The sequence below is a fragment of the Aricia agestis genome, chromosome 8, assembly GCF_905147365.1.
Source record: "Aricia agestis chromosome 8, ilAriAges1.1, whole genome shotgun sequence".
NCBI classification, from domain to species: Eukaryota; Metazoa; Arthropoda; class Insecta; order Lepidoptera; family Lycaenidae; genus Aricia; species Aricia agestis.
In genome coordinates, this window is record NC_056413.1 from 589,853 (window position 1) to 661,941 (window position 72,089).

The 72,089-nt window shown below is 35.9% G+C and overlaps 3 protein-coding genes across 10 annotated transcripts; all 3 read right to left on the reverse strand.

The window, feature by feature from the left end:
- Positions 1-2,639: 2,639 nt before the first annotated feature.
- LOC121729385 lies at positions 2,640-12,542 on the reverse strand. 4 transcript variants are annotated; one of them, XM_042117880.1, is made up of 7 exons: positions 12,325-12,542; positions 7,593-7,689; positions 6,774-6,869; positions 6,275-6,388; positions 5,645-5,811; positions 4,526-4,703; positions 2,640-3,778 (listed from the first exon to the last, which is right to left on the reverse strand). In XM_042117880.1, the coding sequence occupies exons 1-7, from the start codon at positions 12,373-12,375 to the stop codon at positions 3,573-3,575; spliced, it is 909 nt and encodes a 302-aa protein (XP_041973814.1). In that variant the 5' UTR covers positions 12,376-12,542; the 3' UTR covers positions 2,640-3,572. The 4 variants fall into 4 exon arrangements, with proteins under 4 accessions (XP_041973814.1, XP_041973815.1, XP_041973812.1 ...); XM_042117881.1 differs by having other exon boundaries at positions 5,645-5,802; positions 6,275-6,394; XM_042117878.1 differs by having other exon boundaries at positions 5,645-5,805; positions 6,275-6,394.
- Positions 12,543-21,465: 8,923 nt separating this feature from the next.
- On the reverse strand, positions 21,466-40,742 carry LOC121729386 (peroxiredoxin 1). Of its 5 annotated transcripts, none has more exons than XM_042117883.1 (6): positions 35,714-35,815; positions 29,464-29,468; positions 26,946-27,086; positions 24,173-24,312; positions 23,252-23,420; positions 21,466-22,086 (listed from the first exon to the last, which is right to left on the reverse strand). In XM_042117883.1, the coding sequence occupies exons 2-6, from the start codon at positions 29,466-29,468 to the stop codon at positions 21,933-21,935; spliced, it is 609 nt and encodes a 202-aa protein (XP_041973817.1). In that variant the 5' UTR covers positions 35,714-35,815; the 3' UTR covers positions 21,466-21,932. The 5 variants fall into 5 exon arrangements, with proteins under 5 accessions (XP_041973817.1, XP_041973819.1, XP_041973820.1 ...); XM_042117885.1 differs by lacking the exon at positions 29,464-29,468 and adding an exon at positions 30,599-30,603 and having other exon boundaries at positions 35,714-35,804; XM_042117886.1 differs by lacking the exons at positions 29,464-29,468; positions 35,714-35,815 and adding an exon at positions 40,736-40,742.
- On the reverse strand, positions 38,942-39,385 carry LOC121729387. The gene has a single exon (XM_042117887.1). The coding sequence runs from the start codon at positions 39,313-39,315 to the stop codon at positions 38,950-38,952; it is 366 nt and encodes a 121-aa protein (XP_041973821.1). The 5' UTR covers positions 39,316-39,385; the 3' UTR covers positions 38,942-38,949.
- Positions 40,743-72,089: the final 31,347 nt, after the last annotated feature.

Genomic DNA, 72,089 nt, shown 5'->3' on the forward strand with positions numbered 1-72,089 from the left:
AATTCACCGTTTGGACCGCTAATCATCATGTGCATAAAATTAATGCATAGAGTTGATATATAGTATAGTTGAGTTATAGTACTCACCAGTCTGTGCCCAAGAATACGTATTGCTTACATATCCTCGTGGTTCAATAATAATTTTCTGTTTTTGATTCAACGCCATTTTCATTAGTTGTCGATTATCCGAAGAATGCAAAACAGATGAATTAATTTAAAATATGTCAACTTTTTGTTTTTATTCTTTTTTCTTAATTGTTCGTTTTAGAGGTTTTACGTCTAAGTGTCCAAACACACTAGGCTGAATTACGCCGGCGTAAATTCCGCCGCAAATGTCAAACGCATACAAATACGCGACGGAATAGTGTGTCGTCTTCCGCCCGTATTTTGTATGAGTTTGAAACGAGGCGTAAACGCGGCGGAATTTACGCCGGCGTAATTCAGCCTAGTGTGTTTAGACACTTAGTCTATGATTTTTTAAATCCTCTTTAGAAATCCAATAGCTGAACTGATTTAGCTTATTATTTTTTGTTATGCTCGAGCTCGTATCGTTAATTTTAGAGGAAAGTTATTATTATAAAACAATGATTAAAATTACGTTAAAAATTAGAAAATATAAGAATGATACCATCGTTGCATAACATTATTTTAAATAATGTAACTTTACGGCTTCTGACAATTTTAATTTCATAAAGTCGGTTCAATAAGTCGGAGTAAAATCCGTCGGAACCGCACTAGCCTACTATTATAACAATCATTATGAATATGCATATTTTAGTTTTCACAGAATAATAATATTTTTATTCTATGGAACATTGTAATAATATTATATCATAGTAATTTCTATAGCGATCTTAAGGCGATTCCGTGTTCATGTGCAAACATAAAAAAGGTGACTAAAGTTCTATACCCCTGTTGTAAAAGGCTCGTCAAAGGTACTCGCGATAAAACAGGAGTAACTTGCAATTTTGGATTTCTGTATATGACAGCTGATGAAATATATATATTTTTATTTTCTCGATATTTTTGTGTAGTTTTCATAAAAAAATAATGATTCCCTTTTATCGGATGATATAATTTATAAACTGTTTATTTAACATGTACAAAACTACGAAAAACCCAATATTTATGAAAAAAAAATTTAAACCGAGTTTTTCACAAAAATATCAATTATTATCATAATTACGATAAAATAACATGAATTTGCTGATAATATCGTAATTAAGTAAATCCAACTTCAAAAATTGCAAATTTCTGAGTTACGACGCTACGTATTTGGATGAGGTATTATGAAACTTCTATCGCTTCGTTTTCTGTCACGATTTGTATAGAGAACGATAAATTACGTCAAGATTTTCTAAAACATGGTAGCGGTAGGGTGAATAAACGCTAGACTCTAGAGACAAGATAGGCTGAGAGCACATAGTAACTTATAAATTAAATAAAATATAAATTAAAATATGATTACGTTGATTACATCAGTGTACAGTGTACACATGGTGTAGGTACACCTACTATTAATTATACTTAAAAACTAAGGAAACCCTCCCATACTATATTATATTACCGTTAAATTGGTTCCTTTCGAACTGTCATGTAACACGAGCCCTCTATATTAGCTCCATGCACCAGCCCGATACCGCTGAAGGCCACCTAATTCCTAAATATTGCAAATGTATTGAAAATGTGTACCTAGGTACACATTTTTGACAAGTATTGTAGAACACATAAACTTACGACAGTATATTATAAGTTTATGGTAGAACATGTTTTTTGACGGAGTTACTTGTCCTTAGTTTTTATTGTTCGTAGGTGTACAATGTAGTTTCTTAATAAAGAATATAAAACGCCATCTGTTGGAAATTTGTTGAATGACAATGCAATCGATTGAACCATGAGGTACGGGCATGGTACGGGCGGTACGGTGGACCGTCTTTCGTACAAGAGTGGAAGGAATAGGTGGCAGCACATACCATGTTAAGTAGGACTTATTTATTATTATGCCATTCGCCCTACAAATAATAAAAACTAAGGAAACGTAACTCCCATACTTCAATCGTTTTGAATTTTGTTCCTTCTCGCTTACTAAAATAAGGCAATATAGTACGAAACACTACAGCCGTTGACAATAATTGTCACTTCAAAATTTTTGCATGTCGTATTCGGGCCTCTTTTTGCATAAAGTATGCATGTATTCGGGTCACATTTTGTAGAATCGGAACAAATTTTTTGACTACTCTTCAGTTTTTATTATTCGTAGCATTCGCCATACCAGAAGTTGACTTATATTAGTTTCATTCATTCATACGTTTTTGTGTGGTAAATTGATTACTTACATTATATTAGATATGTAAAGCAAAGAAACAAGGCTTTCCAGATATTATTTATTGATCCCAAAAGACACCAACACCATAATAATATTATGAACTGTCAAATATAATATCGAAGTCAACAAAAAACAAAAATAAAACTAAAAAAACGAATCTCCGTTTAACAATCAACAAGTTTCTAATAATCAATATTAGAACTCAAAAAATAAGATAATAATATCAAAGAACATGATAATAATAAAATAAAACTGCTTTTATAGGAAAATACATAGAAAAAAAACATAAGATATTATAGAAAAAGAAAATAAATATTTCAATAATCACTATTGCAATTTATTTTCTACAATGCAAGGCTGATCTAAAAGATTTGTGTTTCGTCAAATACTTATAGTTGTTGTCATTTTATTTTTGGAATGGAAAAGTTCATTTTAGCCGGCAATGCATCAACATTTGCCTCAGAAATGCTACTCCATTGTGTTGTAAAATATATATTGTATACTGTATATATTATACAAAAACTATATTATAATTAACTATACTTATTCGATTTCGAGTAACATTTAAAATCGATACAAAAATCTATTCACTAAACGCGTATATCAAAAGCTAGAGAATCATATAAAACTAGTCAAGAACATTATCATCATTATTATAAATAATCAAAACTTAAATTAATAATACAATACTCGGCACGAATGTGTCATCATTTGTTATAAAAATAATTCAGCGCCATCTATCGGTCGCTATGATCAACATAGAAATCGGTTTAGTCCTTTTCACGCAAGATTTCGCTTTACAACCACAGTAACTCCCAAAATGGGAAATCAGAATATTGGATGGTTCATGATTAATTTAAGGAGTAATATTGATGCTATTATTTGCCCCTTATTAATAAGGATACTTACCAAGACATAACTATTCTAGGTCCGCTGTCCAAAGACTGTTATAATTGAAAAAGCTGCATACAAAGTCTGCTAGCAGCTTTTCCAATGCGCAAAAGACAATCGACGTTAAATAGTTCGCTTGTAAATATTCTTATTCGTAAAGGGGTGGATTAAACATGATTTCACTTACTTCAATCAGACGTTACGGATTTGATTTTGAGACTAAAGAATTGGCTCATGATCATCTTTTCTATAATCAAGACAATAATTGCGATGAAGTCCTTAATCAATTTTAAGCATGAACTCATGATTTTAATCGTCATAATCAGTTAGTTGCGGTTTGGACTATCATTCGGGGACTAAAGCATGAGCTTCCTCTCCAACGCCTCCCAGATGGGGTCGAGTGGGGCGTAGTTTTGGGGCACAGAGTTGGGCTCCTGGGGCACTTGGGGCGGTGTGGGACGAAGCACCATGTAGTCGTCGATGAGGTCAAATGGCGCTGGCTGGCGGCGCTTGCCGGACGCCATGCGGACGCTGTGCATTATCGCTGTGGACTGCTTGCGTTCTGTGGACGTAGGGAAGATAGGTATTATACTCCACTCGGGCTAACTTGTCGCCAGCAGTCATTGACCCCTTGTCAAAAACCTGCCACTTTCCATATATTGTCAATCGTGGTTTTATATGGAAAATTACAAGTTTTTGACAGGGAGTCAATGACCGCTAGCGACAAGTTAGCCCGAGTGGAGTATAGTATACATGCGGGAAGTAACACTAAAATCATAAGTATCTTACAAAACATCAAAGGCAAAACCCAAAGCATTATGGGTTTTTGTCCTTGAGTCTTGATGTATCCTCATTCTGTTACGTTGTGTATGTTCGTGCACAGTTATTTCATATTATGTAACGTCGTAACTCAATTTCCAACATTCAAACACGTAGCACTTAGCACTGTAATAAAACGACCCCTCACCACTCATGAGCCGGGACATATAAACACCGAACACGATACGACGTCGTGTCGTACCACGTTTCACGATGCGACGTCGTGTCGTGGGAATCGTAACGTGACGCATCGTGAGTTTCTACGACGCGGCGTCGTGCCGTAGGTATATCGTAGCACGTCACGATGTCGCGTCGTAGTTTTTTACGATGCTCGTCGTGGATTCCCACGACACGACGTCGCATCGTAAAACGACGCCGCGTCGTGACTCGTGGTATGACACGACGTCGTATCGTGTTTTTGTGTCCCGGGCCTATGGGCTTTAGCATAACAAAGGTTATGACTTATGACATAAAGGTCAACCACACTCACCGTCAGCAGTAGCCAGCGGGCAGTACTTCAGTGTATGCGCGTTATCGCCGTGCGCGCCGCACCGCCGGCACACGAACGCGCGTAACACGGGGCACGTGACGCGGCCGCGCGCACGCAGGGAGTGACTGCGATAGAACGGAGCGCGTTCCCCGTTGTTCTTGCAGAAGCGGCACTCCATCTGAAATGGTAAAAAAATATTCGTTACTAGAAATCAGCACGTTCTAACACCCATAGCAGAGACCAGATGCCCATAGTTACAATTTGAAATTAAGCTATTGCATAGCTTTTTAGTGGGTTTTTAGCGCGGCGAACGAATCAAGAAATTCCATAACGAAAATTGACCTAACAACCCCCACTCCGACAGCGGTGCGGCGTTGAAAGCCGTGCATCGTCTAACGTCGTTTCAGTTTAGCAGGCTTAGGTACATGTTTGTGTGCGTGCGACTAGACGTATGCGTGTAGACTAGATGCTATGCAATAGCTTTACCGCGGCAGTCCCTGAGTGTGAGTGCCACACATATTTTGATATTCCTCTGTAACATCTAACAAACGTGTCCCCAAATTTTTGCTTTGTTCAAGTTATGGCTTTTTCGTAAACCGCATGAAAAATCAACTGGTAGCTGATTAAATACATTAAAAGAATTGAAAACTTCCAATTGGTCATTGAAACAAAATACAATGGTAACAAGTACATATAATATTCATTATGCATGTTATTTACTACACTCAAAGTATAATTTGATGATAAGGACTACAAGCCTAACAAAGATAAACAAAACACCAATTATTAAAAGTAGAAATATTTTACAGGGTACTTAATATTTTATTGATTTTAATTTGGATTTTTGGAAAATTGGAATAGACAGACAAAGGCAGCCAAGCTTGGATAGTTATACATTGCACAAATTTTTATTTCCAACCGACTTCCAAAAGGAGGAGGTAAGGTTGTATGTTTGGGTGTGGATATTTTTTTAAGTAGCACCACAGAATATATTATATTAGTAACAAGTAGCACCTCCATCGTGGGTATCGCAGACACAATAGATTTTCAATTGCCGCAAAAGCGGCAGCATTGTCGATTGATGGGTTAATAGGGAGGGTAAAACAAAGCATAACCAACCTGGTGCTGTTTATTCTGGTTGACATACACTTCCCGGTGTTGCTCAATCTGCTTCAGCAGCCCGTACAGGACTCCGCTGGGCAAAGTCTTCAGCACTTTCATCTGGTCTTCGGTGATTGTCTCCCAGGACTCGGACACGGGGTCTTTGGGAAGATCCACTGCTGGAACTTACATGAAATTCGATATTATTACCTGTTAATAATGATACTAATATCAACGCACTTAATACAGAGTTATAATAAAATTCAAAATTAAATTTAAGTTGAGAGACTACAATATAATCATACATTCTGAGCAACACATAAATTCAACTGTTTAAACTAACAAAAAATGATAGCAAGAGCTTGTGTAGCTCCAAATGACTTATAATTATAACAAGAGTACTTATTCGATACTTTTAACGCTTGAAGCGTTAAAAGTATCGAAAAAGTACTCCCAAGCGGGCAGCGGCCACATGTGGCCGCGAGAACAATAGATTTCCAAGAATCCGCAATCGAAGGATGGTGAAGATGTGCCATGCATGGCTGGCTACTTCTTAACTTATTTCCAAAAAATAGGAGGTTCTGTTTGGCTGTAGATATTTTAATGTCATCAAATCAATTCGCATAGACAAAAAGTCTACATACTGACCTTCAATCGGCTGGGGTAACGGTGTCCAGTCAACTCTGGGCAGCGCCTGTGTAGGAGTCACTTCAGGCGCTGGCCAGGACTTCTGACGGAGATACGACGGCCCAACACCCAACACTGGAACTGTAAAATTTGTTTAATAAATTGACACACAAACATTTTCAAAAGTACTCATTTTTATACACTTTACCAGACAACGGAAATATATTATTATGTATTCAATACTTCTACATTATATACTATGCTATGGCCTAAGCATATATTTCAATTTTTTATTACTTATAAGTTATATCATATATTTAATGCACATCCATGACCCAGGAACATTGAAAACTTTTTGTTTCGTCGGCGGGATTCGAATCCTCGACCCCCGGCTTGAGCCGCCGCACGCCATGGTGTAAATGTACGGTTCCCGAGCGATTTACGAATTTTTGCGAGGCGTCATCTAGATTTTTAAAATACAGAGTGGTGCTGGTGCATAAGAAATAATTTGAATACTCACTAGTGGTCTGCGGTTTCTCGTCAGGGTCGTACGGGGAGTCAAAGCCGTTCATTTTGAACTCCTGCATCCTCGCCTCCAGCTTGCTCTTCACGTCCACTACACATAAAGACGATCATTATAGTTAACATTATTATTGCTTAAAAAGGAATAGTCAGGGAGCCTTAGAATAAATTTATTTTTGATTACTACAACATAATTTTTTGTGAGTAGCTTCATTTTGATAAGACAAACAACATTTTTATCTGCGAAAAATCTTGAAAGTGCTAGCTAACACTTAACAGAGATAGAAAGTATTTCATACTTTGATTTGATGGTCCTAACATTTTGTTTTGATTGTTCTATTTTTACGACAATGTGACTCTTAAATTATACAGAGTGTAACAAAAACTAGTGATAATACTTTAGGGTGTGTACATGTTCCTTGTAGAGAGTTCACTGTGAAAGTAGCAGCTCTGAAAGACGAACATTTTTTTTTCACTTTTGTATGGGCAAGGGCCCGAGCGCCACGAGTTTTCCCATACAAAAGTGAAAAAAAAAAATTGGTCTTTCAGCGCTGCTACTTTCACAGTGAACTCTCTACAAGGAACACGTACACACCCTAAAGTATTATCACTTGTTTTTGTTACACCCTGTATAACTATTAACCTACCAATACCTATACAAAAAATCTGCTGGTTAGGGTTCCGTTTTTTGGCTGGGTTTGACATAACGCGTCCAAAATACGTAGGTCCCCCATCTACCTAGGAATCAACTTCAATAAAGTGCCCAACACTCATAAACAATATTATAAATGATGTTTAACAAGTATTGCAGACTCACGTTCTGTGAAGCTGGAAGACCTCGGCCTGAGGAAGTCGTGGTCGCGCAGCCGCGAGTGGAACTCCTCCCACGTGTCCTGGAGACACCATGGCGACGACTGCAACAATAGTAATAGCTCTCACACCGTGACGGTGGCCGGTTCCATTAAAACCCGGCCAGCAGCAGGAGTAAGGGCGTTTGCTGCGTTGAGCGTGTGCCCGTCGCGGGCGCCCGCGCCGCGCGCTCGCCATAGTAATCGTGCGACGGCTGACCCGCTCAATGCAGCGCTGCTCTATGGGATGACATGAAACAAGCACGCCTCGCGACTCGCGGGTGGCCACTGGCCGCGACGGGCGCACGCCCAATTTTATTATTTTATGCAGTGCCCAAGTGCGCAGTACACAAGAGTCAAAACAGCTGACCGGTGGTAGTCATCTTAGTTTCTACGTTCTTCCGACTTTCAAAGTGTATTCATGATACCTATCGCGCCGGGACTTGTATGTATGAGTGGTCAGCGTGAAGTCAAACCATTTTTAAATTCACGTCCACAGGGAAATAAGTAGACGTGCTGCTGCAGTCGTCTTGAAAATCGTAATATTATTTTTTACTTTTACATCGCTAATTTTGAAGAATGCTATTATTTAACCCTAAAAAATTGTTGGTTGCGATCCCTCCGCGTCGTCCGTGGCACAAAGATCAAAACGTGACTTGTGTATAGAAAAAAGGTTGAGTACCACTGAGCCAGACAGACGGCCGACGGGCAACATAAACGGAAAAAGTGCATGAAAAGTGTATATTATTACTGTGTTATTAATAATAATATGTAACTATACCTTTAGTCAGTGGCGTAACTATAAATCCGGGGTCTGTGGAAAATTGATAGGGCCGTATCAGTAAACAATGTACTGTAATTTACTATAATTTTTTTTTGAACTCACGGCCTCTTGAGCCGGAGCCCTTTTGGGTCGGGGGCCCGTGCCATTTTGCCAGCCATGCCACCCTGTAGTTACGCCACTGCCTTTAGTTAACCATATTATTATTATTATGATAATTGATACGCAGTAGGTAGGTACGCTATATCATGAATTCATGACCATTCAGGGGTTCAGATTAGTCGGATCGGAAGTAGTGCGAAACTGTGCTTAATTCTTTACAGATCGAAATTGTGGTGACTGGTGAGAGTACCGACAAAACTTTTGTCCACTCTCGAGGCGGAGTTCTAGCCGGCCGGTGTAGTTTACCGAAGATTTCAGGGAAGGCCCAATGAAGCGCGCGTCACGTCGCCGCCAAGAATGACTGCGTGATTTGTGAATGTGAGAGTGTTGTGAGAATATGCTGTAGGATAAGACTGTTCGGTGTGCATTTGTTGTCTGATTGCCATAACCTTCGTGGCCATAACACAAGTTCAACGCATGGGATTAGATTAGACGACGTGTCACAAGTCACAACTCACACTGTCATACTGTATTATTGTATGAGTAAGTATACTAAAGACTTTGATTTGATGAAAAGAAACATTCTCGGCCGCCATGGCATTTTATGACCAATGTAGATGCAGATTGTTCAGCTAGGCTATTCTCTAAGGAACACGTTAAGGCTGTGCTCTCCGCTGTTATCACGGATGTGGCAGCCGTCACATCGTTCGCTGTTACCACGGCTGTAGAATTCGTATTCTGTAAGCTCTATTAGCTCGTCGACGATGTCTCGGCTGCGGCTGTCGGCGAGGCTGCGGCTCAGATAGTGGACTCGACTATAGATACATTTTTGTCTTAGGAATTTTAGTTATTTTGTCCCGATAAACTCTATATTATTAGAACTTTTATAGTAATAATCATTTGTAGTACATATTTGAACCAATTCAAATAGACAAAATTATTAATGCATCGAAAAAATATCCAAAAAGTTAAAGTACCAAGATATGAACCTCGTATCCATTGAGTTACTCGTCGCATAAAAAAAACTCGCTTGGCCTTCTACACTTACGTATGTAAACAAATTTATAAATATATGAGGATATTTTTTTTTTCTTTGTTTAAGTTTAGCACTTACACATTATTTTCTGCCACCATATTTTGGTTGCCTGGAAGAAACCGCTGAAAGCGGTAAGGCCGCCTATTTGCTATGTTCCTTGCCTAATGTTGTTTTTTGTTATTTTATATTGTTTATAATGCAAATAAAGAATTTATAAATAAATAAATATAAAGAATGTAAACAAAAGTGCAAACCAAGGGACATGAAATACCTAGATGAAACTTCATTTAAATACTTATAGCTTTAGTTTTGCTGTTTACAAAAAGAATTTCTACTAGCTACGCGATAAGAGTAGTGTACCTCGGCTCGAGTGACCCGCGCCAACCACTTGAAATATTTCGTGGAACATAATATTTCATAAACATTGAATAGTCTTTGTCTGAGATTCGTGAAAGTTGGATTCTTACCTTGAAGTGCTACGTAAAAATTAACTAATATTGAATACTTGGTATGTAACTATGTACCCGCGTATGTTTAATGTTTTGTACTCAGTGTTCATACAAGCTCTAAGTTAAGTGTAAAAAAACTCGATAAAAACGCTGTTTAGTATGTAGAAGAAAGTTAGATACTAGAAAGATTTATACAAAACGTGAATTTCAAGATTTTTGTGTGTGGAGTTACAATTTTGTCATTGTCGGGACTCGGAAGTCGGGACTCGGGCTCTAGCGACTTTTTGAGGTAAGCCGTAAGATTTATTTTTATAGTGACTTAGCATTTGAATTTCGGTTTAAACGTTAAAAAAAATTAAAACAGTGCATTAATTAGGGTGTACATTTCAGTAAGTAAATAAGTACAAAATCATACAAAATCTTTGGCGACAGCCACGAAATAGTAGCTTTTCGTTTGACATTAAAAGTTGTAGGCGTTCGCCGAGGCTGTAATCGAAGCTGTAGGCTGTTGAGCTTATGCCGGCTCTTGATATAGGCGAACGCGTTGGCCAACGCGTCTGCAGACGCGTTGGCCCAATGTGTAGAACGGGCGTTCGCGCGTTGGCCGTAGGTATTTAGACGTTGGCCGACCCATCTGCGAGCTTGCCGCGCGGGTCGGAAATGTCGGCAAAAGATCAAAGGACATTTGTCGCAAGCTTCGCGCTCCATCCACACATAGGCCGCGCGATCAGTTTGCCCGGAGTTATAATTATGATAATTATTATAATATGTAATAATTTTTGTATGTAATAATTTAATAAATAATAAGTAGGTAATAAAATAATTACTTATATTATTTTAATATTATAAAATATTATGTAAAAGTGAGTTTATTTCTTTGTTTGTTACGTTTTCTCGCCTTTTATTTATTTATTTCCAGAATACTCTTTAAAAACTTTTTCTTGTCCACATTTACAAAGTAATTATAAGCTGTGAATAAATAAACAGCTGCAGCTGTTAGCGACTAAACATCCATTTTGAATCCGTATTCCGTCCGCACATTGGCGCGATCCAAAGCATACTGAACGACCTTCCTATGTGTGGATTACTCACAAACGCCGTTGCAAGCGCACTGCCAACGCGTCTGCAGACGCGTTGGCCAACGCGTTCGCCTATATCAAGAGCCGGCATTAGAGAATACGAATTTCTTACATGAAATGTCAAAAAGTGATTCTATATCACCCCGCTTACAGCCGCGCGGCGCTAGTATCGAACAGCCTAGAAAACATAAACAAGTGAATACCAATCTCGATCACACGGCTGTAACAGCCGATGTAATTACGGCTGTTTTAATATTTGCTCTTAGAGAATAGCACTGCTGTATTCTGAGGACTGAGGAGTGAGGTCGGTGTGACCGTGTTATAGAAACCGTAGCCGGCAGTCCGTAATAAGTATTATTATTACGATAATAAAGTGCATAGTCATCACAAAAACAGAAAAATCGGCGAAGTGCGAATCGGACTCGCCCACGAAGGGTTCTGTACCTACCGTTAAAGAGCAAAAATAAACCAAAAATTGTTTTTTTTCTGTATGGGAGCCTTCTTAATTTTCTATTATTATTAATTATTATTAAATATTAAAGTACGCATTAAAAGAGTTTCTGAAAAGTTCAAGTAGGTAAGTAAGTACTTACATGTTGTAATTTTACTTATTTTGTTTTTAGTTTTGTTGTTATAGCGGCAATAGAAATACCTTTGATTATATTTCTCTTTGATTGACGTGTATAATATTATAATCAAAGAGAAATACACAATCTGTGAAATTTTAAGTCTAGCAATAGCGGTTCTTGAGATACAGCCTGGAGACAGACAGACGGACAAACATCGAAGTCTTAGTAATAGGTAATAGGGTTTTCACCCTGTGGGTACGGAACCCTAAAAAAGCACAGTCGTAGCAAAACTATACTTAGTACTTAATAATTTAATAAGTAAATAATAATTAAGTAACTAATCATCCGGTGTCAAGTTTCATGAGCAAACTGTGCCGACATTACAAAATAAGCGATACGAATAATCCAATGCGCAGAATTCAGAAATGAAACCTGGCAAGTGGCACATGTTTCCAAAGTTTTTTTCGAATGATGTGCATTACTACCGCTTCCTACTACCTACTAAAGTATCTCTAGTAGGTACACTAGTATCGTAGTATTTTTAAGATCTGATTTAGAGAAAGATACTTAATCTATATTGATGATTATTAAAAAGTTTTAGCAAACATTAGTTATTATACTTAGGTACAATACAGCATAGCAGCATAGCAGGTACAATAAGAATTTTTGTACAAATCTTACTTACCGACTCCGATGAAGATCCACTTCCATAATCGCTGTATTTATTCAAACCCATAATTATTCAAGTAAAACTGAATAATAAAACAATTGATTTTAAGATTTTATTAGTAGACGTGCACACAAGTTGATTAAAAAGACCGATGGCGATTGACATAAAAGTTAAAAGTTATAAAATATAAAATTGTAAACAAGGTACGGTACGGTATCGCAATACGTCCATTGCATGCGCCGACGCACGAAATACAAATACAAATCGCTGATTGGTCTATTTGAAACAAAAACAAATGGCGATATTTAATAAGGCCGGGCACAGAGTTGTTTTACTAAATACCCGTTTATAATAATAATTAAAATTATTACTTACTTATACAAAAGGAAGGAAATAAAAATAATAAATAATAATAATAATGTCTATGGAGGCTTCACATTACGTCAGTCTGGCCCCGTGGTAAATACCTGAAGGACTAGTGTTATGGCTTACGGGTACCAGACAACGGAAATATATTTAACACTTTTATACTATACATACATATAAGTACATTTAATATTTTTATTATATGATACACATAACATTTAATACATATCCATGACCCAGGAACTTTGATAACTTTTTGTTTCGTCGGCGGGATTCGAACCCGCGACCCCCGGCGCGGCGCGGCTTGAGCTACCAACAGGCATAAGAACTACTCTCGAAATAATTTTAACTTTATGCACATAAAAGTTAAAATGATACGGTATTTTTGGAAATAATATATAGCAATTTGCAAGTATAATTGAAAACCGTGTAGGTTAGACGATCAATTTTTCATCAATCTGATCCATCAATATTGTAAAGATTGACGGAAAATTGATCGTCTAACGGCTAACCCACGGATTGATAGATTGAAGGATTGGATTGACGGATTTTTAAATATTTTGATAATTTTCATCAAGGTTGAGACTTGAGATCGGTAAGATTGATGTCAGATTGACGCCAGATTGACGGTGTAACCGTGTTCATCAATTTTTCGTCAGTTAATCAGGCGGTCGGTCGGTAAATCCACGGAATTACACTAGGTGAATCTGTTTTTAAATTGTTTAATCTGGGGGCACGGCAGTGCCCCAGCCAAGCTTTTTAGCAATGGCACGGCCGTACCATACTTTTCTCGAAGCGGTTCGCGGCTTTTCACACCCCTTTATCTTCGATGTTAACAAAGCTAGGGATTTAGAATTTCGGTCACTAGGAGCAAGTATTAAAACTAGCTTAACCTCCAAATTAGATGAAATTTCGATAAATAGTTTAATAGTTACAGATGGTCAAAGTTACTACATTTTGTCACTCACTGACTGACAGATTATGAAAATTCTACGGTACTTCTAGCAGACTAAGAACCTTGAAATTTGGTACCCGGATAGATCTTTATTCACAATGAAAGGAAAAATTATAAAAACGGCCAAGTGTAGTCATAAAGGGGTGTGAAAAGCCGCTTCGAGAAAAGTATGGTACGGCCGTACCTTTGCTAAAAAGCTTGGCTGGGGCACTGCCGTCCCAGATATGGCAAAACAACGTTTGCTGGGACAGCGAGTAATATAATCTATACTAATATTAAAAATCGGAAGAGTTTGTTAGTATGTTTGTTTGAATAAATAAAAAAAATCAAGATTTTTAAATAAAAAAATTGTTGTTGTGCCTCACTTGACATAGATAGGTATAGCGTGTTGCGAATATTTTTGTAGGTATTTATAAGATCTACATTTACTTAGAGCATTGTATAGTTCTATCTTTTATAGTTTAGGCAGCGTACGCAAAATAAGTAAATTTTCTAGTTGTTACCGAAAAACTGAAATATCTTACGGAACCCTATATTTTCCAAAATAAAAAGTAGCCTATGTTACTCGTAAATAATGTAGCTTTCGAATGGTGAAAGAATTTTTAAAATCGGTCCAGTAGTTTTTGAGCCTATTCATTACAATTAAACAAACAAACAAATGTCAAACAAAGTTTATCTATATATCGCTCATTTGGTACAACAACGGCGTAATTACACTTTTACAAATTTTACAGGAGACCCAATCAAAGATTCGTATCCAATGTATGGCGTTATGGGAAGACTTATTATATACCGACTCTACTTGAAAGTAAGGTTTATTCCTATTCTTTCTATTAGAGTTCCAGACTTTTCGGTGCATAGTACATTACCTAAATTATTGGCATTTATATAACGATATGTATGTAAATACGTCATTGTTTCCTCAGAATTATATTTAAAAAATAATGCTTAAGCTAAGGGATTTTGCATTTGCGACAAAATAAAACTAAGTAGATTAATAAATTAACTTCACAATTGTTTTAAATCAGTTCAAAACCAGAAAGTTATTTCTATTTTACCAGGTACTTAATTAAACATTTAAAAAAGGAAACATTTTCGTAACAAAAACTAAATTCTTAATAGGTAATTATTAAAATCACCATTTTAAGGATTGGCACAAAAAACACAGATTATTTGCCTACTTACTTAATTCATAAACTAATAATCTACTTATTAGTTTAAGATTTAAGTAGGTAGACAAATAATCTGTAATTTCTGTTCCAATAAGTCCCAAAAATTGTGACTTTAATTAAAAAAAAAAAATGTTTTTGTAACTTTATTTCAGCTTCAGTTTAGTCATCGTCATACTTTAGTTAATGCTTGTATACTGCATTATTATCTTTTCTTAATTCAATAGCTTTTATATCTAAAATCTTAATCGTTTTCCCTTCAACATCTTTGCCAGTATTAAGTTCAAATTCGTCCGTTAACTTTTCATCAGAAATCATTGAAATTTAATTCCTCAAAAATAATTTGGTTAACTTTTTTCTTTGCAGATCTATTATTATTTATACATACTGATCGAGTACATAAATTACACCAGATTTTTCAGTTTTTCATTGCCTTTTCAATTACAGAGCGAGCTGTATCTCCTTCATTTTGAGAATGACCTCTTATAAAAAATTAATGTGTAATTATTTTTTTTTTGATTTTATTGATATATGAAATATTTTTTTATGAAAAAAAAAATAATCAAAACACGACACATTGCAACTGAAAAATTAGTAAGAATAAATATAACACATTCCTTTGTTGACCACGACATATTATATCTGTTTAAAATGTTAATTACTGCCAGGGTGGGTAGATACCTATTTCAAAATACAGGAACTTCTACCTCCCATAGCTTTATGCCAAAAGTAACAATAAGTTTGGTCTTCTTTTATATCAGTTAGGTACCTAAAAATTGTCTTATATCAATCAATTAATATTAAAATTGGGGCTACAATGACATAATTTACACAATTATGTCGTAGTTTCTCCAAAAATCATCGGATAGTCATAACTACCCTTACGACATTGTAGTTCCCAAATACAATCCTAATCAGCGGGGCGCCCCGCGCAACTGGCTGTCCGGACGTTGTAGCACCAGATATGGCGCCATTTCGGTCAATTCCACAATGACATTCGCGCCCCCTCACGAAAAATCGCAAGAAAAACATTACGGTCGATGTTTCTCCGGGTGTAAATATACTTTTGGAACATAGTGACATAATTAACTCATTTTTGAAAAAAATTGGTAATTACGACGTTGTTGTACCAAATGAGCGATATATAAAACTCAAAGGTGACTGACTGATTGACATAGTGATCTATCAACGCACAGCCCAAACCACTGGACGGATCGGGCTGAAATTTGGCATGCAGGTAGATGTTATGACGAAGGCATCCGCTAAGAAAGAATTTTGATAAATTCCAACCCCAAGGGTTCAAAGTGGATGAAAGTTTGTATGTTATAATACTTCTTAACGCGAGCGAAGCCGCGGACAAAAGCTCGTCTCTTTATAATATAATAATAGTTAGTATATAATAGTAATAATAGTAAATTGTTTATTATATAGTATAGAAGTATAGATGATATTATTTTTGGATGAAATTAAACATTTATTGGAGCTCATTTCTTTTTAGGGTTTCCGTACCCAAAGGGTAAAAACGGGACCCTATTACTGACACTTCGATGTCTGTCCGTCTGCCTGTCCGTTTGACTGTCTGTCTGTCTGTCTGTCTCCGGGGCCCAGGCTGTAACTCAATAACCGCTATAGCTAGACTTCTGAAATTTTTCACAATAACATACACTTTTCATGCACTTTTTCCACTTTTATTAATTTATTTTAATACAATTATGTTTCACACGACCGGTTCCGATAAAATCATCATCAGGTGTAGTGCAGGTAATTTTAAATTTTTAAAAAATTGGTAAACAAAAATACATTTAGTACAATTTTCTACCAATTTTCTGAAATTTTCACAGATTGTGTATTTCTGTTGCCGCTATAACAACAATTAATACTAAAAACAAAATAAAATTAATATTTAAGGGGGGCTCCCATACAACAAACATTATTTTTGTAGCCTTTTTTGCTCGCAATCAATAATGGCAACAGCTAGGCACTTGAAATTTTTACAAAGGCCTTAGTTGTAGGCCTTTGTAAAAATTTTATAATAATAATAATATAAAAAAAAATAGGTAAAAGTTTGAAGGGGGCTCACATACAAAAACACATTTTTTGGCCTATTTTGCCTCTATAACGGTACGGAACCCTTCATACGTGAGTCCGACTCGCACTTAGCCGATTTTTTAGGGTTCCATACACATCGTTTTCCTTCAATACGTTTTTTAGCCTTGATTATAGTGACACAAGCCTTTTTTTTATTCATTTTATTCATTCATTCATTCAAAACACAAACACGTCTGCTTTTTGAAACTGTTATGACGCGGCCGGACAATCGTCTATCATACGAAGCTTCGTGCTATGAGACGATACCATTGGACGATACACGCAGATCGTCCAATGGTATCGTTTTAAGCACGAAGCACTACCGCAGGTGCGGCCCGGGCATTATAATCTCAGACTGAGATGCCAGATTGATGGTAAATTGACAATCCGGATTGATCGTGTAACATCGTGATATGATCTATAGCGGAAGGGGACGGGGACGACGGGGTAAGATAGGGTCACGCAAGATACAATAAATTACTAGACTCTTGCGAACAGAAAGGAATAGGCCAATAGGAAGCCATACTCGATCAACCACAGTGTTGTAAAAGTTACCGATTTATCGGTAGATCTCCCGATTTTGGCAAACAAATACCGATAAAACGATTTTAGGGTATAATCTCCCGATTTACTCAATTTTAGAACATCAAACTTAATTTATAATCATTTTGTAGTTTGTAACACCAAATTTAACATGGCAATACAACTGTGCATAAATGGTTATTCCCCAAGGGGCAAGGCATTAGATTGGCCTTTCAATAAACAAGCAAATTTAGGCTGTAATTCATACTCACTAAAGTTGTATTATTGTAGGAGAATATATTTTTGAAATACGTCGATATGAATGCGACAAGTTTCAAATTTTCAATTTTAATTTTTCATTTTCTAATCATTCGTCCGATACGATACGCAACTTCCCATATTGTATTAACGCAAATCAAATGTCTAGTTCAGACCCAGACAGTGATTTTCCAACCACTACTAGTGGTACGTTCGGAACAAAACGAAAAAGATATGTACAAAAATATAAAAAAGAGTGGGAAACACGCCCGGAGTTTGCTGGGTGGTTACAGGCAAGCAGTAATATTAAAGATGCAAACTACGCCTATTGTCTAAGCTGCAAGAAGGATATTTATCTCCTTCTTGCAGATTAGACATTAGGCTAATGATTAATAACTTTTACATGTTTTAATTTGATTTATTTAGGCAGCAATCTCCCTATTTCTCCCGATTTTTAGTTGGTAGCAATCTCCCTATTTCTCCCGATTTTTTGTTGGTAGCAACACCGATTTCATAAATGTCATTTCTGCAACATTGATCAACCATCAGCGCGACAGAGACAGTGAGTGGAAGTTCATGTCCCAAATACTATAATCCAAATTGCCAAATTGTAGTCAGATAAATAAGACATTGTGCCATAAATAAATAAGCATAATAAACGTAATGATTATACTGTATTTTTTTTTGTGTTTTCCTTAGATAGCCCACCATGCCCCCCCTTCCCCTACTGTCAGTCTTAATTGTTACCAGATTGATGAAAAATTGATCGTGTAACCTACGTAATGGCACACGATTACAATATACACTATTGTCACCTATTGTTATGATTTATGGACCAATGTCATTAGGGTTCCGTACTCAAAGGGTAAAAACGGGACCGTAGTTACTAAGACTTCGTTGTCTGTCCGTCTGTCTGTCTCCAGGCTGTATCACAAGAACCGCTATAGCTAGACTTCTGAAATTTTCACAGAGTGTGTTACTTACATAATATCTGTTGCCGACTGTTGCCGCTATAACAAATACTTACTGTGATTTTTTCGGCCTTTTTCGCTCTTAGACAATGATGTTTTTTTTTAATAATAGAATATCATAGCTCTTAGATATTAATAATGGCAAGAGGTAGGCACTTGAATTTGACACATTCTTTTGTTAAACGTGTACTTACTTTAATATTTATAATAATAATATTAAAATAAAATAAAAATTTAAAGGGGGCTCCCATACAAAAAACACAATTTTTGCATATTTTTTGCTCTATTACGTTACGGTACGGAACCCTTCGTGCGCGAGTTCAACTCGCACTTGGCCGATTTTATTTCAAGACTTTCTAGTTTCTAGTAGTTTCTAGGCCTAATTTTACTTGGAAACTTGAGTTGTGTCATGTGTGAAGAGTCAAATTTAAAGGTCGGCGGGCGGCGCGGCGGCATATCAAAGCTAGAGTTTGTTGACTATAATATTTTATATTATCCGTATTGTAGGTACTTACAACCCGAACCCAAGCGGCTATTGAGTACATGTACCTACTTATCGGTTTACAAGCAACATCAAGGTCCATTGTTGACACTGCCCACTGCCCAGCGCATTGCCACTCAAGTGACTCAACTTTTTGTTCTTGACTCCGAAATCCGAACATAGCGATCTACTGAATCTAGCATAGCAAGTGATCTCTATATTCTGCTGCACAGGAGTATTAGTGTTCTGTGCTGCTGCAGCTGCGGCGCCGGCGCGGCTTCTCTGTAGAGCAGTGGCACTCAACCATTTTTTACGGGCCATTATCACGTAGGTGCCGTGGGCCACAACAAAACAAAAATTTTGAAAATCGGTTCACAAATGGCGGAGTAGTGGTCGAACATACAAAAAAAAAATATCCACAGCCGAATATATAACCTCCTCGTTTTTTGGAAGTCGGTTAAAAAGTGGAAAATTTTTCACGAATAGGCTATTTGACCTACTTACTTACATTTTTTATTCATGTTAATCGCTTCTTAATCATTCATTTTCACCAAAAAAACTAATCCATACTAATATTATAAATGCGAAAGTATCTCTGTCTGTCTGTCTGTCTGTCTGTCTCGCTTTCACGCCAAACGCCAAAAGTATCTCTGTCTGTCTGTCAGTCTCGCTTTCACGCCAAACGCCAAAACTACCGAACCGATTGTAATGAAATTTTGTATACAGATAGACTAAAGCCTGAGAAAGGACATAGGCTACTTTTTTACTGGAAAAAGGGTTGTAAGGGGGTGAAAATGCGTAAATTTGTTCAAATTTAGTTAGTTCCAACAATTCATAATAGATGGCGCCGTGCGTCTTCTACATCGCGCTGACGCTTGCTCAAGTCTTCCTATAAGACGTGGTATCATCTTACATTTAAGTTTCGAAATTTTTCGATTGTTATATCTATTCTACGGTATTAAATAACTCAGTACTTTATCTGTGCAGTGACGTAACCTTAAATCTATTAATGATAAATAGTTTATGGGTAAAGTTGTGTAATTGGAGGGCTAAATAAGTTTTAAAATTTGGCATAAAATATAAAGTTTAATATAAAAAAATGAAATACTTATTGTGTGCACACTGCACAGCTGTATTGATTTAAGGGGTACCAGGGTTTTTTTATAAAAGCTTTTGACAGCAATTTTGTTGACATCGCGCGCTATAATCTGAAGTCCACGCGGACGAAGTCGCGGGCAACAGCTAGTATTTTAATAAGTAGAAACCACAGTAGAAACCCATAAAAATGTTAATTGAAAAATATGCTTTTTAAATGGCGCGGGCGTCGAAAACACTGTCCGCCATAGTGCACGACAAGTGTGTAGACTGTAGTGGGGCTGAGTGTGAGAAATACTCATATTCAGTGCAATATTGCCGGCAGCGCGAGCAGCAGCGACAGTGGCTGAATGTAAGAGCCTGTCCATGCCTACCTAGCATACGCCAACGAGATATCTCACTCTTGAGATAATTAAATGTTGACATTATGTGACAGTTACTCGTCTCATAATGTCAAAATCTCGACATTATCTCGACCAAACTCTATAAAAACACGGACGTAAAAAAAGTATAAAAATGTGTTATTTCGATGATAGATCTACGCGAGAAAAAATGTTTGTCATGCTAGGGTCAATAGAGATGAAGAGACAAACCATCAAACATCTAGAAAACATGTAGAGTGAGATATCTCGTTGGCGTATGCTAGGTAGGCAGATGAGACATTTTACGCGCGAGTGTGCGATTCGAGATACTGTACAGAAATAGATCAAGAGCTACTGTATTATATATCGCGTCCAGATGCCTACGCGCGTTTTTTTATCTCGCGTAAAACGCTTGCGCCTTGCAATGAGCGGGACTCTCGACTCACCAGTAAAACGCGCGAGTCGAGATACTTGGGTGCCATTTATAGTATTACGCGCGGGTTCGTGACGAATGAACGAATTTGATTGGAGCGAGTCCATGTTTGTAGCGTAAAAAGCGGTATCTGGATGCAATAGAAATTGAAACGCGCATATACACTACGCGCGTATAATGCCTCATCTGGACATACTAGTACAAAAACTATGAGTTTACCTGTCCTCGGTTTCAGAGTTTACTCAGAGGAGTTATTAAGTATATTTGCTAACGTCAAGATAATATGTGCCAATCGACAAAGCTGTTGAATAGATAAAATCCTCTTTAAAAACTCAGAAACTGGGCAGTCTCAAGTTCTCGTGGCACGAGTTAACTCAAACTTAAATTGTATACATTTCTAGCATTTCGGTATCTTACTGATAAAGGTAAAAGGGTACACTAACAAAAACAACATACTAGTAGTAATTACAGCCTCGTTTATTCAACAGATAAAATACTGACGACGATATGCGCCACCGACGATATAGACGATATCTGAGATTCGCATACCACACTCAACAGATATACAACACACCCAACTTACTTCTATAACCTAGAGAAGACCGTACAAATATCAAGGTCGTAAAATTCTTGGAATCCTACACTCTGTTTCACTGAGCATTCACAATGACGAACAATTTCTCTTTTGTAAGTTAACAAATGATATTGCAATAATTATAAACGCATGATGATGAAACCAAAATATATCAGTGCTTATTTACATCAATATTGATACTGGACTTGCTTGAAACAGATGCTGAATATGTTTAGCTTTAGAACTGAAAGTATATCAGCAACCAGCGCTGGCATCCAATACTCCCATCTACTCTACCAACACAAGCACTTTCATTGTGAACACTCAGCGACTGATGTAGTGGTCTAGTTTATTGGCCGTTGGCATCGTTGAAGTACTCCTTGGCGGCTTTGGTGTCGGGCTTGATGGTCTTGCTACCCGGCTTCCAGTTGGCAGGGCAAACTTCACCATGCTTGTCCGTGAACTGGAAAGCCTGCACCAGTCTGAGAGTCTCCTCAACTGAACTGGAATATAAAAATAAATGAGTATAAGCGAAAGTAAGAAGGCTTGTCCAAAAATCATTTAAATCAGTTGTGTTGTTTTAATGCACAATTTATTAATGGCCATAGACTAAATCCAAAATCGCTATAAACTCGATTTCGACAAAAATGTTAGTTATGTTGTTTTAGAAATCATCGATTCAAATAATGTGCATTGATTTCATTTGCTAGAAAATGTGTTTTGATTTTGATTTGATTTATACATAATATTATGAAACAAAGTCGCTTTTTCTCCCCGACGTCCCTTTGTTCCCTTTAATCTTTAAACGGATTTTGATGATTTTTTCAGTGGTAGATAGCCCATTTATCGAGGAAGGCTAGGCTATATTTTATCACGCCATGACTAATAGGAGCGAAGAAATAGAGGAAAATGTGGAAAAAACGGGGAAAATTATTTAAAAGGGCTAATTTGAACGCGCTAATCTCAGGAACTACTGGTCCGATTTGAAAAATTATTTCAGTGTTAGATAGCCCATTTATTGAGGAAGGCTACAGGCTATATTTTATCACGCTAAGGGTCTGTTTCAGCAGTTCCTGATAAGGCTATCCACCAATTAACTTGACAGATAAAGTAGAATCTGTCAAAAAAATTGTGAATAGCCTATTAGGCACTTTATTAGAAAGTGGTGAAACAGGCCCTAAGACTAATATGAGAATGTGGTAAAAACGGGGGAAATTATTTGAAAGGGTTTGTCTTGCGAACTACTGGAGCATTTTTTATGTTATTTGGCACAGATAAGAAGTAGACCACGTGAAGGATCATAGGCTATCGATTTTCAGTGGCTATATATTTAATACCCGTGCGACGCCGGGGCGGGTCGCTAGTAATAATAATATGACATTCCTATTTTTAATAATGTTGAGTTACTTAAGAGCGCTTACAGAATAACGACACTTTTCGACGGCAGTTGCCGCGTGTCTTCGACAAGTGCCGTTCATCTGTAAGAATTTTATTTTCTTTTTTTTATTTTATTTTAACTCAATATAATAAATACAACATACGTAAATATGATAAATATAAAGAAGCTATCCACGGTGGTGGAAGAACTTTACGTGCCAGCACCTACATCTCACCTGCTTATAGTCCTAAAATGCAGATTTAAACTAGAAAAAAATAATCTTAACTCACCGTCCCACAGGCAGGTCGTTGACGGTGATCTGTCGCAGGTTCTGCTTGTCGTCGATGATGAACAGGCCGCGGAAGGGGATGCCGGTGTCTTCGTTTAGGATGCCGTACTCGCGGGCGATCTTGTGCGACTTGTCGCTGATGATGGGGATGTTCATGGGGCCCAGACCACCTGGAGATAAAAACCTAGTTATTAAGATTTTGGTAATAAACATGCATTTTAATGGCTATGTATCATCGAGGAAATTGATTCCTAGGCAGTCGACAGACCCACGTTATTTGGTCGGCTTATGTAAATTCAATGTTAGCTGTCACCAGTCGGATGGGTTTGACGTAACGCGACCAAATTACTTAGGTCCTCCATCTGCCTAGGAATCAACTTCTTTGATAGTACAATTTTTGTGTATAGGGAAATCCTATAAAACATGCATCTTAATGGCTATGTTAGCCAATTTATCCAGCCTACCGATTCATTCCTTTCATTAATAAAATCATAAAAACCAGAAGTAACACCTTTTTTGCACAGTGAATACAAAATACTAACTTATGTTAGAGCTAGATGTATATAGTCTTTGAAATCTACCGAATGTAATTAACAACGTGATAAAAGATAATACTTTAGTCTTTAGAGGTGTACGAGTCCCCTGTCATCTGAATTCTGTGCAGAGTTCACTGCGAAAGTAGCTTTCCTTAAATGTTTGTATGGGCAAATGCATAACGCTGGGGAATAGTAAAAGGAGAGGAAGCTAATACAAGCCGCGCGCCTTTGTATGAAGATAACTTACTTCCCATCCTTTTACTATGGCTGGGGCGCTTGCTCATACAAAAAACTATCAACGCTGTTACTTTTACAGTGAACTCTGCTGTGGATTGCTGGATGACCATAATGTTACCTATGTAAAATCTCTTTCCAATATTCCTCACCCTGTTTCCTGGGCGTGTTGATCCAGGCGAGATGAGTGAAGTGCGAGTCGGTGGAGGCGGCGATCACCTCGCACCCGATCTTGCGAAAGTCGTCGGCGCGCTCCGAGAACGCGATGATCTCGGTCGGGCACACGAACGTGCTGGAATTGAGAAGGTTTTAAATAAATAAAAAATAAAATATCTTTTTATTCAAAATGGGTATCATGATACACTTTATGAAAGTCGAACGAAGAAACTACGTTGCCTACCACCGGTTCGGGAATTACCCCGCCGAGAAGAACCGGCGTAAGAAACTCGCACGGGTCCATCTTTTACTAAAAAAATGGAAAATTATAATGTTATGGCTTACAGCTATGTAACAAAAATAAAAGAAAAGTAACCTGCATGGAGCCACCCTATTCCCAAGGTGTGCTGTCCTCGAAGAAATCATTGACTTTATAATACGCTTTAGCACACAAACGTTATTTAACTGCTTTTTTAAGTTTGTCTAAAAGAAGATTGTAAACATTTTCTGGGATTTTATTGTATAGGCGTATACATTGGCCTTTAAAGGATTTGCTTACTTTGGCTAGTCTGAACATTGGTATTGCTGCTGGTATTTCTAGTATTTACATTATGATTATCGCTTTTCTTTTTGAAAATATTTATGTTCTTTCTAAATTTAGTGGTGTGTGGCTTTTTGAATTTAGTGGTGTGTTTCCCGCCGTAAATCTTGTACTTAATTATGTAATTTGCTTGCTAGGGATACATCATTACTAATAATATAAATACGAAAGTGAAACTGTCTGTCTGTCACTTCTTCACGTGAGCGTGAACGCTGACCGGTTGAATCGATTCTACTGAAGTTTGGTATGGAGATACTTTGAGTCCCGGGAAAGGACATAGGATACTTTTATCCCGGAAAAGTGTACGGTTCCCGGGCCGCGCGATAAACGACTTTCCGCAAAAAGTAGTTGCGGGCATCATATTATACTTCTTAATAAAACAGTGCATAATGCACTTATAAGGCCACAAATAAAAAATGATAACTACCTCATGTTACATTTCCACATGAATATTTAACGTTGAATGTAATGAAGACGTTAGGTAGGCCATAGGTGTGACCTTGATATCACGGTTCGCGCATTTGCTCGTGAGAACAAAGCCATACGCGGTAAAACTTGATATTTTTTCCTACAATTTGCATTATCACTATCAGCCTATCCTGAAGATAGGCCACCCATCCCATCCATCCTTGGCAGGCTGTCGGCCTTCAAATCGTCATCCATCAAGATGCAGAGCGTCCTACGTCTGCCGTATCGTGGTCTCCACTTTTACACTAATAATTGTATCTTCCATCGTCTATTGCTGTTTGCACGGATTGCACCAATAATTAATCAAAATTGTTGCACCATTTTGGACCCTATTTATATCCTGCTAAGGTTCAATCATAAAACCGATCCTACTGCTACATTTTCGATTACCCATAAAATACTTTAAATATTAGACTCTCGTAAAATACTTAATTGCCTCCGGCTGAACCGGTCCGTAGGGTTCAAGGATGTAGAACGTTCGAGAGTATCGAGTATCGATTCGTCATTTCGTTATCTAATCTATGCCTGTCGGTGCGTAAGGTATATAGTAAGTGTCTAAACATACTATGCCGAAGTTCCGCGGCGGAAATTCCGCATGATTACGCCAGCAACGTCAAACGCATACAATATAACGCGACGGAATTTCGGCATGGTGTGTCATCGGTAATTTAAGATACATTGCAGATAGACAGACAGTAATTATAATATTAGTACGGGTAGTATGGAACTATGGATATTTTATCTATACTATAATATTATAAATGCGTCTGTCTGTCTCGCTTTCACGCCAAAACTACTTAACCAATTGTAATGAAATTTTGTACACGGGTAGTCTAAAGCCTGAGAAAGTACATAGGCTACTTTTTAACTGGAAAAAGGGGTTGAAAGGGGATGTTTATGTTTAAATTCGTTCAAATTAAGTTAGTTCCAAAAATTAATAATAGATCGCGCTGTACGTCTCCTACATCGCACAAGCGCTTACTCGAAAGTGTTTCTATAAGAGGTGGTAAGGATAAATGCCCTTTATACGTTTTTATTTAAGTTTTAAGAAGAGTTGATATTCGACTCCAGCTTGTAACCCGCGACGCAAAGAGGTAAACATTGAAGTTTGAAGTAAGCGTACCGCGAAACTCTGTTGTGGAAATTTTGCAATTTGCAGTAATGTAGTCTACATGGAAACGGGAACTACCGCGCGCTATAAACTGAAGTCCACGCGGACGGACTCGAGGCAACAGCTAGTAAATAATAATGATAAACACGTTATCCAGTGCTTTAGTAAAAGAAAAAATATTTTATAGTACGCGTGGTAATTCAAATATAATCTTCCATAACTATGGACGATTAATCGATCAAGAACAACTCAAGAAAAACGAATAGCATATCAGCCACGACACGAATTTCGTGTTATGGTCTTTTTGTGATTGCCAAAACGCGTCGCGGCCGTTTTCATTAGAGCTACAACGCGAATTTTGCGCCGTGGCTGTTTTACTGTGACCACAACGCGTTGTGAGCTATTTTTTCGCTCTCTGAGCGTTTTCGGTCTTTGAGCGTAACATAATATTATATTAAGTATATACGACAGCTGAAATGTACCACTATCACGTGGGCTCCGGCCTGACCGAGCATACCACCTCGCTCGGTCGGAAGATCTTCCTTTAGCGTCACCACGTGTATCCCACACAGTATACACGTATACTTACAAGTCAAGAGGGTAAAAGAACAGCACGACGTATTTGCCCTTGTAGTCAGCTAAGGAGACATCCTTGAATTCGCCGTTGACAACAGCGGTGGTCTTGAACTGAGGAGCGGGCTTGGTAAGCTGCAGCGGCATCTTGGTGAAGCTGGAATTGGATAAAATAGGAATTAATTAAGTCGTAAGTCGTAACTCCAACGTCGTAAAATTGGTCTCCAACATACATTGGGACACTTTTTATTCAGATTTTTTAAAATGTTTTCTGGTCGCCTTTACTGCCTTAAACCAGTCGATATAATTTTTTTCAAGAATCCTGAGGAGTCTTAGGGCCACTTTAAAAAAAATGGTATTTTGCGACATTTGAGCCCTAGCCCCAAAAATATCACTTACTAGCCCCAAAGGATTCGTCAAAGCCAAGTGAAACAGTGCTTGCGCTGTGTTTCGCCGAGTGAGTGAGTTTACCGGAGGCCCAATCCCCTACCCTATTCCCTTTTCTACCCTCCCTTATGCCGTTCCCTTTCCATCCCTGCCTTCCCCTATTACCCTATTCCCTCTTAAAAGGCCGGCAACGCACCTGCAGCTCTTCTGATGCTGCGAGTGTCCATGGGCGACGGAAGTTGCTTTCCATCAGGTGACCCGTTTGCTCGTTTGCCCCCTTATTTAATAAAAAAAAAAAAAAAAAGTGTCAATTGCCTACACTTTACTGTTTGCACACGACCATTTACTATTTAGTCTATCACATTATGTTCACGTGGTGTACACTCCTTATCAGTTATATACTCATGTTTATGTATAAGCAGTAGGACGTCACAACTTTTTATACATAAAACAATGTAACCATCTGCGTAATGTGGTTAAATTATAAACATTAATATGCTTGAATATTCTAGTATACATATAATATGTATGGAGATTTATTTTCCTTAAAATAGGAATAATTTGTAATTAAGACTAATGCAGGGAATAATCTCAAAGTAACTAATAATTAATCTACTGCAAGTTGCAACTCTACCGCAATATACCTACAATAATAATTATACATACAATCAAATTAATATAAATAGTTTTTTTTCCGAAATACTGTTACTGCTACTGCTAGTGCTATAAATGACTGTTACTGCTATAAATCCATAACACATTTTATTACATGAAGTACTTAGCAGTATAATAATAATTATATAGTATTTTATTGATGGGTTGAAATGGTGTATTGATTAACTAAGTGTACTGATAACCTGCACTTATGTCAAATGTGGTTACGGCTGAACTGATAACGTTAAATAACATGGATAAGACTTCGAGAACTTTTGAGATCTCTAGCCTGTGTAATAATATTATCATACATAATATTATTTTTTTAACTTCTTGGCAGCAAGTTAACGAATAACGACATACGTCTGCGTTGTACGTGCCAAAAATACGCCTTTGGGAGGCATGTGGTTTATTGTTAACTGAATTAATTTTGTATCAAATAGCTGTAGCTTTGTATACGTGGGAGAGCCATGCTTCGGCACGAATGGGCCGGCTCGACCGGAGAAATACTACGTTCTCACAGAAAACCAGCGTGAAACAGCGCTTGTGCAGTGTTTCGCCGAGTGAGTGAGTTTACCGGAGGCCCAATTCCCTACCCTACCCTCCCCTATTCTCTTCCCTTCCCATCCCTTCCCTCCCCTATTTCCCTCTTAATAGGCCGGCAACGCACCTGCAGCTCTTCTGATGCTGCGAGTGTCCATGGGCGACGGAAGTTGCTTTCCATCAGGTGACCCGTTTGCTCGTTTGCCCCCTTATTTCATTTAAAAAAAAATCACAAAGCTCTCCAGGTGCCTAGTCCGATTCTCTTAGTTCATCCAACATTTATAGTAAAAGATCAAATAAAATTTCTCTATCTTCACTTTTTAACCCATATAGCTCACCGGTGAACGAGACACAATAGAATAACAATAGATTTACAATAATCCACGATCGAAGGATTAATCCACTATAAGTTAAATAATTACGAACCACAATTCTCTTGTAACACATCTTATACTGTGCACATCGTGTGTTAAACTATCAGTGACTTTCCAAATATTGGTAAGCAGTTTCCCATCGTCGAATACCTCGGCCAGTGCACCGCACTTGAACATGTTCTCTAGAGTCGTTTGGAGGTCATTGACCCTGGAAACAACGGGTCACATATTCTATACATTTGAATTTACATTTGTATAGATAACAACTTTGAAACGATTTCGAGCAAAGTATAAGCCGTAAGCGTTAAAAGTTAAAACGCGAGGAATAACAAATTTAACCCAGGGTTTACCAATTTAGATCAGTCTAAGTTACAAAAATTAACCAACAGGCTACTAGACTAATTAATAATAAGTTACTTATACTACCTACTTAGATTTTTTATTAAAAAACGAAGACGTAGGCCTAAAAAAATATATTTACTAACAAGAGAATGTTAGTCCAGCTGTCAGCAATATTATTCACATGACTGAGTTAAGTCAAGGCTACCTTGGAAGGGTAATTAGTGATGAAGGTACAGCATCTTATGTAAGACGTTCACGTAAAATCACCAACATAATGATTAATATGACAAACTACCATTATATTTTATTTTAGGTAAGTATTTTATCTTTTTCACATCCTCACAAGGACAAAAATATCCTCAATCTGTCACCGGTCGCGGTCTGATAAGTAAGAAAAGTAGCTGGATAGACAACATAATATATTTTGTTATCTCGTTGTATTGTACTATGATCGTTTATAAATAGGTACTTCGTAATTTGGTTTGACCTGTAAAATACTACATACTAATATCTACTACGTAACTTGTCATAATGACTTATCATATTAATAATTACTCATTGATTACTATTATCTATATCCTAGATAACTATTAACTACTCTGATTCAATATACGTTGATACCGTCACGAACCAAGATAGTGAAACCAGCTGTACAATGGATTTTAATACAAGATAATTAAGAGGGTTATCTAATCGATAACTCCATTTTTGTCTAGACTAAATCCATCAACTAAATCCATACTAATATTATAGTAACAGTCTTTCTGTCTGTTTGTTACCTTTTCACGCCTAAACCGCTGAACCAATTTTGCGCTGAAATTTGGTATGCAGGTACTTTGAGACCTGAGAAAGGACATAGGATACTTTTATCCCAAAAAAAAAAAAAAAACAGTGCCTGCGCGACAAACAAATTTTAGCAACGGAGTTGCATACGTATATCCTGTAATGGGTACCTAATTAAGATGAATTATTGTTTTATAAAATGGCATTCCAGTAGTTAAGTTATATTTTAACTAATTAAGTTTACTTTGAATTCTAAAAATTTAAACAAAAACATTAATTATTTTTATGGATCAATTATAAGGTTGATTTCACTTTTTAGGGTTCCGTACTCATAGGGAAAAACGGAACCCTATTACTAAGACTTCGTTGTCTGTCCGTCTGTCTGTCTCCAGGCTGTATCTCAAAAATCGCTTTAGCTAGACTTCTGAAATTTTCACAGATTGTGTATATCTGATGCCGCTATAACAACAAATACTGAAAACAAAATAAAATTAATATTTAAGGATACCATACAATAAACGTGATTTTTTCGGCCTTTTTCGTTCTATATCAATAATGGCAAGAGGTAGGCACTTGAATTTTTCACACTTTCTTTTGTTATCATTTGTACTTTAATATTTAATCATAATATTAAAACAAAACAAAAATTAAAGGGAGAGCTTCCATACAAAAAACACAATTTTAGCCTATTTTTGCTCTGTACTGGTACTGAACCCTTCGTGCGCGAGTCCAACTCGCACTTGGCCGATTTTTATATAATATTATTGTTAACATTTCTGACTCTGTTTATATTGAATTGTAATAATAAAGTTGTGCATATCTGTAATTGACATAGGTACTTAAGCGCATAACCCTTAATCTGAGTAATGTAACTGATTGGTACTGATTATGTTTATGTTGTAGATGTGCCTTTGAAATAAATAAATACTTAAATAAATAAACCTGTTTAATTGTCTACAACTCTACAAATAAAAAGTGCATAATGCAATACCGTTCTATAGTTTGTGCGTTTTATGATGATATGCGTGACACATTATAATTGACAATAGTAGGGAAGTTACCTAACAAAAACCGGCCAAGTGCGAGTCGGACTCGCGCACCGAGGGTTCCGTACAAACCTGCAAGGTTTACAAAGTTCGTTCATTACGACAATCGAGTCATAACTATGGTATTTTTATTGCAAATACCTCTACGCGTTTATGAGGAAATGGGTAGTAAGTTTAAAATTATTAAAAAAATATATATTATGTGATGTAACTAAAAATTTATGGTTTTCGTAATTTTTCCTTTATCTATGCTATAAGACGTTGCTTCGTACCAAATTTCAAGATTCTGAGTTCACGGGAAGCACCCTGTAGGTTTTGATTCCCTTGCAAGTGTCGAAAATTTGCGGCATAAACGGCTGTATCTTTTGATTGCGTTGGCTTAGAAGTTTGATTTTTTCACAGCTTCAAGGGACAGTAGACCTGAGTAATTGATATAAATTTCAGCTTCATACCTCCACGCGTTCCTGAGAAAAAGGGTCTTGACAGACGGACGGACGGACAGACGGACAACAAAGTGATCCTATAAGGGTTCCATTTTTTCCTTTTGAGGTACGGAACCCTAAAAATTAATCGATAATTAAAAAATATCGAATCACTTCGTAAAGGAATTGCAATCGAAATTATCGATTTCGTACTGACATTTCAGTGGTGCCGGCGATTTAAGATGGCCGCCCTTTTTTATCGATTTGATTTCGATTCAACAGAGTCAATCTCTATTGAGTGCTCCTATCCTATCCTAGCTAAGGAGTGCTGATTATTTATAGGAGCATAATATTACCTATTGTATCACTATGCCAATGTCCACAGCAACTTCCATTACCTTCCTTCCTATAACACCTTATACTATGACTGAACATTAGTCATTAAATATTTGGCTGCATATAAGTACATGTTATTTACAATTGAAGTTATCAGAAAAATGTATAACGCCATATAACACTGAACGGAGTCTCCAAAGACAATAACAAATATTTTCTTTAAAATGTGGGTTATTGTTTCTGTTTTCCCATGACTAGTTTTTTTATTTGTTTTATTCCTTGAACCTTATATAACATGAACAGTAAAATTAAGTAATTTAGTACTAGATATGAGGACCTACTTATTACTCCAGTTTTCAAGGCCAGCCTAGATATGCAAGTCATAATATTATCTACAAGCAAAGATTCCAAGTTTAACTATGTATGTTACTGACACATTGCATACTAATAGCAAGATTAATCTTTTATACTTAGGTAACACTCTTTAAAGATATCTAGATATTATGTCACATCTGATTTTTTGTGTATTTTGAACTTTAAAACTACTGCAACAATGTTTATCTTCATTTAACACTAACTGTACCGTCCTAGTATCACAATTAGGTGTTAATTTGTACTTATGTCAAAAAGCCCGTGAAGGTAATAAAGGTGCTAAAAATTTGAATTTGGAATACACCTGACAAGGAAACTCGAAGGTAATATTAGAAAACTTGTCTGTTTGTACTTTGTCATTGTCAGGTATTTTTCAAGTTGCTTTAGAGTCAAGAACAAAAGAGAGGTACACTGGATGCTCTTTTTATGGGGGAAATTTCCTAGTTGTCTAGGTCTAATTATAATAATAATCGTAGTAGTCTGATTAAGTTTTTATGACTCAGACAAGAAGACAAACTAATTCTAGTAAGACTTAAATGACATCTGGGTTTTTTGACGTGGGTGAGCCATGCTTCGGAACGAATGGGCCGGCTCGACCAGAGAAATACCACGGGCTCACAGAAAACCGGCGTGAAACAGCGCCTGCGCTTTCTGCTGCTTTCTCCGAATGAGTGAGTTTACCGGAGGCCTAATCCCCTACTCTTCTCTACCCTCTCCTATTTCCTTCCCTACCCTCCCCTACTCTCCCCTATTACCCTATTCCCTCTTAAAAGGCCAGCAAAGCACCCGCAGCTCTTCTGATGCTACGAGTGTCCATGGGCGACGGTAGTTGCTTTCCATCAGGTGACCCGTTTGCTCGTTTGCCCCCTTATTTCATAAAATAACTTTGAACAGTGAAACGGGTTACCAATGAATAATGTAGATAAATATTACACAAGTATTTCAACTCAATGAATCATTCAATGACTTGTGGTAACTCCACTTTACAAGCATATTTAACATAACGCTAATTCAAACTAATTTGATCAATGTATTGTCATGTAAATGTTACACTAGTTCACTTTTCTGGCTTAAACCACAATAATATTATGAACAACTCACTAAATGATAATGTCACTTCCGTATTTAATTTTGTCAAAGACAGAACAAAATATGTTTTATTATTACTCAAGGTAACAAAATTACTAGATTAGCAACATTATGACTAGGTATTTAAACATAGAGATATAGATGGAATGCTGAGTAACAATGGTTTTTCAAAATTACTCTCGGTTTCAGTAAAATGGAAAACCACAAGCTTTAAGGATAAATTACTTTTTCCGAGGGGATTGTCCTCAACAAAACTTGGATATGTAGGCAGTGGGTTTATCAAGTTAAAACTTAGAAATTATAATTATTTTTATATGCTTTATATTATGTTCCTACATTATAATTGAAAGTACTAAAAAATAAATTAACAATCAGCAATACTGATACTACAAATATTCTACTTTACTACTCTTTATATCTTTTCAACTACTTGTCACCACAAATCTATTCTGCTACATACAGAAATATAACCTCATAGAGAATGGTCTCATCATGGGCATGAGACGTTCCACATTTTGTTCAACATGCTCTGAGCTGTCTCCGCTACAACAACAACATTTGGACTCCACAGACATCTTCGTTAGTCTATTGGAAACGTGATGTTAATTAATAAGAAGTTAGACTTGAAGGAAGATTTAGAACCTTATTAATATTTAATGTTGGTAAGTAACTACTGAGGCAAAGCTGTAACATCTTAAAGAATATTTACAAGGTATACCAAAACTAAGTGTACTTTAGAGTTTGTATGTGTCCCTTACATAGAGTTCACTCGGAGAGTAGCAGCGCTGAAGGAGCATTTTTTTTTATTTGTATGAATTTTCCTATACAAAAGTAAAAAAGTTACTTTTTCAGCACTAATACTCTTGAACTGAACTCAATATAGGGCCCATAACCCATTCACCCACACACCCTTTATAGAATTTGCTATTGTGTTGTGATTGTAAAAAAAATATAAATATATATTTAAATAATTAATAAAGGTACCTAATATAATGTGTGTTTAAGTGGGCAAGATATTGCAACAACACTTTCCTACATAATAATATTGAGAGGTTTTGATAAACCTCTCAATCACGTAACTTTATCAGAATGGTTCATAACAAGTTCAGTGTTATCTCAACAATGATTATAATAAGAAATTGTTTTCTATGGCCCAAGAGCTATAATTTTAATAAAAAAAGAGACCAAAAACGATTGTATAGCATTTGTGTAGTAAAATTGTATTCTAATAGAAATTTTAGAGTTATATATAGTTTTCATTGAATGAGAATTCTATTCAGTTTAGGAAGTATCAAAGGTCAATGTATTGTTCAATGCCAAGATAATATAATTTTAATATTCATTACGTTTTTTTAGACACACACATTTTTATCAGCGTGTTGCCATGCCTATTAGTTACATAAAACTTTTATATTCAGTTACATAAAATTAGATCTAAAATATGTTTTTTTTAAATAAATTTATAATATTTGCTTCTTATTAAGCCATGCATTAGGGTATAAAATACATGAAGGCATCAAGTATATATACTGTATACATTTTTTATATATTAATCATAAAAGCTTAAAGTATACCCAAAAATCTATGAATTCTAATAAGAATTTGCACCCTCGAAGAAGTCCCAATAAACTGGTTGCTATTTTTCATTTTTATGGACAAAATGGGGTAGAATAGATACATAAAATGCCTCACTGCACATCTATTTTACACAAATAAACAGTAATTTCATAGAATGTTAGCACTATTCTTCCTAACAGCAGATTTGTTCATGGAATCTTACCTCACTTTCATTTTCATATAAAATCTCTTGTTTCATACCAAAATGGTAGCATTTTTAAGCAGATCATAAATTTGACTGACTAAAGTGCTATTCTACCCTATTTTTGTCCCAATGGAATAAAATTGAACCCACATTTTACTAAAATCAAATAAGATCGACTCTCCAAACTCAACCCTTCACCGGTATTTTGGAACATGCGGTATTAAGGCATTTTAACTGACCTTTCGAGATTTAACTTTTTTGTTGGATTCCCATTTACCGCATCCGAGATACTGCGTTCTCTTTTCCTACTCTGTACTTCCATATTCTAAATCTCGATCTATATTTAATAAAGATCGTTATAACCGGTGTAGCAACAGATTTTACTCCAAATTTGGCGGTAGCATTTTTTATTTAGAATACCGACATTACGACGTACGGTACGGTATTATAAGTTTTTCTCCTACAAATGATTCATACGGAGGTGCCGGTAACGCGGTGATTATAATACCATGCCTCTAACGTTTTCTAGATGAATCTTGGACGTTGCACAATGAAAAGATAATCATTCCATTGTGTTCAAAAATGATTCAAAATCTAGCCTGACAAAGTCTATAGCGATATCAGTGGACGTGCAAAATTTACCGTAGCATTATTATTAAATTAATGTTCGGTACTTACAGTTATAAATTAAGTTGACGAAATCGAAGAAAACAACCACGCACACGGCACACCGGTGAAAAATTGAAAAATGACAGCGGCGAACAGCTGTCAACTGTTTATATATCGAATTTTGACACTTGACAGAACATGGATGTGTTTCTAACTTGGATGAGTATACTGTCCAGAGCCATCTGACGTCTACGTAGCCAATCATAGAACATCTAACTCATGGATGAAGGTATGGATTGGCCAGTATACTCTAGTTTCAAAACACGCATTTATATCATGTTGGTGATTCAGGAATCATGTAAATATACATAATAATAATAATATCATTATTTTATTTTATGATTTCGTTCTACTTACATAATAATATTAATTTATTATGCAATTCAAAACGTTTTATGAATTATGACACTTATAATTCCAGCTAGTAGTGACATCTAGGCATCTACCTCGTCACGATATCGCTTGGAGGCTGGAGCGTAAAGTAATTTTGATTAAGCGCACTAGATGTCACTACATGTATTCAAAAATAAAAAAAACAATTTCGTTTTGTTCTGAAAAGAAAAATGCAGTTAGTGACCAGCGTTGCCGATTTGTGGGGAATTTCCCAAACTGCGGGGGATTTCAAGTTGATTGGGGATTCGTTGGGGATTGGCATTATGTGGGGAAAATGCGGGGATTTTCACATTTTGACATATTTTTTAATAAGTTGTGTGCCGTGAGGCGACGCATTGATACTATGGCGCACCAGTGCCGTAAAAGGGGCGATGCCACCGGTGCCCAGGCACAGGGCGTAGACTCTGGGGGGCGCAAGAATGGCCAGACCAGACAGATCCTTATTTTTCGAATTGCTTCCGATAAGTTCCCGCTGCGCCCAGCGCCCCAGAGATGTTTTTTTTAATGAAATAAGGTGGCAAACGAGCAAACGGGTCACCTGATGGAAAGCAACTTCCGTCGCCCATGGACACTCGCAGCATCAGAAGAGCTGCATGTGCGTTGCCAGCCTTTTAAGAGGTAATAGGGTAATAGGGGAGGGTAGGGATGGGAAGGGAAGGGAAGGGAATAGGGGAGGGTAGGAAAGGGAATAGGGTAGGGGATTGGGCCTCCGGTAAACTCACTCACTCGGCGAAACACAGCGCAAGCGCTGTTTCACGCCGGTTTTCTGTGAGAACGTGGTATTTCTCCGGTCGAGCCGGCCCATTCGTGTCGAAGCATGGCTCTCCCACGTATAATGTTTCCCAATGTAGTAAAAAAATATCCATATTATAATCTCTTCCTTTTTGGAAGTCGGTTAAAAAACAAAGGTGCAGTTAACCTTTATAGAAGCTCGCAAAAAAGGCTATTTACGGCACTGCGGCGCACACATACAAGCCGCGCGCGGTGCCTTTGTATGAAGATACACTTACTTCCCCTCCTTTTACTATGGGTCTGCTCTCGAATTCTTTCATTATCCGCACATAGTTCTTCAATATAGGTGCATGCGGATCATGAATCGTCTGGCACAATCTTCAGGATGCTGTTGTCACTTCCCCTTACGCGATTTATTAGAGATGCAGCTTTCTTGCAATTATCATGTTTTTGCTTATACTTACAGTAGAGCTGACTGATCTGAGACTGTCGTTCTTACAACTTTTTTTGTGTAAGTACAAATATAAATTATAACGGTCTTACCACAAAAAACTAAACGTCTGTTGAAGTTGTTTTGAGACCATTTTGAACTTAATTTTTCTCTAAAGAACTGCGAGGTTAGTGCGAGTTTTATTCAATCATACGCATCGAGCACGTTAACGCGAATTTATATGGAATCAAAGCAGCGCCATCTACTTGCTAACTAGGATACTGCTTTGATTCCCATATAAATTCGCGTAAACTTGCTCGATGCGTCGGATCGAATAAAACTCGCACTAACCCCTCTGTTCAACAGTGTGCCGAGTGTGAGTTTTTCGTTTGACATTCGATCGTGAACGCGTTTGGCGTTTACCATCGTTTACTAAGATTTTGTATGGGAGCTGGGCTCACTCCCGTGAGCATCGCTGGGTGGCGCTGTACAAATCCCATATAAAATCTTAGTTTGATGTACCGCCACTAGAGCTATCGCCAAACGGCAAACGGCATTGTAAACGCCGTCGAAAATTATCGCGTTAAATTGTGGCTACACCTACGGCTAACGTCCAACAACGCGATAATTAACGGCGTTTGACGTTAGTGTGGCCCGAACATAAACGGCTAAACGCCAAACTCGTTCACGATCGAATGTGAAACAAAAACTCACACTCGGGCCTCAGGTGTTTAAATTTTTTGTAGTAAGAAATGTTTACTAGGACTTCAAAAATGAATGCGAAATAAAGTTTTCAATGTCAATTCAATACTCTATGTCTAGCAGTGTCGTAACTATAGGGTGTCAACTGTCAGGGCTGGCAAAATGCTACCTATATAGAGTTCGCTGTGAAAGTAGCAGCTCTAAAAGAGTCACTTTTTTCACTTTTGTATGGAAAAATTCATGACGCACGGGCGCTTGCCCATACAAATCACAAAAAAATTGCTCTTTCAGCGCTGCTATTTTCACAGTGAACTCTTTATAAGGAACACATACACATCCTAAAGTGTTATCACTTATCACTTAGTTTTGTAACACCTTGTAAACAAAGACTTCTATTTATTTGCTTGTAAATAGGTTATATAGGTCGCGTCCTAGAGGTGGTGGTAAGGTGAGGAGAAATGGGGTGGTCTACACTCATAAAAAACCAGTCAAGTGCGAGCGCACGGAGGGTTCCGTGCCGTTAAGAATCGAAAGTAGACAAAAAAATGTGTTTATCCTTTTTGTATGAGAATTTGTATATTTATTTTATTTTAATTTTATTATTAACAGCCTGGAGATAAAGTGTTAGTCATAGGGTCCTGTTTTTACCCTTAGGGTACGGAACCCTGAAATATAAATCTGGCACTGGACGGATACACTTTCGCATATTATTAGTAAGGAATAAGGATCACATGTTACGATATCGATTTGTCGTAATTGCCATTTGCCAGTCCTGTTTACAAGCTCCGATGCATCTCCCAGCTCGCTGCCTGTACGTCGTATCGAGTATTAGCTGTTGGACACTCTGATACAGAAATCACGTGTAATCTTCTACAATATATCTTTTTTCATTGCTTCTACAACATACCTTTTTTATCGCTTCTTCAAAATACCTTTTTTTAATGCTTCATTGGAATCTTTCTTTGTCCACCCCATGTTCCCAGTTCATCTGGGGTCGGGTCTCCCTGTACGTTTGCGCCAGAATTTTCTGTTCTGGGTTGTCTCAGTAGTTAGGCTTTCCTGGTCCATCTCTCTCTTGATGTTGTTCCACCAGGTTGCGGGTGGTCTTCCTGGTCTCTTGTACACGTTTGGTATATTGAGGACTTTCTTTACGGCGTAGGCATCGTCTCTTCTTTGTATGTGACCGTACCATCTCAGTCTGGACTCTTTGACTTTTTCCACAACAGAAGCTACCCCGAACGAGCCCCTTATGTACTCATTGCGGACTTTATCTATGCGGGTTACACCAGCCGCCCATCTGAGCATCTTCATCTCATTCACGTGCAGTTGTTGTTCGTGAGCTTTTTTCATAGTCCAACATTCCGCACCATAGGTAAGAGTGGGCCTTACCACGGACTTATAAACTTTACCCTTGATTTTGATGGGCATTCTAGGGTCACATAGAACACCAGTCAAAGACCTCCACTTGAGCCATGCCGAATTTATACGGTGTTGGACATCTTTGTCTGCGTTTGCATCTGATGTTAGGATGGATCCAAGATACTTAAAGCTCTCTACCTTCGGGAGTGCTATGCCGAATAAGGTAAGGAAAATAAAGAAAGGTGTACAGGTATTCGGTAGGCCATCTACATAGGAGAAGTAACACGTCGTACAGAAAACTAACGTAGGATTTAGAAACTATAAAGAAGCGACCTCAGGGCAAAATAGATGTAATGATCTCAGCTAACAGATAGTTAATCAAGGAACCGTACATTTTTATTGATATACTTAATAAAAGCTTTCCAGCCGTCTCTCTCAAAGAGTATTTCAATAGTCAATACCCATCAGTTCAGATTTCAGGGGTTTAGAAATGAAGAAATTTCGCATAAGGTTTCCGTAACCAAATTTCATCAGTCATCACGTTAATTCTGTAAGCAACTGTACTAATAATTCCACATCGTTACATGGAATACAATGCGTGCGGGATGATATTAAAGCGGATTTGAGATTTGTCATTAAAAGGATTTGTTGGAGATGCTTTATCTGTTCCTGTCTGCATTGTCTCCTGGATTACGATGCGGAAGAACAGGGAAATGATAATAATTAATTATGTAACAAAAGTCGATTTAGTAAGCCCGTTTTGGTTCGTGCCTATTTGTAAAGTTATAGGTACTAGTTGTCTCCAACTTCGCAGATCCAAAATTTGTTGTTTGCGGGTAATCGTATATCACAATTGAACTATAAATCGTCAGTTTGGTATTTGATGCCGAATTTAATCGAAATCATTCCAGCGGCTTACACGTGAGGAGTTACAGTCTGACAGAAACCTCCGCTGTTACAATGTTTTTATTTTCAGTTTTCAACAATTTTAGCCTAGCCATTAATTCCGAAATTAGATAATCTGCCATCCATGTCTCTTATCGTATATTAAACATGCCAACGCTCCAGAGTTGAATGACCCCATATTATTATGAATTATGATAGTCTATAGTATCTTCTAGCAAAAAGTCATCGCCCATCTAATTACGACGTCCGATGTCCCCGAAGGGCCGTCCGACACGCCCGGGGCCGATAGTCGCGCCCCGTAAATATTTACCCGGAAGAGCGATGCGTTCCCAAACTACACTACAATTTATCAACGTCTTGAAGCACTTGTACACCGTACGATATATCGGACGACGTATCGTGTTGAAATGGTAGATGCGAAAATGTTAAATTGAAGACGTTAAGTAGATGAAGTGGATAATTAACATTTTATAACTTAAGGGCAATTAATAGTAATTGCCCTTACGTTATAAAATGGGAAAATATAGATTTTCCCTTATGATTTGAACAAACCTTGTAACTTACCTACTTCATCATCTAGCTCCAAAATTTTTAATCCAAGCCATTTTTTCGGTATTAAGAAGACGTGTTCGTCATAAATTTCACCATAACTGCCCGTTATATTACTACAGCGTACCTTCGTTGCGTAGAAACTAGCAAGTAGAAGCTCGTATATCACGCGGTAGCAGTTCATTATTACTGCGACAGACATAAAGAATTAAATCCAGACGCAATTTCGCGTTTATAGTGTGGGTGTGGATTATTATAAGAGCAGTGTCTGTTGCGCACAAATTCGTTAATCGCGCGAGAACCGTACATTTTTCCGGGATAAAAAGTATCCTATACGTCTTTTCCCGAGACTCAAAGCATCTCCATACCATCATTTTATCGAAATTTAGGGTTCAGCGGTTTAAGCGTGAAGTGATAACAGACAGACAGACACTTTTGCATTTATTATAATATTAGTATAGATTAATATATATTTTTATTGCAAATCAGCACTGGTATTACGATTGTATCAAATACCTGTCACTGAAAAACAAAGTCGTGTCGGATGGTTTAAAAACGATCTTATTCTTGCAATTAAGGAAATTAATTTTCTTATAAGTACCCTATTCCAGTTATGTGTTTTTGTAAACAATTTATTATAGTTATAAAATCTCGTGTATTAATGCTTTTGAACGATCTTTCCTTATATTGAGTGGGTGTTTATGCTACACCAACCTATTTAAGATGTATTAAAGAATTAAACATACTTAATATTATTATTTTGATAAACTTATAATATATTATGACGACCTCTGTGGCTCAGTTGGTCGGCTGTTGGTAGCTCAAGCCGGGGGTCGCGGGTTCGAATCCCGCCGACGGAACAAAATGTTTTCAAAGTTCCTGGGTCATGGATGTGTATTAAATATGTGTATCATAATATAATAAAAATCTTAAATAATATATGGGACAGTTCCATGTAAAAGTCTGCAATAAACTAAAAAAATAAATACCTGATTTTGGTATTAAAAATACTTAATTATAGTCACAACATTATGGCACTATTAAGATTTTATAGGAGCAACAATTTCTAAGCATTAATTTTCTAGCAAAGCTGTCATTTATGAGATGATGTCGTGAGCTCGGCTGAGTGTGGTTTTGTGTGATGAAGTTCTGACTTAGTTTTCACGTTATCTATTTTAAATTCTTGTCATATTTTGTTACACACGGATTGTTCACACAGTTAAATACCGATATAGCTTTTGAGATTCGGGAAAATTCATTTTAAAAAGATATAATAGGCTTGTAAGATCACAGTGTCGAGTTGTAGTGTCGGTCACATAAAAAACATTACTTTTGTCTTTAACTACAGTAAAATTACTTTTACATCAATAAAATTAGAAACTTTCCTACGTGACGCCGTTACTCAAATGATACCGGCATTAAAAATTTGTCATCTTTTTTTATAGCACCTAAACTCTAAAAATATTTTTGTAGTGTCGGTCACATTATAGAGTTGATCACGCCCAAAAGTAGCGTTTTGGTTGTTAGTTTTGGTGATAGATGGCGAAAATAGCTATAGAAAGCAGAGAGAGAGAAGCAGAAAGCTAAATTATTATTTTAAGAACCTGCCAGACCACCTCAAAGTCAAATATAATCCAAAATTTAGCGATGTCTGGAAATGGGAAGCAATTGTCAGAAAAATTTGGCAGTAGAACATGAGATTCTTACAGATATCGCAAGAAAATAAGATAAAATTATTGATCTTTAAACTTTATTGAACGTAAGGTAGACCTGCAGAACTGGAAACCTTCTAAAGTAATAGCGACCGAAACTCCATAGTGTCTGGTCGTTCTTGCCTCTATAGGGCTCATATAAAGGAAAAATTTTAGCTTAAAAAAATGACGAAAGTCTGCCTATCGCTGGCTCTTGGGTTATTATGTTAATAGTTTTTTAGAAGATTCGTGTTGAGTTATTTTTTGGCAAATTATTAGTGATTTCGTTTTTGTGACGTTTAAGTTCAAAAAAAGGATTTTAATGAATTAACTAATTACTGATTAGCTTTTATATACTTTTAGAGTTTGTACTGTATGTGCTGAGATACATAAATTTTAAAGTTTATTGTAAAACTACCGACTTTTAGCTGCACAAAGTGAGTGTAGTGTCGGTCACGTTTTGGGCTGTAGTGTCAGTCACAATTTCTTTTGCTAATAAATATTTTTTAAAATAACTTACAGGTTTTAGGTAATTTTATAATAGTTTGTTTCATACACTTTCGATAAAAATACAAAATAGAGTTATTTAGCACCTGTGTGCTAAATAACTCTATCACCTCTCTGTAGAGGAAGATTATTGGTGTTTACAAACACTCTCAGAAACGACTTCCTTTTGCATGTAGTATCGGTCACGTTTATGTTTGACTAAATATATGCAATTTGAAAACAAAAGTGTATACCATTTTTTCTACATAAGTTAACTTGTTTTATCTGCTACAAAGCCATCTTAAAACTGATACTAACAACATGTTAGTAACCATAATATAATTATGACAAAATAAAACGCAAGTCGTATCAAATGTAGAGTCAGTCACATATGGAATTGCCCTATGTATAATATAAAAGTATTAAATATATTTCCGTTGTCTGGTAGATCGATTTATCGTCCCCAAAACCCTCTATATACTAAATTTCATGAAAATCGTTGGAGCCGATTCCTAGATTCCAATTATATATATATATATATATATATATATATATATATATATATATATATATATATATATATATATATATATATATATAATTGGAATCTAGATCTATAAATCTCTATATATATATATATATATATATATATATATATATATATATATATATATATATATATATATATATATATATATATATATATATATATATATATATATATATATATATATATATATATATATATATATATATATATAGAGATATAGAGGGTTTTGGGGACGATAAATCGATCTACCTAGGAATCATTTTTAAAATGAGATTTTCATGGAATACCATAGTCAAATAGCTAGTATTATTATTAAGTATATCATTTAGAAGCTTTATTTCAGAATTTGGATTTTAGGGCTAAAGGTTAGATAACCCTACGTCCATATTATACCGTGTATATGGTTAGGTAAATTGGTACCTTTTCAGTGTTTTTCTCGTGAATTCTTTAAGATAATTTTACAAGTTATCTACCCAAATAAAATAACAACAGATTTGAAGACATGAGTGGTAGAAGTGGGCCCATTTTTCCCTTAATTCTTTGAACAAATTATGTACTTTACCTACTTCATAATCTGGCTTATATATTTGGCTATATATACAAAATTTACATTTATTTTATTAAAAATAATTTTCTTGGCCCTAAAGCCTCCATTTGTGGAAAAAAGGTAAATTTTCAAATAGTTCCACACTTGTACATTCTAGACTATACTGTTGTATACATAATTTAATCCATTCTAGTCTTCAATGATGTATAGACTAGAATGTAGAAAAATATGATAGACGAACATAGAATATAACAAAGATGCCACAAGCATACAGACTGTTTTTCGACACTGAGTTACGAGCTCATTGGTAGAACAATCTGTTCTATCTAGAATTTCAGACCAGATGTAGTCTTTTATTGATTCATCCTATTTCCTTTAAGTATTTGTCTTGTATTTTCTAGGTCACAAATATATTTTATTGGCTGTACGGGCTGTCGCCCAGACTATTGATTGTGTCACAACGAAAAGAAAACGAAGATTGGAATATATACATTTTGATTTGATTTGACGACCTCTGTGGCTCAGTGGTGAGCGCGTTGGTAGCTCAAGCCGGGGGTTGCGGGTTCGAATCCCGCTGACGGAACAAAAAGTTTTCAAAGTTCTTGGGTCATGGATGTGTATTAAATATGAGTATCATATAATAAAAATCTTAAATATATGTATAGTATATAAAAGTATTAAAATTTATTTCCGTTGTCTGGTACCTGTAACACAAGTCCATCAGGTACTTACCACGGGGCCAGACTAACGTGGTGTGAAGCGTCCATAGATATTATTATTATTATAAAATACCTGTTAAGGGCCCCCGAGACGGTCAAACGGTTTGACTCAAACCATTTTGATCGTTTACAAAGCACGGTTGAACGGTTTGTCAAACATTTACGTGTTTGAAGCATGTTTGATGAAATTTCATATTTTTGTTGTGTTTGACGCGCCGTTTGATCGTGTTCCGACGCGTTTGAAGGTTTGAACAAACCCGGCTTATTTTAGTGCTGGATTATGAAGAAGCAAAAAAAAGAAAGAAGCTGTAGTTTCTAGCACTTTTTGTAGATGTTCGTGGGTAAAACCAATGATATTCTACTTATACAGATATGTTACGTCCATACTATTTTCCGGCTTAAATCTCTTCCGAACAATTTTCAAATTCAAAATTGCAAACATTGACAAATTTGACAGATAAGTGAAACAAAAGATACGAAAAACCATTTACATAAAAGAGACAGTTCTAATTTTAAACGTCAAATCGTATCGCTGTATCTTTCTTCGCCTGAGCTATGACGAAAATTCGTTTTTTTTCTAGATTGTTCAAAACAATAATTGAAAATGTAAATAATCGAGGTATTTATTGCAATCAAGACATGTGGTAAGAGATTCCATGTGTATATCTTTCGAGTCATAATTGGTACATTTTCGATACACGCACGACGTCATTTTCAATTTATTTAGGTAAGACAAGACGCAACACGTTCGTGACTGCGCTCGATGCAGACTAAACAACAGACGGCCCAATTGGGCCGTATTTGAATCTTCACAACGCGCGCGGTAGTAACATATCTGCTTTGAGTTTTTCATCATTGGGTAAAACGATATAAATGTTAGTCCATAGTCCATACCATTCTTTGGACCATTCTTTTTCTTTTTTTTCTCTTCTGACGGAGGACATTAACGTTATAAACATAAGATAAGAAAATCGCGATCTTCGTTCTAGAATCTAGAGCATCTTCTGCATCATAAGACGTGTACTCCACAACGCGTATTGAATGAAACTGCGCACGAACGAACAGTCGTTTGACAAACCGATCAAACCGACATCAAACGGTTGCATCAAACACGTAAGGTTTGAATCAAACCGTTTGATCGTCTCGGGGGGCCTTTTATGTTCACAAGTAGGTACTATAGCTAGGAGTAGGAAAATTACTTTTATTACTAAACTGTGTCTTATGTGTTATGGCCGTACTCAGAGAGAGTTTGCTAGAAAAATAGAAGATTAAATAAAAATCTTTATTAAGTTAAAGGTAATAATATATAGGTTATATTTGAGGTTTTTTTTTCATTTATTATTCTGCAGTTGATAATAATGATAATAATTGGTTTATTAATTTGGTAGAGTTTTAACTTCTTGTTTAGATTGAGATCAAAACTAATAAAAATATAAGTAGTTAAATATTTTTGTTGCCGAAAAATATTTTTTTAATAAAATACTTCACTATTTTGGTATTTTCAAACAAATTTAAGGAATGTAAGTATAAAATATAAAATAATAATTATGCAAATAGAAGGCAGTGGGGAAAATGAATGAAAATGCATTAAGAACGCATTTGCCTTGGAACGGAACGAGCCGTCTATTGGAATATTAAAAGAATTGATATTTTAATTGGCTAGAACTTGGCTAAGGAAATTTTAAATACTAGAACAGAATATTTGCCTGTTAAAATAAGAGGCATTGCCCATAAATAGTAATATTTATGGGCAGCAATATGGATTCTGTACTTTTTCTTGTGTGTTAATTAGTTTTTTCAGGGTGTATAATAACGATTATATTATTCTTATAACGATAAGTTTGAATTATAACCGTATTATTAAATGTAGTGTACAACTTTGCTGCGGCAAAATCCGTGAATCACTCGGAACTGTAAATTTTTTGTTAGTTTTTTTGGAAAACCTATGTCCGTTTTCAATACCATTCCATTTCCATACCTTGTCGGAATCTGTTCAGCGGTAAATGAGTAACTATTCCTTGCTTTAGTAAGCGTGAGAAGGAATCGTCAGAAAGACAGCTACTTTCGAATTTATAATGATTTATTAAAATGAAAAAAAAAATATTAGAATAACTGCGAGCGAGCAGTATATTATTATGTCACATCATTTTAAATTTCGAACAAATTTTTTTCTTAATATTTTCGCGAGCACATTAAAATTGTCCGGCTAAAAATAAACTGTCATGAAAGGTCGATACGGGAGGAGATAATCTGGTATTTTATTTAATGAATATGGAGCTGTACGGCTTGTGAGCAATCTATTAGGTGGATTAGGGGTCATTTGCCACCAAACGACCCCTTATAACCCAATAAAGTCAGCTCGAAACGTGGAAGAGATTTATCTGCGAAACACCTATGACCTAAGCCTTCCACTCGTTTGTATGTCCTTATATACATACTAATTAGTAGATTTTACTAATTACTTGCTTTAAAAATATGAATGTTATGAATTTTTGTAGGGGTGTATACTTGTCACTTTTTCGTACAAAAACGATTGCACGGTTTAACCGATTAAAGGTTTTGGAATTTAGCTACGTTTAAAAAAGTACAGTAGGGATTATCTTGTTATAAAATATGCAAAATTGTGTTGATTGTTTCTCCTATCCTGTGACTTAAGTTTCACTCTTAAACGGCGGAAACGATTTCAATGACTGGTATGAAAATGCTTTAAGTATATTATAGGGTAGTTATTATAGCGGAATTTCTACGTGAACTAACTAGTTAACTTTTATGGAACTAAATAATAAAACAGGTGAAATCCAGTCGCCCTTTGCTCAAATCCCTCTCTTTATCGTGTAGGGTACATAATCCGGTCTAGCGCTAACTCGGAGGCGTTTGCGCGGAAATGCCATCTTGGCCGTTATCGAATTTGACGCGCTGATGATCCGCGTCATAACGATGCGCCCTACAATTTAGTCGGCGTTTCCGACGGCCCCTAGGGTATGTGATTTTAAAATTGTTACGCTCTTACGCTCTTAATTCCAGTCTCAATCACAAAAAATTTAAATTCTTCGCCTGAAGCTGCCGAAAAGCTACTCAGAGACAATGTAAAGGAATGTGATGTCAATTTTAAGTTTAGAGAAATTAACCCCAGAGATATTATTGATACCTTTAAATTGTTGAGTATTAAAAATACTGCTGATCTCTGGGGCATGTCCACAAAAATTATTAGATCAATAATTGACATCGTAGCTCCTCATTTAGCAATGATTTTCAATGACTGTATAAAAAATGGTGTTTTTCCTGACTTAATGAAATGAAAGTAGATTACTTTAATGCTAAGTACTCACATGCGGTTTTGCGCGATAGTTTTACTCCAAATCGAGTAATAATTACTGTGTGGACCGCAAAACTCACAGCTCGAAGGCTCGCATTGAGCCGGCTCGATGGAATTAAATATATCGATTTAGAATAAAACTATCGAGCAATGCTGAATGTGTGGACGAAATCCCCAGCCGCGGATTTTGCTCGACGTTATTGCTCGATCGAGCAAAACCGTATGTGAGTACTTAGCATAAGATAAATTTAAAGACAAATGGCAACCCTACGTAATTTGGTTTCATCAAATCTAGCCGACAGAACACGACTTACATTGACTTAAGATTATCCGACTATGTAACGTAGGCCCACTGTCTGCTTTATAAATCTACTAGCTGTCCCGGTGAACTTCGTGTCACTTAAAAACCTTCCCTGGACTTCTATGAATATTTTAAGACTAAAATTAGCCCAATCCGTTCAGCCGTTCTCGAGTTTTGCGCTTAGCAACACATTCAGCGACTCATTTTTATATTATAGATTTCCCTGGTACCTAAATAATTTACTGTACTTATATTCAGTCGAACAAAAATATTTATTCTTATTCCAGAAAATTTGTTTATTAGATTAGTTGGCCTCATGCAATTAGAGCTACTTCAGCCTGTTCAGAAGTATTTTGCCCCTGCCAGGACCTTATTCCAAAGAAATAAAGATCATTTTGATGAAAACATGAATTAAGACACACTCCTATAACCGGGTCAAGGGAATAGGGAATTGTCGATAAATAGAAACAAACTTGGCGACAAACTTGTGTGTTGACAAATAGACTATGTGTGTGATGGCATGTCGAGGGAAATGGTGGATGGCCCATTTTCAGTTTATTTTGGGTTTTTAACATTTGGAATTTAAAGGATTTAAATTGAGATTGTAACTTAAAGTAGACTAGAAGGACAAAAATTGTAAATTATATAAGTACTTAATTTTCTTTCAATTTTTCGTTCTTTCAAAAATTCGTTCAATTTTCAAAAGTTGGCCCTAGGTAAAGGAGTTTGAAAACTCCTAGTTTCTACTTTTTAGAATGAGACTGAAAAGTTTACCGTAGATTTTTTTTCGTTTAAACAACTGCGTCCGTTTTTAGGCGCACAATGTCTCCTTAAATAGACCTTTCATTCAAGACAAATATAGGTATTTACTCCAAACCAAACATAAAAACTTCCACCTACGGTTTCCTACGCAATTGTTTTCCTATTCAGACGATCGACATATTTTGAAATCGTCGCGTACCCACGCTTGTCGACTCTCAACAAATATGAAACACCCACCAGTGAAAGGTGCCCCTGTGTGCCCCGCATGTCTTGTGCCCTTGTATGCCCCCGCATGTCCCAGTGTGCTCCCGTATGCCCCCGTGAGTTCCGTGTGCCCCTGTGTGCCCCCGCGAATTTAGTGTGCCCCTGGCCCCATCCTTAGTTAGGCAGCGTAGGCTGTAGGTCCCATTCGCAGCAAAAAAACGTAATCATCAAAATGAACTGAGCGACCCTCCTACAATCGTAAGCCGTGTAAAAGGGATATTTTTCAAGTACATACAAATGTAATATTTCCGCCTAAGCGTATGTAGAAACATAAGCAGTAGTATAAAGTTATATAGTAATCTTATTATAATCTAGACACGTGGTAGCGTGTCAAGCCAAGTACATAATAATCCCAATTCCTATGCTTCTAAATAGATTCAAAGATTTTATTTGCAAACTAAGTAATTATGTAATATACAAATATCCGACACAGATTTCACTAAACGTACAGTCTTGTCACAGCCATCAAAACTGTTTTACGACGAAACATAAGGATGAATTTTCTATAAATACATTTAGAATGTCGCAGCTCCTAGAATCTTTCGTATGAATTGACCCTTAGTGCCCCGTGCCCCAATCGGGGCCCCGACCCAGGTTTTATGGCCCAAAGAATACAGGATAACAAAAACTAGCGAGCTGTACTATCACAGATATTTCCATGAAAATAAAATATGTTTTTCCCGTTTTTCCATGAATAAATCTTCTAGTTTTCATTACTATCTCGCAAGTAAACGAAATTCGCTGCGTTAGGTTTGCAGTTTTTCAGGTGATTTCTTATCGTAATAATATCTTTTAGTAGCTTTTTCCCGTGATTCTGATGGAATAAATACGTTATTCTATGTGAACTATGCGGTCCCGGACTCCGGTATAAAAGTTGCAGAGCATAAACCTTTTATGTTACCTTTAATAAAAATCATTTCAATACAGGCATTGCTTTATTTATAACCGAATTTCAAGAAAGAGGTCTCTTAATTCGACTCTAGATAGTATAATAAAGTTTAGTAGACAAGTTTCTGCAGATATCTACATCATCTATACATGATAAAATAAAATCGTAGGAAAGTCAATTCTGTACATAGAACATTTTTGAAAAATAATACTTGGGCCGTGATCTACAATCGACATGAAAGCCAAAAATATAGTTTTTACAATTTTTGTCTGTTTGTCTGTATGTATGTTCGGGATAAACTCAGAAAGTACTAAATGGATTTACTTCAAATTGTGCACGAATATTACTTAGAGGTCGGGTCAACACATAGACTACCTATATTATATTATAACGAAATCATCTAGGGTGGGGGGAGGGGCTCAAGTTTAAATATTTTTAGTTTTTTGCTCATATCGCTAAAACGGTGCGTTGTAGAGAAAAAATGTCCGGTACATTATGAAAGCTCATTTTCCTACGTATTCCTTTTCAGTCGTTCATCTTCACTCCTTGCCTTGCTATGAGCTTTTATCTATCTTATCTACACAGATTTCGAGTGCCGTTTGATTAATATGCGGGGAGCTTTGGCACCGGTCATTTCTTCGGAGGGAGGGGATGCGCCCCCTCCCCCAATCGTCCGCCTTCCTTCTCCAGAAAATTTTGCTTTAAACAAAACGGTGTTGCGGCGTTATATTTATACTTTTTCAAGAACAAAGTTTAAAACTAAACTAAGCATACGGTTTTCGAATGTCATTTGATTTGGGGTGGGTTGCCCCCCCCCCCCCCCTCCCCATCATGAAACTATTGCTTATAACGATATGGTGCAGTCGTGGCGTTAGTATTGCGTCTTATTTCTCCTTTTTAGGAACAAACTAAGTCATCTTTACATATAATAAAATCGTAGGAAAGTCAATTCTGTACATTGAATATTTTTGAAAAATAACACTTGGGACGTGATCTACTATGCTTACGCAGACGAAGTCGCGGGCAACGGCTAGTTATACAATATACACTGCGAACAATTCTCATTACATCTAAACAAACAAGGGTCGATCTCGGGAGCATCTAGAAACTCCAAGTACCCGGCTTTAGCACAACTTGAATCTTCTAATTGGGCATAAACACCTTTTAGTAAACAACTTCACTTACATTCTATTTTAGAAAGTAAGTCTATGAAGATATTCCGTATACTAAGACAAGTTTTAGTATTCTGTTGTTGCAAAATATCGTGTTCATTTACTTCCCCAACAAATAATTAATATTGACACAAAAATATGCTATAAAGTTTTAAGACCTATACATACAACTGTATAGTTCTGTGACATACATTGTGGTATTGAATGAATGAAATATGAATGGATGAAGAACGATGCGTGTGAAGGGAAAGTTTATGATTAAGTACGATCAAAATGTGACTATGCCTTACACGACACCTGTGTAGATTCTAGCGCAATAATATATTAATTCTAGATATAATTAAAAGTTCGTCTAAGTTCTAACTCTATGTTAATCATACTTTGACTGTAAGTAAAGTAACCACTCCACGTTGACATAAAATGGACACAAGCAGTTACGAATTTGTAGAGATATTCGTACTAAATCGACAGTTTGTGCACATAGCTTCGTAATCATGGCTGTATATCCTAGCACAACGTTTACAAGGCAATCCATCTAGATACAACGTTCTAGAAAGTAATTAGAACATACAAGTAGGTAATCTCGCCTAACACGACCGATATTAATACCGTCAACACTCCGCTAAGCCCACGGGACCTACCTGTATGTAGACATGATTATTCTACAGGAAAACCGATATCTCAAGCTACTATAATATCTATTATGTAAGCCATAAAGCCTGGAATTGTATGCTACTTATTATCTTGACCCACTACTGTGCGGGAAGGTGTATGTTGAATTGAAATTGATCAAGACAAGATTCAAATTAATGCGAATAAATTACACACGTTACAGTCTGCGTATATAGATGATGAGCTATTTACCACGATATACATTATGTATTTTCTTTATCGAGCTAATGTTTCGAAAAACCATGAAGATTAGTTGTACCTAAATTAGGAATCAATTATCAGATATACGTAATGTTCCTAAGTTTCTAAGTAAAATGTTCGTAAGGCTATTGTTATTTGTAATTATTAATTTAAACGAAGCGTTTGACAGAAAATGACATAAGTACATACAATTGAGAAATCTCTTCCATTTTGAAAGTCGGGTTAAAATGTATTAAGCCTGTGTCAAAATCTTCATCAAATTAATGTTAAATTTTTCGTTACATGTCCCTAAATGTGGTCATTATACTTTAAAAAGAATAACATGAAAAAAAATTGGGTAAAAGCTGGTGATGTTAACAAAACTCTAACCCACCCGAAGAGTTAAGACCCCTAATCCATCATTATCTGTTTTTTTCAGATACACACCAGGCTTTGAACTTTTAACTCGTTAATTGTTTTCGGCCAACTGCACTACAGTTCAGAAACAGTTCCTGAACAGTTCGGTAACATTCGAGCGAGTTACAAACAGTGGGGAATCCGGTTATCGCGCTCAAGTGGGGGTTTCTGTTCCCATGTCCCCATTTGTTAAACCTAACATTTGGGTAAACGACAATTAGCTCCTTAGATGTTGCGTTGTAAAATTGAGCTTCATACTTTATCGAAGTTTAGGTAGACCTTCAGAACTGGAAACTCAAGCAATATAACCGCGACCGAAACTCCATAGTCGCTGGTCGTTCTTAGTTTTATAATAGAGGTAAACTTTCAGCTGTTATAAACGGCGAAAATCTGGCTGGCGCTGGCTATTGAGTTAATCTTACTAATATTATAAAGGCGAAAGTTTGTTTGGATGTATGGATGTATAGATGTATGGATGTGTGGATGTATGGATGTTTGTTACTCTTTCACGCAAAAACTACTGAACGGATTTTAATGAAACTTTACAATAATATAGCTTATACATCAGAATAACACATAGGCTTCAATTTTAACCGACTTTCAAAATGGGGGAGGTGTTATGTTAGTTTTCTTATGTTCAACGATTACTCCGCCGTTTGTTAACCGATTTTCAAAAATTTTCTTTTGGTATGTAGGGTATCATCCCAATTTGGTATTATATTCACAAAAGTGGTGATCAAAATCAAAATCAAAATCAAAAATATTTTTATTCGGAGTAATTTTTTTACAAAAACTTTACCGAACGTCGATACTACGGTGCCTACCACCGGTTCGGGAACTAACCCGGCGAGAAGAACCGGCGTAAGAAACTCGCACGGGACCATCTTTTACTAAAAGATGGAAAATTACAATTTAAAACATAATATAACAGTACAACACGGTCACATTAATGTACATTACATCCCGAGATGGATATCTTTACATTATATTAACCTGACGCACCACTGGAATGTACATGCAAGCATCGTAATGACGTCATCACCATGCGTCTAGTTAATTTGACTGTGTTATATAAAAACATTATGACTTAGAGCTATTTACAATAGGAATTATAAAAAAATATACTAGTAGCCTGTAAGAACCACCCTATTCCCAAGGTGTGTTGTCGTCGATGAAATCATTGATTTTATAATAAGCTTTAGTACACAAACGTTCTTTTACTACATTTTTAAATTTATTGATAGAGAGATTTTGAACGTTTTCTGGGATTCTATTGTACAGGCGTATACACTGGCCTTTAAAAGATTTGCGGACTTTGCTAAGTCTGATCACTGGTATTTCTAATCTGATGAAGGATCCATAAGTAATCGAGGGAACTCCTCAAAATTTATGGGGAAACATGTGGTGACTTCATCTTCGTGAGAAGTATTCTAAGCATATGCTACAAACAAGTAAGATTTTGCACCGAGGTATACCTGGTATACCGTGGTTCGGAAGGTGCTGAGAGAACTCCTGATTCTTTATAGATACAAGTTTGGGAGTTTCGGCGTTGTTTTAAGAACGGAAAGCATATGCTACTATGCAAATTACATTCATCATCATCATCATCACCACCATAATATTATACCATGCATCGTCCCATGATTATGAGCCTTTTCATAGTCTTTTAGATCGAGGCTCGAGTTTGTCAAGCGATAATTTAAAAAAATCTATACTTAATATTATAAACCTGAAGAGTATGTTTGCTTGAATGCGCTAATCTCAGGAACTACAGGTCCGATTTAAAAACTTATTTCAGATTTAGATATCTCATTTATCGAGTAAGGCTATAGGTTATATTATATTATCACGCTAAGACTAATACGACCGAAGAAACTCAGGAAAATGTGGTAAAAACGGGGAAAATATTAGAAAGGGTTTATCTCACGAACTACTGGAGCAATATTTGGCACTTATATAGAGTAGACCACGTGAAAAGAGTATTTATAGCTATTTTTATTCGAAAATGTACGGTTTCTGTGAATTTCCTAATTTACGCGGGCGAAGCCGCGCGGGACATCTAGTCTTAAAATATTTGCGTCTTTTTGTTGAAATATCATGGCCCTCTGCGAATTTCTTAGGCTAGTTCCAGCTTGGTTAGTTCGAAGACCAGTGAGGCATCATCAGCACGTAGATTCAACGTTGAAAATGCACATTGGTATAACATTTCAGAACCCACCATTACAAGTCAATCATCACTGATCGTATTTTATGAAAGTAAATTCTTTTTATACGCATGTGAATCACTGGTCTTGAAGTAATATTATGTGATTCGTTTTACAAAGCACGGCAAATGCTTAAATCATACAAATACATGAACATTGTTGAGATGATAAAAGTTATTTTGATATTAACGCTGATGATTCACTAAAAAACTTAACTCTAGTTAACAAGAACGAAATAAATTAATTACTTAATAACTAAAGAAGCAAAAGGTTGTAAAAAGTACTCGTTAATTAACATCTAATAATAGCTTGGCAGTTTCCAAGTTGTCTTACAATTTTTTACAACTTATTAAAACACTGTAATTTGTTTTGATTGTCCATTCCCTCGCTTCCTCGTCAAAGTTAATTACTTTGAGAATTTAACAGGAATATTAGAGAAAAATTAAATGAAAACTTTAAGTTTTCATGGCGTGCATTCTAGATAATTTTGTAAACAATATTCTGGCGTTTTTATCGGCGGAAAAATACAGATATTATTATTATTTTATAAAACAAGAGGGCAAACAAGCAAACGGGTCACCTGATGGAAAGCAACTACCGTCGCCCATGGACACTCGCAACATCAAAAGAGCTGCAGGTATGTTGCCGGCAAGTAGTCATTTCCGGACCAATACGACCTGCAAACCAGACACCTTCAGATTTGCAGGTCGTATTGGTCCGGAAATACTACTGGTGATAGTTCATTGCTGAGCTTTACAGTACGCGGCAGAAAGTAACGCGAAAAACGCACGGTGGAAGACTGCCACTCGTGTAGGTGATGGTTACTGGTTATGCAGCGTATAACTATTTAAGGTTCGATACCTTTGTCTGTCATTTACCTTTTCCAATGTGTTAGACAAAGAAAATAAGACCGTGCATAGTTGTTCCATGTAATTTTTTTAAAAACAATTTTAAAACAAGCACGAGGAACTATAGTTTGTGCGTTTTATGATGATATGCGTGACACATTATAATTGACAATAGTAGGGAAGTTACCTAAAAAAATTAATCGATAATTTAAAAATATCGAATCACTTCGTAAAGGAATTGCAATCGAAATTATCGATTTTGTACTGACGTTTCAGAGTGGCGCCGGCGATTTAAAATGGCCGCCCTTTTATCGATTTGATTTCGATTCAACAGAGTCAATCTCTATTGGCATAAGTTCCACTTCATGCATCTGACATTTTTCAAATATTTTCGTAACAATAATTTTCACTTATAATACCACAAGAGCTTCAAAATTATCGGATATTTCCCGATAGGTTCGTTGCAAACAAATGAAGGATTTATTTGTTTGCAGGGAACCTTGAGGGAAATGCCAGATAATTTTGAAGCTCGTGTGGTATTCGGGGGATTATTTTTCCGTCCCAAATGTCGGCCAATATAATTGCACCATGAGACACAATTGAATTCAACCTGTCAGTTTGACGTGTTTGTCTTTTATATATAGCAACTACCAGAGAAAATTTTCAAAAAATTATCAGTATAATACCATGTAGGTTGTACCACGTGACGTCGAATGGTGCAATTCTATTGGTCGATATTTGGGTCGGAAAAATAATCAGTATAATACCATGTAGGTTGTACCACGTGACGTCGAATGGTGCAATTCTATTGGTCGATATTTGGGTCGGAAAAATAATCACAGTTAAAATTTATGATTTTATATTAATAAGTTAGCATTTAGGAACTTTTTACCGACTTCCAAAAAGGAGGAAGTTATACGTACGGCTGTATGTATCTTTTTTTTTTTTTTGTATGTTCAACGATAACTCAGCCGTTTGTGATCCGATTTTCTAAATTATTTTTGTGTTGTATAGGGTTTAACTCAAATTTGGTACCATGTTCACAAAAATGGTGATCTGATGATGAGATCCTGGAGGAATCAAGGGGACTCCTTGAAATTTGTATGGAAACATATAGTGATTTAAATTTTTTCTGAAGCATTCGAGGTAAATGCTACCAAAAAGTAAGATTTCGCACCAGGTTATACCCTGGATCCGAAGGTACCCAACAGAACTTTTGAATCCTTATAGATACAGGTTCGGGGATTTCGACGTTATTTAAACAACTGAAAGCAAAAGCCAACACATCAATTTATTTGATCATCATCATCAAAATCATAATTATGCCATGGGCCATCACATTATGACCCAATTGTTGATGCTTTTCGTGATATTTTGCATCGAAACAGATGTTTTTGATGATTATTTCACTGTTTGTTTTTTTTTTTTTTTTTATGAAATAAGGGGGCAAACGAGCAAACGGGTCACCTGATGGAAAGCAACTTCCGTCGCCCATGGACACTCGCAGCATCAGAAGAGCTGCAGGTGCGTTGCCGGCCTTTTAAGAGGGAATAGGGTAATAGGGGAGGGTAGGGATGGGAAGGGAATAGGGGAGGGTAGGAAAGGGAATAGGGTAGGGGATTGAGCCTCCGGTAAACTCACTCACTCGGCGAAACACAGCACAAGCGCTGTTTCACGCCGGTTTTCTGTGAGAACGTGGTATTTCTCCGGTCGAGCCGGCCCATTCGTGCCGAAGCATGGCTCTCCCACGTATAAAACTACTAAAGTCTTCATTACTTTGAAGTCGGTACCAGTCCCAAAAGCTTCAGATATTCTGACATTGACTATACTAACGATAAAATTAGCTGGTACCGACTTCAAATAATGAAGACTGTAGTATGTACAGAAACAGTTAAGATTTAGACGAATTCTGAAAAAGGCACTATTATAGAGTAAGAGTTATTTAATACTTTTTAGTTCATAATATTATTATTGTTTTTACCTTGGAAGTCGGTTTTAATTTTTTGTTAAAAATAATCATTTTTATTCATTTACAATTATAGGAAACATTTGTTTTTGTAGATGATATATAATTTATTACATTTTGATTTTTTTTGTGTTCTTGTAAAAAAAACCCGTAGCAAGGAATATGAGAAGTGTCACCCATATGATCTTAAAACGCACAAACTATAAACACAAATAGTGTAATAATTTGGGACATGTTTTTGTGATGTCCTCCTAAAGTTATAATTAAATTGTCGAATTCTGAAATAAAAATGCCCTCACAAGGAGTCACTCGGTCATTTTAATGAGCTTTTAGTGTTTGAGCCCCGGCCCACGGCCCACGTGTAACAAGGATGAAGGATAAGGTTTTGTGTTCGCGCGTGTATAAACAAAGGTACTCGGTGGGCGGACAAAGGTCTACGGCTAGCAAATTATACAATACTAGATGAAACCCGTAACTCCGTTGTGCTAAAAACCGTTTATCAAGCGGGTACCGTACATTTTTCAAGACAAAAGTAGCTTATCTCCTTTCCTGGTACTGAGAGTATCCCCATGCTATAAATTTCAGCGAAATCGGTTCAGAGGGACGGACGGATAGACAGACAGACAGACACACTTTCGCATTTATAATATTAGTATGGACTATGGATGGATGGACCAGATGACACCCGCAGCATTGTTGCGCCGTACCGTTTTCGGGATAAAAAGTATTCCATGTCCTTACCAGGGATTCATTCATTTCAATTATCTCCATACCAAATTTCAGCAAAATCGGTTCAGCAACAATACACACTTTCGTATACACTAAAAGATTATAAAATCTTAATATTAAAAAAATCGCGTGTCGGGATTGTGCGCAAACTTCTCCAAAACGGCGCAATCAATTTTAATGAAATTTTGTATGTACGTTCGTTAGGCCTTAGAATGGGTTTTATCTGCTTTATATACTTAAGAAATAATTTATATGGCAAAACAACGTTTGCTGGGTCAGCTAGTATTAGTAAGGATGTGCGATTGGAAAACATCGAATACAATATAGAATTAGGTACGGTCTACTTAGTTTAGCGTTCGATAATTTCAACACGATTTTAAGAAAAAAATAAGAGGTGTCAGGGGATACCCGGATGGAAAGAAAGTTATTAAAAAAAAACTTTTTCCGTCTAGCTGCTGTTATTTCGCAACGTGCGATAAGGAACTTCGTTCCAAAAATACCCTACAGTTAAAGCCTACCTAGGAACGCGGTATCTTAAAACCCACACATTGACATTTAATCCTTTTAAATGTGTGGGTTTTTACATAATTAAATTCTCTTTTAGAAGATTTAGCAAAGGCTTCTAATAATAATAGCTTACCGAGTAAGTTAATAGTAAGATTTTTTTTCTAATTTTATCGGGCGACAAGAACAAAATGTTTCCATGGCGATGTCATTCTCGAATAAAAACATCCTTGTATCTCTATCGATTTCATAAAAACAGCAGCAATTGAATACATGAATGGATGAAAGTACTCTTTTTTTTAACCCTATTACTAAGACTTCGATGTCTGTCTGTCTGTCCATCTGTCTGTCCGTCTGTCTGTCCATCCGTCCGTCTGTCCGTCTGTCTGTCTGTCTCTAGGCTGTATCTCAAGATCGGCTATAGCTAGATCTCTGAAAAAACGGGACCTTATTACTAAGACTTCGATGTCTGTCTGTCTGTCCATCTGTCTGTCCGTATGTCTGTCCATCCGTCTGTCTGTCCGTCTGTCTGTCTGTCTCCAGGCTGTATCTCAAGATCGGCTATAGCTAGATCTCTGAAAAAACGGGACCTTATTACTAAGACTTCGATGTCTGTCTGTCTGTCCATCTGTCTGTCCGTCTGTCTGTCCATCCGTCTGTCTGTCCGTCTGTCTGTCCGTCTGTCTGTCTGTCTCCAGGCTGTATCTCAAGATCGGCTATAGCTAGATCTCTGAAAAAACGGGACCTTATTACTAAGACTTCGATGTCTGTCTGTCTGTCCGTCTGTCTGTCCGTCTGTCTGTCCGTCTGTCTGTCCGTCTGTCTGTCCGTCTGTCTGTCCGTCTGTCTGTCTGTCTCCAGGCTGTATCTCAAGATCGGCTATAGCTAGATCTCTGAAAAAACGGGACCTTATTACTAAGACTTCGATGTCTGTCTGTCCATCTGTCTGTCCGTCTGTCTGTCCATCCGTCTGTCTGTCCGTCTGTCTGTCTCCAGGCTGTATCTCAAGATCGGCTATAGCTAGATCTCTGAAAAAACGGGACCTTATTACTAAGACTACGATGTCTGTCTGTCTGTCCATCTGTCTGTCCGTCTGTCTGTCTTTCCGTCTGTCTGTCCATCTGTCTGTCTGTCCGTCTGCAGATTGTGTATATCTGTTGCCGCTATAATAACAAATACTAAAAACAAAATAAATTAAATATTTAAGGGGGGCTCCCATACAACAAACGTAATATTTTTGCTATTTTTTGCTCGATATCAATAATGGCAATTTAAATTAAAAGGCACAAACACATTTTTTACCTATTTTTGCTCTATAATGACTACGGAACCCTTCGTGTGCGAGTCCAACTCGCACTTGGCAGATTTTTTTCTTTTAATTTGATCAAACCTCGTAACTCACCTACTTCACCATCAAGCTATTTTTTTTTAATTTATTTATTTAATTCAGGCATCTTGGCCCATATTATAAATATCTTATAGACTAACATACATACAATTATACTAAAAACTAACACTAACACTAAAACACTAAACACGTATTGTCAGCGACGTGGGGCGCGACGTGTTCGGAAGTCGTCCTCGGAACCTCCTGTAGACGACTCCAATCGGCCAGAACTCCTTCTTCTCGAAGGTCGGTAGATGGTGCGTCGGGACTCTCACCACAAAGGAGCTAAAATTCACTTTGTGGCGGGACTCTAAGCGCTCGACCTTCATGACGAAGTGGGTAGACGAAGTAATATATCTAGTATTCTACTAGCTACACATGGAATCTACATTTTTCATTACAAATCATTTTCTTGGGGTCCAAGCCTCCATTTATGTAAAAATCGGCCAAGTGCGAGTCGGACTCGCACGCGAAGGGTTCCGTACCATTATAAAGCAAAATCAGACCAAAAATTGTGTTTTTTTGTATAGGAGCCCCCCTTAATTTTTTATTTTATTTTAATATTATTATTAAATATTAGAGTATATATAACTAAGAACTTTTAGAAAAAATCAAGTACCTACCTGTTGCCATTATTGATACAGACTATAGAGCAAAAAAAGCCAAAAAATCACGTCTGTTGTGTGGGAAAAGATCTGGGATATTAATTTTATTTTGTTTTTAGTATTTGTTGTTATAGCGGCAAACGAAACACACAATTTGTGAAAATTTCAGAAGTCTAGCTATAGCGGTTCTTGAGTTACAGCCTGGAGACAGACAAACGGACGGACGGACGGACGGACGGATGGACGGATGGACGGATGGACAGACAGACAGACAGACGGATAGACATCGATGTTTTAGTAATAGGGTCCCGTTTTTAACCTTTGGGTACGGAACCCTAAAAACGACAGTTTTCAAATTGTTAGTTACCCACAACAATCTACATCCACTCATGTATTCAATTTTAAAAGCGTTTGTCGCATGTACAAACAAAGTTATTGACTAGGGCTCGATCAGCTTCGAGACGAGGGACTGAGCTGAAAGAGTTTCGGAAAATTTGTACCTAATGGGCGAGATGTTGCCGCTTCAAACGCCTTTGATTTACTCCCAGCTCCTGTATACATTTCAATCGCTAATCCGCATTTCTTTTTCGAAATGACGTTTTACAGGTGATTTCACCAAAGATATTGAACTCGTTCACTGAACACTAATCCGGCTTGAAATATTATTACGTTTTAATATTTGTCATACGCATGTACTATACGTCAGTGCTTTAAACCTTGGACTCAAAAATGGTTCTCTTTATAAAATACTTTACTATTTTGATATCAATAATCTTCTATAGGCACTTGTGACCAAAAAAGCGAGAATACCTAATTATTCTCCTCATGTCTTATATTATTATGTGTGTGGGCATGTCCAAAGCCTCTAGTTTTGTTTTTATATTGCTAACGAGGTAACAGATATCGGCCAAATATATTTTAACGTTCATTTCGGATGGATAAATTATTACCTTGTTTACCGTGCGTCTTTTATTACATGGGATTTCTAAGAAATATAACTATTATTTTACCTTGTATAGTTCTTTCGTAGCTATACGATAGTTTAGTACTGAGATGAAGCCGCAAATATTACTTACTTACTTAATTATGTATTATAATTATTTCCAATAGTATAATACTCAACTATCAGGCAATTATTACCTTGTAGAACAATCTTACAAGGATTTTTAAAATGTAATGCTAAGTACTCACATGCGGTTTTATTCGATAGTTTTACTCCAAATCGAGTAGTAATTACTATGTGGACCGCAAAACTGACAGCTCGAAGGTTCGCATCGAGCCGGCTTGATGGAATTAAATATAATGCTAAATACTCACATACGGTTTTGCTCGATAGTTTTACTCCAAATCGAGCAATAACCACCGTGTGGACCGCCAAAACTGACAGCTCGAAGGCTCGCTTCGAGCCGGCTCGATGGAATTAAATATGTCAAATACATAATTGACAAATGACATCATTTCCTTCGATTCGGAGTAAAACTATCGAGCAAAACCGTATATGCGTACTTAGCATATCGATTTAGAATAAAACTATCGAGCAATGCTGAATGTGTGGACGAAATCCCGAGCCGCGGGTTTTGCTCGACGTTATCGCTCGATCGAGCCAAACCGTATGTGAGTACTTAGCATAAAGTTTTGAAATACAGTGTTAATATATTGTTATCCGAGTATCATTTTACATGTGGCCAAATTATGAATTATGGCGTCATTTTGTGTGATAGATGTTACATAATATTATATCTACCCCCGAATAACACAGCATTCATCCTTGTAGGTCTGTAGACTATGTTTATTATTTAATATTTATTATACCTACTACTTAAAACTGCTGAATCAATTCGGAAGAGGCATATAGTCTTTATGCCTGAAAAATATGCAATTCTTCTAAAGTCTAAAATAACCTCCTTCCAACGAATTAGCAGGCAACATCTATCTATGTTTCACATAATATAGTATTTTACTAGATGACGCCCGCAACTCCGTTGCGCCAAAAATCGTTTATCGTGCGGGAACCGTACATTTTTCTGGGGTAAAAAGTATATTTTGTCTTTTTCCAGCACTCAAAGTATCTCCATACCAAATTTCAGCAAAATCGGTTCAACGGTTTGGGCGTGAAGAGGTAACAGACAGAAAGATGCACTTTCGCATTTATAATATTAATTGTATGTTTCCTTGATTCTACAATATCATTGTTACTCAAATAAATAGTCTCTCAAGTATCGACTTAACACTGCCGGTGCACGTTTAACTGAGTTGCCGGATATGTCTCATTAGCGCGGTTTATCTTGAGACCCGGGACCAAAGACAAAGGAGATGTTTGCTGCCTGGTTACATACTTGAGTTTGTGTTATTGTACCATCCAGGAAATTGATTCCTAGGCAGTTGACAGACCATCGTCATTTGGTGGGATCATGTCAATTCAATGTTAACTAGCTATTTGACCGAGCTTGGCTCGGTATTCGGTAAAACACGAATAAAATGACATTTTATAAAAATGATTCCTAGCTAGATCGATTTATCGCCCCCGAAACCCCCTATGAACTAAATTTCATGAAAATCGTTGGAGCCGTTTCCGAGATTGCAATATATATATATACAAGAATTGACTTAAGTGAAGTTAGCAACCGAGTTCAAGGTAAATGATTTTTATGTACCTATGTCATTCGATTGTCATCGGAGTGTACCCGATTGTACCGCAATTAAAATCGTTTGTACCTCAATAGGGTAGAAATGGGGGGGTGGTAAAATTTGCTTAGCAACCGACATAAAGATACCGGAATTTCAATGATGCCATCTGGAAGAGTATCGTTTGTACCGGATTGTACCCGTTTTTAAAGTAATTTTTTTTTTATTTTACGAAAAAAAAAACAAAAAAAAAATTTCCCTAAAAATAAGGCTTTGTATGGAGTAGAAGGTAAGAAAGTATATAAAGCAGTTCAAATGTGTAAAAGAAGTTATTTTTTGAGGTAGATTCGTTCGGTCTTGACGAATTTTCCAATATCTTACTATAAAAGTCGGAGTTATATTTTGCAGTTTTTTTGTCGTTTGTACCTCGCTAAAACAGAATGATTATAAAAGAAGATACTATTCACTTTAAATTCACACAAAATGTTTTGAGGTACAAACGATTTTTCATATAGTAACAACGTCAGAAATTCGATCGGTCTTGACGAATTTTCCTATAACTTACTATAAAACTTTAAGTTAAATTTTGCAACTTTTATCGTTTGTACCTCGCCAAAACAGAAAGATTATTAAAGAAAATACTATTCACTTTATTTTAACATAACATTTTTTAAGGTACAAACGATTTTTCATATAGTAACAACGTCAGAGATTCGATTGGTCTTGACGAATTTTCGAATATCTTACTATAAAACTCGAAGTCAAATTTTGCAACTTATGTCGTTTGTACCTCGCCAAAACAGAAAAATTATTAAAAAAGATACTATTCACTTCATATTCACTCAAAATTTTTTGAGGTACAAACGATTTTTCATATAGTAACAACGTCAGAGATTCGATCGGTCTTGACGAATTTTCGAATATCTTACTATAAAACTCGGAGTCATATTTTGCAACTTTTATCGTTTGTACCTCGCCAAAACCGAAAGATTATAAAAGAAGATACTATTCACTTCATATTTACATAAAAACATTTTGAGGTACAAACGATTTTTCATATAGTAACAACGTCAGAGATTCGATCGGTCTTGACGACATTTCGAATATCTTACTATAAAACTCGGAGTCAAATTTTGCAACTTCTATCGTTTGTACCTCGCCAAAACCGAAAGATTATAAAAGAAGATACTATTCACTTTATATTTCCAAAAAAAATTTGAGGTACAAACGATTTTTCAAATAGTAATAACGTCAGAGATTCGATCGGTCTTGTCGAATTTTCGAATATCTTACTATAAAACTCGGAGTCAAATTTTGCAACTTTTATCGTTTGTACCTCACCAAAACTAAGAAATTATAAAAGTAGATATTATTCACTTCATATTTGTAAAAAAAATTTTGAGGTACAAACGATTTTTCATATAGTAACAACGTCAGAGATTCGATTGGTCTTGACGAATTTTCGAATATCTTACTATAAAACTCGAAGTCAAATTTTGCAACTTTTATCGTTTGTACCTCGCCAAAACTAAGAGATTATAAAAGTAGATATTATTCACTTCATATTTGTATAAAAAACTTTGAGGTACAAACGATTTTTCATATAGTAACAACGTCAGAGATTCGATTGGTCTTGACGAATTTTCGAATATCTTACTATAAAACTCGGAGTCAAATTTTGCAACTTTTATCGTTTGTACCTCGCCAAAACCGAAAGATTATAAAAGAAGATACTATTCAGTTCATTTTTACGCAAAAAAATTTGAGGTACAAACGATTTTTCATTTAGTAACAACGTCAGAGATTCTATCGGTCTTGACGACATTTCGAATATCTTACTATAAAACTCGGGGTCAAATTTTGCAACTTATGTCGTTTGTACCTCGCCAAAACAGAAAAATTATTAAAAAATATACTATTCACTTCATATTCAATCAAAAATTTTTGAGGTACAAACGATTTTTCATATAGTAACAACGTCAGAGATTCGATCGGTCTTGACGAATTTTCGAATATCTTACTATAAAACTCGAAGTCAAATTTTGCAACTTTTGTCGTTTGTACCTCGCCAAAACAGAAAGATTATAAAAGAAGATACTATTCACTTCATATTTACATAAAAAATTTTGAGGTACAAACGATTTTTCATATAGTTACAACGTCAGAGATTCGATCGGTCTTGATGACATTTCGAATATCTTACCATAAAACTCGGAGTCAAATTTTGCAACTTTTATCGTTTGTACCTCGCCAAAACCGAAAGATTATAAAAGAAGATACTATTCAGTTCATATTTCCAAAAAAAAATTTGAGGTACAAACGATTTTTCATATAGTAACAACGTCAGAGATTCGATTGGTCTTGACGAATTTTCGAATATCTTACTATAAAACTCGGAGTCAAATTTTGCAACTTTTATCGTTTGTACCTCGTCAAAACCGAAAGATTATAAAAGAAGATACTATTCAGTTCATTTTTACGCAAAAAATTTTGAGGTACAAACGATTTTTCATATAGTAACAACGTCAGAAATTCGATCGGTCTTGCCGAATTTTCCAATATCTTACTTTAAAAGTCAGAGTTAAATTTTGCAACTTTTATCGTTTGTACCTCGCCAAAATTGAAAGATTATAAAAGAAGATACTATTCAATTCATATTCACTCAAAATTTTTTGAGGCACAAACGAGTTTTCATATAGTAACAACGACAGAGATTCGATCGGTCTTGACGAATTTTCCAATATCTTACTATAAAACTCGGAGTAAAATTTTGCAACTTTTATCGTTTGTACCTCGCCAAAACCGAAAGATTATAAAAGAGGATTCTATTCACTTCATATTAACAAAAATAAATATATAGGTTAAAACGATTTTTCATATAGTAACAACGTCAGATATTCTATCGGTCTTGACGACATTTCGAATATCTTACTATAAAACTCGGAGTCAAATTTTGCAACTTTTATCGTTTGTACCTCGTCAAAACTGAAAGATTATAAAAGAAGATACTATTCACTTCATATTTCCAAAAAAAAATTTGAGGTACAAACGATTTTTCATATAGTAACAACGTCAGAGATTCGATTGGTCTTGACGAATTTTCGAATATCTTACTATAAAACTCGGAGTCAAATTTTGCAACTTTTATCGTTTGTACCTCGCAAAAACCGAAAGATTATAAAAGAAGATACTATTCAGTTCATTTTTACGCAAAAAATTTTGAGGTACAAACGATTTTTCATTTAGTAACAACGTCAGAGATTCGATCAGTCTTGACGAATTTTCGAATATCTTACTATAAAACTCGAAGTCAAATTTTGCAACTTATGTCGTTTGTACCTCGCCAAAACAGAAAAATTATTAAAAAAGATACTATTCACTTCATATTCACTCAAAATTTTTTGAGGTACAAACGATTTTTCATATAGTAACAACGTCAGAGATTCGATCGGTCTTGACGAATTTTCGAATATCTTACTATAAAACTCGGAGTCATATTTTGCAACTTTTATCGTTTGTACCTCGCCAAAACCGAAAGATTATAAAAGAAGATACTATTCACTTCATATTTACATAAAAACATTTTGAGGTACAAACGATTTTTCATATAGTAACAACGTCAGAGATTCGATCGGTCTTGACGACATTTCGAATATCTTACTATAAAACTCGGAGTCAAATTTTGCAACTTCTATCGTTTGTACCTCGCCAAAACCGAAAGATTATAAAAGAAGATACTATTCACTTTATATTTCCAAAAAAAATTTGAGATACAAACGATTTTTCAAATAGTAATAACGTCAGAGATTCGATCGGTCTTGTCGAATTTTCGAATATCTTACTATAAAACTCGGAGTCAAATTTTGCAACTTTTATCGTTTGTACCTCACCAAAACTAAGAAATTATAAAAGTAGATATTATTCACTTCATATTTGTAAAAAAAATTTTGAGGTACAAACGATTTTTCATATAGTAACAACGTCAGAGATTCGATTGGTCTTGACGAATTTTCGAATATCTTACTATAAAACTCGAAGTCAAATTTTGCAACTTTTATCGTTTGTACCTCGCCAAAACTAAGAGATTATAAAAGTAGATATTATTCACTTCATATTTGTATAAAAAATTTTGAGGTACAAACGATTTTTCATATAGTAACAACGTCAGAGATTCGATTGGTCTTGACGAATTTTCGAATATCTTACTATAAAACTCGGAGTCAAATTTTGCAACTTTTATCGTTTGTACCTCGCCAAAACCGAAAGATTATAAAAGAAGATACTATTCAGTTCATTTTTACGCAAAAAAATTTGAGGTGCAAACGATTTTTCATTTAGTAACAACGTCAGAGATTCTATCGGTCTTGACGACATTTCGAATATCTTACTATAAAACTCGGAGTCAAATTTTGCAACTTTTATCGTTTGTACCTCGTCAAAACTGAAAGATTATAAAAGAAGATACTATTCACTTCATATTTCCAAAAAAAAATTTGAGGTACAAACGATTTTTCATATAGTAACAACGTCAGAGATTCGATTGGTCTTGACGAATTTTCGAATATCTTACTATAAAACTCGGAGTCAAATTTTGCAACTTTTATCGTTTGTACCTCGCAAAAACCGAAAGATTATAAAAGAAGATACTATTCAATTCATTTTTACGCAAAAAATTTTGAGGTACAAACGATTTTTCATTTAGTAACAACGTCAGAGATTCGATCAGTCTTGACGAATTTTCGAATATCTTACTATAAAACTCAAAGTCAAATTTTGCAACTTATGTCGTTTGTACCTCGCCAAAACAGAAAAATTATTAAAAAAGATACTATTCACTTCATATTCACTCAAAATTTTTTGAGGTACAAACGATTTTTCATATAGTAACAACGTCAGAGATTCGATCGGTCTTGACGAATTTTCGAATATCTTACTATAAAACTCGGAGTCATATTTTGCAACTTTTATCGTTTGTACCTCGCCAAAACCGAAAGATTATAAAAGAAGATACTATTCACTTCATATTTACATAAAAACATTTTGAGGTACAAACGATTTTTCATATAGTAACAACGTCAGAGATTCGATCGGTCTTGACGACATTTCGAATATCTTACTATAAAACTCGGAGTCAAATTTTGCAACTTTTATCGTTTGTACCTCGCCAAAACCGAAAGATTATAAAAGAAGATACTATTCAGTTCATATTTCCAAAAAAAAATTTGAGGTACAAACGATTTTTCATATAGTAACAACGTCAGAGATTCGATTGGTCTTGACGAATTTTCGAATATCTTACTATAAAACTCGGAGTCAAATTTTGCAACTTTTATCGTTTGTACCTCGCCAAAACCGAAAGATTATAAAAGAAGATACTATTCAGTTCATTTTTACGCAAAAAATTTTGAGGTACAAACGATTTTTCATATAGTAACAACGTCAGAAATTCGATCGGTCTTGCCGAATTTTCCAATATCTTACTTTAAAAGTCAGAGTTAAATTTTGCAACTTTTATCGTTTGTACCTCGCCAAAATTGAAAGATTATAAAAGAGGATTCCATTCACTTCATATTAACAAAAATAAATATATAGGTTAAAACGATTTTTCATATAGTAACAACGTCAGATATTCTATCGGTCTTGACGACATTTCGAATATCTTACTATAAAACTCGGAGTCAAATTTTGCAACTTTTATCGTTTGTACCTCGTCAAAACTGAAAGATTATAAAAGAAGATACTATTCACTTCATATTTCCAAAAAAAAATTTGAGGTACAAACGATTTTTCATATAGTAACAACGTCAGAGATTCGATTGGTCTTGACGAATTTTCGAATATCTTACTATAAAACTCGGAGTCAAATTTTGCAACTTTTATCGTTTGTACCTCGCAAAAACCGAAAGATTATAAAAGAAGATACTATTCAGTTCATTTTTACGCAAAAAATTTTGAGGTACAAACGATTTTTCATTTAGTAACAACGTCAGAGATTCGATCAGTCTTGACGAATTTTCGAATATCTTACTATAAAACTCGAAGTCAAATTTTGCAACTTATGTCGTTTGTACCTCGCCAAAACAGAAAAATTATTAAAAAAGATACTATTCACTTCATATTCACTCAAAATTTTTTGAGGTACAAACGATTTTTCATATAGTAACAACGTCAGAGATTCGATCGGTCTTGACGAATTTTCGAATATCTTACTATAAAACTCGGAGTCATATTTTGCAACTTTTATCGTTTGTACCTCGCCAAAACCGAAAGATTATAAAAGAAGATACTATTCACTTCATATTTACATAAAAACAATTTGAGGTACAAACGATTTTTCATATAGTAACAACGTCAGAGATTCGATCGGTCTTGACGACATTTCGAATATCTTACTATAAAACTCGGAGTCAAATTTTGCAACTTCTATCGTTTGTACCTCGCCAAAACCGAAAGATTATAAAAGAAGATACTATTCACTTTATATTTCCAAAAAAAATTTGAGATACAAACGATTTTTCAAATAGTAATAACGTCAGAGATACGATCGGTCTTGTCGAATTTTCGAATATCTTACTATAAAACTCGGAGTCAAATTTTGCAACTTTTATCGTTTGTACCTCACCAAAACTAAGAAATTATAAAAGTAGATATTGTTCACTTCATATTTGTAAAAAAAATTTTGAGGTACAAACGATTTTTCATATAGTTACAACGTCAGAGATTCGATTGGTCTTGACGAATTTTCGAATATCTTACTATAAAACTCGAAGTCAAATTTTGCAACTTTTATCGTTTGTACCTCGCCAAAACTAAGAGATTATAAAAGTAGATATTATTCACTTCATATTTGTATAAAAAATTTTGAGGTACAAACGATTTTTCATATAGTAACAACGTCAGAGATTCGATTGGTCTTGACGAATTTTCGAATATCTTACTATAAAACTCGGAGTCAAATTTTGCAACTTTTATCGTTTGTACCTCGCCAAAACCGAAAGATTATAAAAGAAGATACTATTCAGTTCATTTTTACGCAAAAAAATTTGAGGTACAAACGATTTTTCATTTAGTAACAACGTCAGAGATTCTATCGGTCTTGACGACATTTCGAATATCTTACTATAAAACTCGGAGTCAAATTTTGCAACTTTTATCGTTTGTACCTCGTCAAAACTGAAAGATTATAAAAGAAGATACTATTCACTTCATATTTCCAAAAAAAAATTTGAGGTACAAACGATTTTTCATATAGTAACAACGTCAGAGATTCGATTGGTCTTGACGAATTTTCGAATATCTTACTATAAAACTCGGAGTCAAATTTTGCAACTTTTATCGTTTGTACCTCGCAAAAACCGAAAGATTATAAAAGAAGATACTATTCAATTCATTTTTACGCAAAAAATTTTGAGGTACAAACGATTTTTCATTTAGTAACAACGTCAGAGATTCGATCAGTCTTGACGAATTTTCGAATATCTTACTATAAAACTCAAAGTCAAATTTTGCAACTTATGTCGTTTGTACCTCGCCAAAACAGAAAAATTATTAAAAAAGATACTATTCACTTCATATTCACTCAAAATTTTTTGAGGTACAAACGATTTTTCATATAGTAACAACGTCAGAGATTCGATCGGTCTTGACGAATTTTCGAATATCTTACTATAAAACTCGGAGTCAAATTTTGCAACTTTTATCGTTTGTACCTCGCCAAAACCGAAAGATTATAAAAGAAGATACTATTCAGTTCATATTTCCAAAAAAAAATTTGAGGTACAAACGATTTTTCATATAGTAACAACGTCAGAGATTCGATTGGTCTTGACGAATTTTCGAATATCTTACTATAAAACTCGGAGTCAAATTTTGCAACTTTTATCGTTTGTACCTCGCCAAAACCGAAAGATTATAAAAGAAGATACTATTCAGTTCATTTTTACGCAAAAAATTTTGAGGTACAAACGATTTTTCATATAGTAACAACGTCAGAAATTCGATCGGTCTTGCCGAATTTTCCAATATCTTACTTTAAAAGTCAGAGTTAAATTTTGCAACTTTTATCGTTTGTACCTCGCCAAAATTGAAAGATTATAAAAGAAGATACTATTCAATTCATATTCACTCAAAATTTTTTGAGGCACAAACGAGTTTTCATATAGTAACAACGTCAGAGATTCGATCGGTCTTGACGAATTTTCCAATATCTTACTATAAAAGTCGGAGTTATATTTTGCGGTTTTTTTGTCGTTTGTACCTCGCCAAAACAGAAAGATTATAAAAGAAGATACTATTCACTTTAAATTCACACAAAATTTTTTGAGGTACAAACGATTTTTCATATAGTAACAACGTCAGAAATTCGATCGGTCTTGACGAATTTTCCTATAACTTACTATAAAACTCGGAGTAAAATTTTGCAACTTTTATCGTTTGTACCTCGCCAAAACCGAAAGATTATAAAAGAGGATTCTAT

Coding starts and splice junctions, on each gene's coding strand:
- LOC121729387 (XM_042117887.1), bottom strand. CDS start 39,315: ATGAAAAAAGCTCACGAACAACAACTGCACGTGAATGAGATGAAGATG.
- LOC121729386 (XM_042117882.1), bottom strand. CDS start 35,361: ATGGAAGTACAGAGTAGGAAAAGAGAACGCAGTATCTCGGATGCGGTA. Junction 27,087..35,278: donor AAAAAGTTAAATCTCGAAAG/GTCAGTTAAAAT, acceptor ATCCAATTCCAG/CTTCACCAAGATGCCGCTGC. Junction 22,087..23,251: donor AACGACCTGCCTGTGGGACG/GTGAGTTAAGAT, acceptor TTTATATTCCAG/TTCAGTTGAGGAGACTCTCA.
- LOC121729385 (XM_042117877.1), bottom strand. CDS start 12,375: ATGGGTTTGAATAAATACAGCGATTATGGAAGTGGATCTTCATCGGAG. Junction 6,395..6,773: donor CGAGAAACCGCAGACCACTA/GTGAGTATTCAA, acceptor CAAATTTTACAG/TTCCAGTGTTGGGTGTTGGG. Junction 4,704..5,644: donor ACCAGAATAAACAGCACCAG/GTTGGTTATGCT, acceptor TTACCATTTCAG/ATGGAGTGCCGCTTCTGCAA.